General features: G+C 32.4%; 6 protein-coding genes and 1 long non-coding RNA gene across 8 annotated transcripts; all 7 read left to right on the plus strand.

The window, feature by feature from the left end:
* The first annotated feature begins 354 nt into the window (after positions 1 to 354).
* Positions 355 to 914, plus strand: LOC114164641 (patatin-13-like). 2 transcript variants are annotated; one of them, XR_003599579.1, is made up of 3 exons: positions 355 to 435; positions 539 to 723; positions 848 to 913. XR_003599579.1 is itself a non-coding variant. In XM_028049378.1 (3 exons), exons 1-3 carry the CDS (start codon positions 416 to 418, stop codon positions 858 to 860), a joined length of 243 nt encoding a protein of 80 aa, XP_027905179.1. In that variant the 5' UTR covers positions 372 to 415; the 3' UTR covers positions 861 to 914. The 2 variants fall into 2 exon arrangements, 1 of the variants encoding a protein (XP_027905179.1); XM_028049378.1 differs by having other exon boundaries at positions 372 to 435; positions 514 to 723; positions 848 to 914.
* Positions 915 to 953: 39 nt separating this feature from the next.
* Positions 954 to 2001, plus strand: LOC114164640 (patatin-like protein 1). Its single transcript, XM_028049377.1, has 3 exons — positions 954 to 990; positions 1062 to 1232; positions 1883 to 2001. Exons 2-3 carry the CDS (start codon positions 1092 to 1094, stop codon positions 1994 to 1996), a joined length of 255 nt encoding a protein of 84 aa, XP_027905178.1. The 5' UTR covers positions 954 to 990; positions 1062 to 1091; the 3' UTR covers positions 1997 to 2001.
* Positions 2002 to 3220: 1219 nt separating this feature from the next.
* On the plus strand, positions 3221 to 3642 carry LOC114196075. Its single transcript, XR_003606615.1, has 2 exons — positions 3221 to 3319; positions 3562 to 3642. It is a non-coding gene; the product is annotated as an uncharacterized LOC114196075 (long non-coding RNA).
* Positions 3643 to 8174: 4532 nt separating this feature from the next.
* On the plus strand, positions 8175 to 20730 carry LOC114163939 (probable inactive ATP-dependent zinc metalloprotease FTSHI 4, chloroplastic). The gene is made up of 17 exons (XM_028048333.1): positions 8175 to 8545; positions 8747 to 9002; positions 9966 to 10338; positions 12109 to 12367; positions 13858 to 13989; positions 16977 to 17051; positions 17117 to 17242; positions 17346 to 17455; positions 17534 to 17612; positions 17722 to 17859; positions 17944 to 18055; positions 18583 to 18746; positions 18856 to 18961; positions 19150 to 19226; positions 19553 to 19696; positions 19791 to 19958; positions 20092 to 20730. The coding sequence occupies exons 1-16, from the start codon at positions 8312 to 8314 to the stop codon at positions 19932 to 19934; spliced, it is 2529 nt and encodes an 842-aa protein (XP_027904134.1). The 5' UTR covers positions 8175 to 8311; the 3' UTR covers positions 19935 to 19958; positions 20092 to 20730.
* A 1866-nt stretch (positions 20731 to 22596) lies between these two features.
* LOC114164787 (alcohol dehydrogenase) lies at positions 22597 to 25602 on the plus strand. Its single transcript, XM_028049550.1, has 10 exons — positions 22597 to 22730; positions 22977 to 23113; positions 23199 to 23245; positions 23344 to 23669; positions 23753 to 23835; positions 23926 to 24001; positions 24239 to 24300; positions 24383 to 24478; positions 24608 to 24769; positions 25235 to 25602. The coding sequence occupies exons 1-10, from the start codon at positions 22691 to 22693 to the stop codon at positions 25349 to 25351; spliced, it is 1146 nt and encodes a 381-aa protein (XP_027905351.1). The 5' UTR covers positions 22597 to 22690; the 3' UTR covers positions 25352 to 25602.
* Positions 25603 to 26197: 595 nt separating this feature from the next.
* LOC114164788 (cell wall / vacuolar inhibitor of fructosidase 2) lies at positions 26198 to 27090 on the plus strand. Its single transcript, XM_028049551.1, has one exon. The coding sequence runs from the start codon at positions 26324 to 26326 to the stop codon at positions 26936 to 26938; it is 615 nt and encodes a 204-aa protein (XP_027905352.1). The 5' UTR covers positions 26198 to 26323; the 3' UTR covers positions 26939 to 27090.
* A 26823-nt stretch (positions 27091 to 53913) lies between these two features.
* LOC114164819 (SKP1-like protein 14) lies at positions 53914 to 67033 on the plus strand. The gene is made up of 2 exons (XM_028049592.1): positions 53914 to 54618; positions 66835 to 67033. Exons 1-2 carry the CDS (start codon positions 54006 to 54008, stop codon positions 66837 to 66839), a joined length of 618 nt encoding a protein of 205 aa, XP_027905393.1. The 5' UTR covers positions 53914 to 54005; the 3' UTR covers positions 66840 to 67033.
* The last annotated feature ends 5056 nt before the right edge of the window (positions 67034 to 72089 follow it).

The following is a 72089-nucleotide window of genomic DNA, read 5'->3' on the forward strand; positions in this document are numbered from 1 at the left end:
ATATCAATATGCTAGTAAATATATCTTTCGTCAGTTTGATCTAGTGATTCAGTTGCCCAGTGTTTTTAAACTTCGCATCCATAAAGGATGCAATAGATATAGGAAACTTGATAGTTACTACAAGAAACGAATATTCATTTCCTAAGGGAAGTGGAAGGGATAAGAGTGGATCTATTAGTTTTGTTGATCGGCTAGTGGCACAAGAAATGACAGAAACTGCCAAAGAAAACTGGAGGAGGAGGGATGTAACAAAATTTTGAGTATTTAATGATTCTAAATACACTTGCTAGAAGATCTTACAATGATTTGACCCAATATCCCGTTTTTCCTTGGGTCTTGGCTGACCACTCATCAGAGGTTCTTGATTTTAAGAAGTCATCTATATTTCAAGATCTCTCAAAGCCTGTTGGAGCACATGATACAAAACGATTTGAGGTTAGCGTTTAAAATATAATTCAGTGTGATCTATTATCTTTATTATTACCATTATTATGGTATGCTTCTTATATTTAGGTATTTGAATATGGTTGAGTTGCAGGCTAGGGATCCAAATGCAGATTTAGCACATTTCTTTGATGTGATAGGAGGGAGTGGCACTAGTGCACTCATAACAGCTTTGTTAGCCACACCAAGCCCTCATGATCCTACTCGTGCTGCCTTTACTCCTGCACAAATTGTAGACTTCTACAAACAAAATGGCCCTCATGTATTCAATTCATCTAGGTATAATAACACCATTAATATTCTCAGAACATCATCAATATTAACAATTAACCACAAATCATAATAACATGCTTTCGTTTTGTGTTTGTGATATTGAAACAACCAACATGCAAACATGGAAAAGATACGCAATTTGACGAGGAGTTTTTACACAACATAACTCGTGAACTGTTTAAGGACACACGACTTAGTCAAACACTTTCTAATGTTGTAATCCCAACTTTCGACACCAAGAGACAAAAGCCAGTTATATTCTCAAACTACAAGGTTAGCACCATATGCATTTATTATATTTTTCTTTACTGAAAAAAAACAATATAAAAGTTTTGGTGATGTAGGTTGAGAAGTATCCCTACTGCAATGCCTTGATGTCTGATATAAGCATATCGGCTTCAGCAGCACCCACTCTTCTTCCACCCTACTATTTTCAGAATGAGGGTGTTGACTTCAATTTGATTAGTGATGCGGACTTGAGTATGCTTAGTAATGATCTAGTAAATGGGAATCCGGTAAATTAATTTCGCTATTGATTACAATTATGATCAAATTAATTAGATGTAAATTATGATGCATGGATACTTATATATACTGTTGTTTTCCCGTGTTTTGTGCTGTTCTGTTTTCAGGATTGTTAATCCGTCTCTATTATCTTGTTTTTCTGCTATCTGGAGGAACTTTTTTTACCCTATCCAAAAAAAGATAAATAGAACCGCACTCACAAAGAAAAGGAATATGTAACTTTTATGCTAGTATAATTAAAGCTGTTAAAAAATATTCAAAATTGATCAAATAGATACCAAATTGACTTGTTAAATTTTTTTAACCATTTTTTAACTGAAATTATCATATTTCATGAGCTCTATATACACAGCTGATTACTCTATTTGGAAACATGTTACTAAACCAATTAAGAAGAAGTAAATAATTTTCTGCACTCACAGGGCTTTAAATATGTGAAAGCATTTATACCTTGTGAACATTATAAGTGGTTTCCTGTACTTGAATTGAAAAGTCTGTTGGGATTTGAGGAGCAATGAACCTGCACAAGACCAACTCAGAAAAAGAAACAAAAAGAAAACCAGCACATAAAGGGTTCACTCAAAACATGTTACTGCAGAATTTTTATCTGTCTCATCCATAAAAAATTGGTATTTTGCAGCTGTACCATGAATGTTCTCCTTTGAAGCTATCAGCTATTGTCGTGAGTTTGTTGGGAATGACAATGGTTTTATCAGAAAGCTTATCACTTCCATTGGAGTCTCGTTGTAGTTGAAGGGAGTTCATGGTAATAGAGTTCATTCGAAGCCTGTAATGTTTCTCATTCTCAAACTTGATATATATATATATATATATATATATATATATATATATATATATATCAATGTTATATTCTAATGTGTAATAATTATGATAGCAGAATATTTATTTTGAATATTAATATTATTCTATTATAACATATTTTAACAGAATTCATGCTCCTAGATTTATTTTTTTGTTACTGATCATGAATATGTGCTTAAATTTGTTTTCTTAGTTTGTGAATGTGAGAGGATGTTTTATTATTAATCTTCAATATACGGTTCAACTTTGAACCCTCATGATTCATTATTTGAATCCTGATTCAATTACCATTTGTATATAATATAGGTTAGTATCTGGACCATAATCCCATTCAAACCTTTATTTATTTCATGAAATTAAAGACCATTAGGAAATCCAAAGTTCCCTCCAAACTGGAACCCTTTGTCTTGGCAACAGGTCTCTTGAAGCTAAGGATATTTCTCACAAAGGAGTCAAAGATGAAAATCGCTTTGTTTTGGGCTAAGTTAAAAAGATATATTTGCCTCATGTTGAAATATTTAGTGGGGCTAAATGGCCAAAGTTTATGTCACGTAGTATAGCCTTTTAAAGGATCAATGGTCAATGCTGAAGGTGTTCACCTAATTTTTTATGTTTGTCATGCTATACAGTGAAAATATATTTTTATGTGACTCATGGTTATTTGGCAAATAGAAGAGGCCTGAACGATAACAAGTTCACATGTTTCCAGTCTCTAGTGTCTACAATTATTTGCATGAGCAATGGAAGATTTTTGTTAACTAGAAAAATTTGATTTGAAAGTTTAGTTTATCTGTGAATACACCTTATTTTCAGAAGTTAATACTTTTTTTTGGTAACACTTTACATATTTTCACCATGTGAAATATTTATCCGTGCTGTAGAAGTTATGATATAAAAGTGTACATTAATTAGTGATGTGAAATTAAAGCATGCATTATCAATTCATAAAAATAAAGCTTTTTGGTGAGACAAAAAGTTGTCCACACTTGAAAGAAATCTGTAGTCTCCCAAACCTTGCATATAACCTTCTCGACCAGTATTGTTTAATATTTTTTACAATTCCTCTCTAATTCTGATATACCTTTTATACCTTTAGAGAGCAACAAGGAATCTTCTCATCAATATATTTTTTTTTCTAGGCATTTGAATGGAACGGCTCTTGGTTCTTTTGTGTGGCCTGCTGTTCTAATAACTGATGCTTACAATGGTTTGAACAATCAGCCTTACAGACGGCAAAAGGACAAAGAATTTGGAGGTAACCATCTTTTTAATCCTGTAACTTCTGCAATGTGACAGAGCTAAGCAGGGTTTTTCCATTTTTTTTGTTTTTGCAATAGCCATTAAGAGTAAGCTGTAATATTTTATGTCTGGTACATTCACTTATGAGGCAAGCATGTACTTTTAATCTTGACCAAGAAGTGAAAAACAAGAAGTGAAACCATTTATAATGTTTATGTGTTTTTTACGATTTTAATAATAGATTGTGTTCTAATATAGGTCACTGCATTAAAGTCACAATTGGATGAACAAAATAAACGAAATGAAGAACGTGACAAAAGACTTGATGCAATCATGAACTTCTTTTCTCAAAATTATCAAGGTCAATTGCCTCCTGAGTTGACTATGTTTAATCCTGCACCGGTAATTTTTAAGACTGCATAACTTCTTTTATTTTTCGGAGTTTATATTTGTAATTATGATTCACATTTATATTGTAGGTTTCTGATCAAGGAAGTGTGCCAACTAATACAACAAGTTCTGGACATGACGAAAATCATATGTGATAGTTGAAGAATATAATATAATGTGGAAGTTAATTGAATCATTTAATGTTTTGAGAACCATTACAATACTTCATGATAGTTTTTGCTGACTAATATTGTACTTGAATTTGAATTTGAATTCGTATATTTGTTGTACTTTGATATACATTTAGTCATTTATAAATAATTTGTCAATTTGATGAGTTTATATCTATTTAGGTATAATTTCATTAAATATAGATTAAAAAAATAGAATAAATGTAAATAATTGTGATTGAAAAAATATATATGAATATATAAATGATAAATGATTAAAAAAATATAATAATAATAATTTAAAAATCTATGGTACTTTACGGAGGTTTTGAAACCTATAGTATTTTACGGAGGTTTTGAAAACCCAGAGTATTTTATAGGGGTTCTGAAACCTATGTTATTTTATGAAGGTTCTAAAACCCATAGTATTTTATGGAGGTTTCAAAATCCACGATATTTTATGAAGGTTTCAAAATTCATGGTAATTAACCGGGGTTTTAAACCCACAAAACTTAACTAAGGTTTTAAAACCTATGTTAAATACAAGAGGATAAAAAACCTCCGTTATTGATTGGCGCTTCCTGGGGTTCATAAAAACCCCGACTAACACATTCTCCAGGGATGGTTTAGCGGGGGAAATCGAAACCCCGGGTAAAGAACTTAGTAGAGGTTTTAACCCTGGGTAATGTAAAAATAAACCTCCGTTAAAAATATTTTTTCTTGTAGTGGTCATTTTGATATTTGTATAAAAATAGTCTCAAGTATATCACTGTGGATTGAATTATAGAAAAATAAGAATAATACGTATAACAAAATTAAATTAGTTGTTTGAAAGAGTTTTTTTTGGGTAAGGATATCTATAGTATAGCATCACTAGAGTAAGGTAAGAACTTTAGAAGTGATCCAATATTGTTCTCTAGTTTTAATCTTTAATGTATTTCTTTGTATTATATACAAAAATGTATATATATCTTGGAATACTTCTATATTTATATATAATTTTTTCGATAAGAATTATAAAATTAAAACTATATAAAAATTTTTGAAAATAAATCGGGTTTCTTCATATTTTGTCATTTTAATAAAATTATAAAACTTATTCTGTCACTTTACAAAATAGAATATGCAAGTGGTGGTAAAATTAACATATTTATCTGATACAAGAATTCTAGTAATGTGATTTGGGTAAACATTATTCTATTTTATATATATATATATATATATATATATATATATATATATATATATATATATATATATTTCACTTGACAACATTAGATTAGATGTAATTGGTACGATGTTATGGTTACATAACAATTTTTCAAGAAAAGTATGCATGTAACTTGTTAAAAATGGTGAATATAGTTTACTTAGTCGACTAGTAAACTAATGATCGATGAAATATCAAATATTGTGAAGCATATAACAAGTCAAAGTACACAAAAATTTAGTTACCAATTAATGAAGTCTCATTATTTTATTATAATAAGACAACACATAAAAATCTCTAAATACATCCACTAGTGCAGTTACATGAATGAAATATACCGAGTTTTCCGATACGCAATTGGTGTTGGTCTTATTTTGCAAGAATTCTTAAATACATCAACTAGTGCAATAATTCGTTCATTCTCTAAAACAAAATCAAACAAATGAATGAATCAAAAGATGATCACAATCTCACAAACAACCCATCGTACGTTCTGCTTAAACAAAATCCAACGAAAAACAACTTAAAACTAGAAGAAATGAACGAGAGGAGAAACGAGAAACATCGTTTGTATTATTTTGGATCAATCAACCATAAAAAAGAAGAGAGAAGAGATTTAGGGTTCAAAGTACTGAAATTTTGAAATAGAGAATTTGGGATGTTTGCAGTTCAGATGGATCTAAATACAAGTGTGATCTAATTTTAAAAATTGGTCTCATCTTTAAAAAAATATATAAATAAAATAAAAATCTGATCTAAAAAATATATAAAATATGGATAAAAAATAGGAAATAGACTTTATAAAATGATTTTTTAGTGGACCAAGTTGGACCCGATCGATGAAAGTTTGAAATTTTTTAATTTTGCTATTTCATTAGTTTAGGATTGATTAAAGCTTGTTAATTTGTGTTTTATTCAATAAAATAAATAAACACTCATATATATATATATATATATATATATATATATATAAATTTATGATGGAATTATACTTTGAGAAAGATCACTAATATATAGTCTATGATTGCATTCATAATACATGATAAGAAAAATTTGTAGAAATAAATTTAAATACTATGATAACAATTGAATTATTGTATCATATTATTTTAAATACAATTATTTAAGTCAATATAAATCTCCATAAATTAAATTATAGTTTTAAACATTACAAAAAATAATTTTTATATGAAAATTCAATAAAATATTTAAGAACTATAGAATTAGAAGTAGTTAAAAAAATGAAGAACAATACAAAAAATTGAAATAAAAATATGATATATAATAAATACGTTTTTATAAATCACTTATATTAGACAGACTTATTATATATATATATATATATATATATATATATATATATATATATATATATATATATATATATATATATATATATATATATATATATAAATAAAGTAAAGACAATTCATATTTGTGCAATATATTGTAAAACAAGTTATAAAAATTGAATTATTTTATTGTAGTAAAGTCAAATATAAATTTTCATAAATTAAAATGACAGTTTTATACATTATAAAAAATAATTTTTATATATTTTATTTGTATGAAATTTAAATATAATAATTAAGAACTATAAAATTAAAATAGTTAAAAAATAATAACAATAAAGGAAATTATTGAAATAAAAGAAAGTTCAATTATATATAATAAATATTTTTTTATACATATCAATTAAATTATGTATAACTTTCTCATAAATTTATATATAGACATATCTATATATAAAGAGAGTTCATTGTGCATTATATTATATATAAAATTTAAAATATTGAATTATTGTATCATAGTATTTTAAATATATTAATTTAAATTAAATATAAATTTTCATGACAGTTTTATGCATTATAAAAAATAATTTTTATATATTTTATTTGATGTGAAATTAAATAACATAGCTAAGAACTACACAGTTTAAATAGTATTCAAATATCTCAAAACTGGTTAGTTAACCTCTCTTATATTTGCATAATAAAAGTCTTATATTCTTGTAATTTGGAATATAACCCTTTGATGACAATGACTTTTTCAGAGTTCATTGCATATTCTTGCCCATTTGTTCAGCTAATTGAAATTATAACCACATACCAAGCAATGTACAACATCTTTCCGTAAAAGTAAAATGTATATAAATAATGAATTTTGTAGAATATAAAAAATTTAAAAATAACTTTTAATTTTAAAAGGACAAAAAATCATATTATTCTTTTACAATAACCAAAAGTAAAAATAATTCAATTTACAGAACTAAAATTATAATGGGTAAAGATAGTAAATTAAACAGAATAATATTGAGTTTATGATGTACATAATATATACATACTAAATAAAATTTTCTAGACACTTCGTAAAGGTAAACACTTGTTTTAATAAAAGACAAGAAAAAGATATAAAAAGAATATTAATATTTTTTTCGTTTCAATAAAAAAATATTATTTATAATCTATAACAATATATAGAAGGGAATTTTCTTTTTTTGTCCACTTTTGAAAATATTGATTTTATCTTTTAAATATAATAATTTATTAAATTTTTAAAAATTGACCGTTACTTTCATAAATTTTTTATAAAATCAGATGTTTTTGTTTCTTCTCTTCTTCTTTATTTATCAATAATTATTCTTTTATCTGTTCTGATATATTTCACTTTAATTTTAATATATATATATATATATATATTAACTTAATAACATTATAATATTATCACCTACTAATATAATATCACATATATTTAAAAAATATATATACACAACGCCTGTGTTAAACTAGTAATATATAAAGAATTTTATTTTTTATGTTTATTACCATAATTCTAATTCTACTTTTATAATATAATTATTTATTAAACTTTTTAAAATTAATAGTTATTTTTATTTATTTTTTGTTAAATAATTTGTTTTTTATTTTTTATTTATCTATAATTAATTAATTAATTAATTTTATTTATTTTTAATATATATAAATTTATTTTATATATTAACTTAATAATATTATATTATTATTACTTACATTCATATTTAAAAAAAATAATAATAAATAAAACAATTATCTCTATCCCCTAAACCCCAACATGAACTTCAAAATGCAGAAAGGTGATAACTACACTGCAATTTGGAGACACTCTTGAATGTGGTGAAGCGAAGTGAAGTGTGGTGGTAAGAAGATATGAACTTGACCAAAAGCTGAAACTCGCTGTGCTTCTGTGATTATCGCAGAACATGAATTCTTCAATTGTAAACACCATTGATTGGCTTCAACTCCCAAAGCCCTTCTTCCCTCAGAAAACCCATTTCTCCCAATTTTCCATCTATTCGCCCCACTTTCTCACTAATGCATTTCCCCCTCGCAACTTCACAAATCGATGCAAACTCAGAATCAAGGCTTCCAATTCTGTTTTCGACACACCCAACAAAGAGCAAGAACAAGACGCTGAATCCGCGCAACTATTCGAGGTTAGTCACAAAAGGAAAAAAGGGAACAATTTTAGGAAATTCTGGAAACTAAGAATTCGGTATTATCTGTATTGTGAGCAGTTTTGATTTATTGTTTTTTCTTGATAGTGCAATGCAAATATGCAATTTTTGATATTTATGCACCTCTGCATATTTCGGTTGGAACTTGTGTGATTGATGAGAACAGTGAACTGTGCACAGAAACTAAAGGAGGCGGAAAGGAAGAGAATGGATGAGTTGGAAGAGTTTGACAAGAAGGCGAACGTGCAGTTAGAGAGACAGCTTGTGATGGCTTCTTCGTGGAGCAGAGTTCTGTTGACTTTGCGAGGAAAACTCAAGGGGACTGAGTGGGATCCTGAGAACTCACACGGAATAGAGTTCAGCGATTTTTTGAGACTTCTTGACTCTAATAATGTACAGTTTATGGAGTACGCTAATTACGGTCAAACAATATCAGGTGGAGATTTTTCCTTTTCCTTTCCTTTTTCAGGAGTAGAAAAAAGTAGTTAAATGAAAAAAGTTTCTTAAAGTTAAGTGCATAGTTTATTTTAACTTTATGAGCAGCTAGGTTTGTTAAACTTTATATTTTCTTTTCTCATGAGTGCTTGTAGAGAAATTTGTCTTTAATAGAGTCTATATGTTATGCTGGACACGAAACTAAGTTGCTAGTTGTGAGTAAGATGTTTACTGGGTATCATTAGTTTGATTTATGGCTTGGTGATTTGAATATGTTGTATGAGGATGTTATGAGAGTTAATGCAGATAATGTGACTCTGAGTTTAGGAGTTTAGAAGTTTAGCTGAGAGATCAGAGAAGACTCTGTTTTATATATTGTCTTTGCATTTTTGTTGCTTCTGAGTTTAATTTGGTGCATTATGTGAAGTTCTCACTGTTGGGTTGAACATGTTAGCTGATTGATGAAATTAGTTTGTGTTTATTGCCGTTTGTGCTGTTTGTTTGAGACAATCTTGTTTTGTTTATTGCAAATTAAGTAATGAAGATATAGGGATACCATTTTTTGTATTTCTACTCCTGAAAAGAAAAAGAAGGTGCAAAAGGTGGAGATATAAGGTTGGTTTGATGGTAAAAGCTGCAGGGAGAGAAGGATAGGTCGTGGGTCAAATCCCGTCACTAATAAAATACATTTGCCAAATAAAAGAAAAAAAAAGGAAAAGAAGGTAGAACAGGGAAGTGTCAGCAGAATAAACTGCAGAATGGCATAATAATATCAATTGTCCTTCAAGCTGATCTGGCATTTTATCATTTTACAATATGTATTGCAATGTATTTTACAATTGCAAAAGTTATTGTATTGGTGCGGTGCACTTTGGTCCATGCTATTGCTTCAGCCTAGCTATGTAAAGCTGTAGGTCTGGTTTAAATGTTGTTTTGCTCAATATTTGTTTTCATGTTTCTGCAGTTATTCTACCTTATTACAAAAACGGGACAGTGATAGGAACAGAAGGGAATCCGGATGATATTATTTTTCGGCGTCATCCAGTCAATCGAATGCCAATTGATAGTTGGAATGATGTATGGAGAAAGCTACATCAGCAAATTGTAAATGTTGATGTCATTAATGTAGATGCTGTGCCTGCTGAAATATACTCTACTGTTGCAGTTGCTGTCATATGGTCTATGCGTCTTGCTCTAGCTGTTGGTTTTTATGTGTGGATTGATAATTTGATGAGACCAATATATGCAAAGTTGATACCTTGCGATTTGGGAACTCCTAGCCAAAAAACTAGCCAGCCACTCAGAAGTCGTGCACTTGGATCTCTAGGACAGAGTCGGTAAGTGGATAAATTTTCTGTATGTTTCCTGTTGGTTGTTGGAATTTCACTTTTTTAGCTGGCTGATTGTTAGGACTGTGGGAAAGGGGTTAGTTAAGACAATTAGGATATCAATTATTTAGTAATGAGTTAAATAAGTCAAAGGATGGGGAAATGATTTCATTCTTTGGGGTATCATTTGTAATTGAGCATTAGCACTTTGCGAGTAAGAAACCCTTGGAGGAGAGATTAATCACTTATTCATCCTTTTTATTCTATTCAATAAAATATTTCTTTCCTAATTCTGGTTCGTAACTGTTGGAGATCCAACATCAACTTGAGATCCTGAAAATCCACTTTCTACGATGGTATTAGAGCATATGAGAATCTATCTTAATGGTATTTGTTTGGCATGTCATTCTACCAACTATCAAACAACCTCTATTCCCACGCTCAATGTCCTTGGTGTGAGAGCATATGTTAGAGATATCACAATGACTAGGGATATGACCAAAATATTAAATAGTGCTGGGTGTAAACCATACTTTACTAAACTAGTTTTATGAGGTTGAGTTAGACTTAAAGTCCATTTTCTAATAATAACATTGATATTTGTCACTCATTTTTTTTTTTAAATAATAGGATTCACATTTTAGCCATCATTATGAACATTAGTATTCTACATAGGCTGACATTATAGTATTCAACAGTCATATGTCATCACATGGAAAGCTGCATACAAGGAAGAAAAAATATACAAAAACATGAGAGACCAAACCAAACCTATGCTTAGAAAAAAATAACCACACTCCCGCAAAGGATACAACTAAGCAAAACAAAATTTGGAATTTGATACCTATTACAAAAATATCTAAACTAAGACTAGAAGGAAGATCATTAACCCACATAGCCAAGTCTATTGTCAATCCCAATGTTAGCAAGACCGTCAGCACAACAATTGTCTTCATGATAAATGTGAGAAACCTTAAAGTCTAAAGCATCACATCTTTTAAGACACTTAATCCATCTTCTTTATTAACCCACTGAATAGTTTGAGGAGAAGAAAAAGCTTGACAAAGCAAGGTAGAGACATATTTTAACCAGAATCCACAAAAGTCTCTATAGTCACATTCAACTTATAATTGCTAGAGAATATTTATCATCATTTGACCTTAATCAAATAGCTAATGCTTTTGGGCTAGGCAGTTTTATTTGAGATTTAGAATTAAATTGTGGGGAAGGGAACTATGATACTTACTGTTTACTTCCAAAATACTTTGCACTTGCTTGACTGTAAACATGTGGGTATTAGCTCTACTCACTGCATAAATTATTTAGAACTTGGACAAGATCTACTTTGCAACTGAAATTTTGATGATTGAATTTGTCATTATCAAATTTAATTTAGATATTTGTATTGGGAAACCGTAGAGGCAAAACCAGTGCATCCGTTGCTTGTATTTGCCCAACCATTATTATTTATTATTTCTTTTTCGCTTGATATATGGACAGCTGCTGTTGCTGGTATTTCATCTCTTGGGTCTTTGTTTTCCTTTATCTTTATGATGATATTTAGGTCATGTTGAGGGATGCACACCAACACAGCTATATTTGCAAACCTTTTATGTTATAAGAAATGTGGTTTAGTGGTGTCTGACTAATGATAATGAGTGAAGTTCTGAATATTGTTGGGAAGTTTTTGGTGCAACTTCTTCAAATAAAAAGAAAAGCATTAGATTTTGACAGCTAATCTGTTTACACCCAGAATCTAATTGTTATGTTTCCCCTCAGGGCTAAATTTATATCTGCAGAAGAAAGAACTGGTGTTACATTTGATGATTTTGCTGGCCAGGAATATATAAAGAAAGAACTACAAGAGATTGTTCGAATTTTGAAGAATGACGATGATTTTCAAGACAAAGGAATTTACTGTCCAAAAGGTGTACTTCTTCATGGGCCTCCTGGAACTGGTAAAACCCTTCTGGCCAAAGCCATTGCAGGTGAAGCAGGATTGCCTTTCTTTGCAGCCAATGGCACAGATTTCGTAGAGGTGCTGCCACTTCTCCAAAGATGTTCATATGCATTTAATTGAAATTTGCAAGTAGAACTTTGAAAATTTTGTTTGGTTCAATATCTAAATCCTAACAAAGTCATTATATTTTTGATGAACTGGATTGTAGATAAAATTTAGGCTAAATTATACAAATAATTCTTTATCTTTTATGTTTTATTCAGTTTAGTCCCTTATCTTCTAAAAGTTTTAATTTAGTCCTGTATGTTTTTAGAATGGTCCTTCCATCAGCCTGAACTTAACTCCATTAACATTTTAAATTAACCCACCATTCCAACCTCCGTATCCCTCTTCCCAGTCCCCTCTTCTTCCTCCACTCCTCAACTGCACTTCCTCCCTTTCCCACCACATCTTATCTCTTCTACCCCCTACCCCACCGCATCCTAAACTACCTTACCTGCAACAACAATTAACCCCTTCCTCTTCCCCCCTCCACCAACTTGTACCCACACCTTCTTCAACAATATATAATGACATAAACTCCCCTAATAGCAAAAACAAAAGAAACTTCATTTTTGAAACAAACAAAGAAAATCATTTTTTTCTTGTATCCTTTTTCTTTTTCAAATTTTGGCAAGAACAAGAACCGTAAGGGTTACCTCAATCTAAGAGTGTAAAGTTGGGGTGACATTTCAGGCTGAGATTCCTGTTTAAAGCAAATGTTTGATTTTTATTTTTGGGAGAACAAATAAGGAAGAAAGGGAATTGAATGAATGAATGGATGGTGAAGATAGAAGAGTAAGAGTTTGCTGTGGGTGTATATAGGGTGTGGAGAGGGAGGGGGAAGGAGAAGGAGGGTGGAGGAGGAAGATGGAGGATAGAATGAGATGTTAATTTTAAAGATCAACAAATTTGGTTTAACATTATGGAAAAACCATTTGAACCACTTTATGACATAAATGACTAAATTGAATTTTTAAAAGATAATTTATCCTTAAATTTGTATAAAATGTATAATTTAACCTTAAATTTAGGTTAACTCTAATTTTGGTCAAATCGTCATTTAGTGTCTACTTTTACATCATTTGGTCCTTCAAATTGGATTATATCAAAAGTTGACATTAAAGGACCATTTTGATGTATTATTATTAAAGGACCAAATTGATGCTACTTGTATCTTTAGATGACCAATTTTTTTTTTATTTAAATAACAAGGTTAAATGGAGACATCAACTTATTAATCAATAGGTAATAATATGGAATCTAGTATTCCTCTTTCAATCAGTTACACACAGATAATGAGATAAATTTGACTCTAATTAGAGTGTGCTAACTGCTAACTATTTGTATCTACATCATGTGCTTCACAATATTCCTTTTGTTTACATGGATGGACTTCATGATGGCATGTCCCCATGAAATGTGAAATGTTGCATTTGATAAGGCTTGTCCTAATTATTTTTAAACCTGATTTATTTGGAACTTTACAACTAAATGAGATTGACTCATTTAATGTCTTTTCTTCCCAGATGTTTGTAGGGGTTGCTGCATCACGTGTTAAGGACCTCTTTGGAAATGCAAGATCATTTTCACCTTCTATAATCTTTATTGATGAGATAGATGCTATTGGTAGCAAACGTGGAGGACCTGATATTGGTGGAGTAAGATATGAACTACTTTTACATCGATTTTTTTTTTTTTTCTGTACTTCCAAATCTATATATAGAAATTGGTGTGGAAAAAGCAAACTCCAGATTTTTTGTTTTTGCAGCACTAATGTTGGATTGACTAAAAATTGTCAAAGTTCTAGTGGTCTATAAGATATTATCAATTTTCCTTAGGCTTATCCTTTTGGGTAAAAGAAGAAATTATAACAGAAGGAGAGTACAAATGGAAAGAAGGATAAGAGTACTTGTTAAAATACAAGAAGTGGAAAAGCAATCTGGAAGGAACAAAAGACATCAATGTAGGAAAACTATTCAACCGTTTTATGTACTTGAAATGGATGTTTTAAAAGATATTGTGCTCCTACATGGAGGCCAAATGCATATACTATAAAATGCTAAATTAACTCTCCACCTATGCACCAAAGTGTAGCAAGTTAATAGGAAAAATGATGATTATTAAAGGGAATACATACAAAGGACAGTGTATTGAGCGTAGCAATGTTGATGCCTTTGTGTAATGCTATGGACAATCCCAATGCAAAGGGGAGAGTCTGATGTGTAGGAGATGAGTCTCTAGGAAGATGGAAAGAATTGGGCCAGAAGTAGTGGGTATGATTTGTGAACAACAAAGGGGTTCAGAGATGAGACAAGTGAGGAAATAATTTAAAAGAAACCGTGACCTACTAGGAACATAATATCAGTGTCATGAAGCACATCTAAAGTGAATCGGAAGAAAGGACTAGCCTAAAAGATGCTAATACCAACAAAATCAATATATGTGTTGTCCTGATAGTAGCTCTTCCAACCTTTTGGAAATTAAGACTATCCAAGAAATGACACTGGATTTCATGGCCAGTTTCTTATTTTTATTGGAGTTAAGGCATAGACAAAAGTGCATATGGAGAGGTAAAGAGGAAGAAAATAGAAGTTCTGCTTTGAGAGCAATAGAAATTAGCTCACCTAGTTTTGGAGGATGGGTGGTGGCATAGAATCGATCAAATAGAATGTAGTGAATATGGCATACCCTAGAAAATATGGTATGTTGAAGTGAAAGAGCTAGGTATAAGCTATCTCTACTAGATGTTGATTTTCTATTTGACTATGCCATTCAGTTGTGGGTTACTGGGTTATGATCACATGATTATTGTTTTAAAGTGATCTTTTATGTTGGAGATCCCACATCGACTAGAGATAAGACTATTATAGCCTATCCTAGTGAGCATTGTTGTTTGTTGGGTCTATTGTTCTACCCGCTATCAGACCACCCATTAATATCTATTCCCACGCTTGAGATGTATATGCCTCGGCGTGAGGGGGTGCATCGGAAGTCCTACATTGTCTAGAGATAAGACCAATTTACAATGTATAAGTGGGTGCAAATCTCACCTTACAAGCCGGTTTTGTGGGTCTATTGTTCCACCCGTTATTGGGCCATTTATTAATGTCTAGTCTCACGCTCAAGATGTATATATCTCGGTACGAGGGGTGTGTGTGAAAGTCTCACATCGACAAGAGATAAAGGCCATGTTACAATATATAATTGGGTGCAAACCTCATCTTACAAGTTGATTTTGTAAGGTTGAGACAGGGAGACCATCAGTAATGCAGTAAAGAAAACACAATGCAACCTAGGATTTCAAGAGAGAGAAATCTAGGGTTTTAGGTGAGAGAAAGTGTGATAACTCTAAAAGACTTCACCAAATGGTACCGAAACGAAGAAAAAGGGTAGAAATTGGCTTTGAGTGCTTCGACAAGTCAATCCGTGGTGGTCCAGAAAGGTGGTGGTCTTGAAAGATTCCGACCATCAGAAGGTGGGGTGTGAGACACGAATCTAGGGCAGCTGCGGTAGTCATGGTGCGTGGTGGTGTGTCAGCCAGAATTAGGATGTGCGACCACCAGGGTTTGTTCACCCTCCTCAAGGCTCACTACACCCAAGTGTTGGAGGATGAATCTCTAGTGGCGGAATGCAGCACACGGCTGCTGACGATGCAAATAGTGACTTGAGGACAATGTATTTGGACAGAGACTGGCATACCAAGATTGATATGCTCTGATACCAACTTGAGAAAAATATAAAAGAATGAATAATGAATTTGAGAGAGCCTGATCACTCCTCTAATATGTTTTCAAATTTGTATTGGTAGAATTTTGATACAAGGAGTACAAGGAAGAACAAAAATCAAACTATAGTCTAGGTACAAAGATAGGTACAACTCATATATTAGTTTTTCAATACATCTATTTCCCTACCTATATTTAATACCTATTCTAACACAACTAATACAACAGTACAACACATAAACAGGTGGTTAAAATTAACAATGTATTGTAACAGTATAGAAACCATGTACCATGTCTCGGGACATCAACATGGTAAGTGACAAAGCAAAGAAAACTACATATTTTCATGTCTTCAGATTTGTGACAAAGATAGGTACAACTATTATAGTCTAGGTACAACTAATATATTAGTTTTCCAATACATCTATTTCCTACCTATATTTAATACCTATTCTAACACAACTAATACAACAGTACAACACATTTAAACAGGTGGTTAAAATTAACAATGTATTCTAACAGTATAGAAACCATGTACCATGTCTCGGGACATCAACATGGTAAGTGACAAAGCAAAGAAAACTACATATTTTCATGTCTTCAGATTTGTGACATTTATTGGCTGTAGTGCAACGGATTTTGATTATAGACATCTTTAGAATGTACTGTTTTTTTTTTTTTTTTTTTCAATTAACTATCAACTTTATGAAGTACAGTGACATTGGAATTTCATCTGATGAAATTTGAAGAGCTTTTCTTGGGGCTATTTTTATGATTTTATGTGATGCAAGATTGTTGTTAAATGTTCCCGGCAGAACCTGTACATCATTTTTTTCTAGGCTAGGACATTGCTTATTCTTTTCTTACTTCCCTAGTTCTCTCGACTTTTATAATGAAAAATCTGGAATTGCATTATGTAGGGAGGTGCTGAAAGGGAACAAGGTTTACTTCAGATACTGACTGAGATGGATGGATTCAAAGTTTCCACAGCACAAGTAAGTTTTTAATTGGTTGCTGGGATCATATAGATGTTATATGATATACTGAACTGGAATTTCAGGTGCTGGTGATAGGAGCCACAAATAGGTTGGATATTCTTGATCCTGCCCTATTGAGGAAGGGTCGTTTTGATAAGATCATCAGAGTAGGTTTGCCATCAGAGGATGGAAGATATGCTATTTTGAAGGTATTTCACCACTACAACTGTTATTTACTCTGATCTTGTTTTCCTCTACTATCTCACCATCTTTAATTTCATTTTTTTCTAATTTCTTTATAATGCACACTAGGTGCATGCTAGGAATAAATTTTTTCGCTCAGAGGAGGAAAAACATACATTACTGAAGGAAATTTCTGAGCTGACTGAAGATTTTACCGGGGCAGAGCTACAAAATATACTGTAAATAATCTTTTGGGATGTTGCTGCACCAGTCTATCATGAGAATATCGGCTAATATTATCTTGAACTAATTGACAGGAATGAAGCTGGAATTTTGACAGCTAGGAAGGATTTGGATTACATTGGAAGAGATGAGCTGCTTGAGGCATTAAAAAGGGTTGGTGTTTCTTAGCTTAGTTCTGGCTGGGCAATAATATTATTTCTTATGACATTTTGAATCATCTTTGGTGCAAGTTTATGCTGTGATAAATCTTATGGATTTGCAGCAAAAAGGAACATTTGAAACTGGGCAAGAGGATAGTACTGATATTCCTGAAGAATTAAAACTGAGATTGGCATACAGAGAAGCAGCTGTTGCTGTTCTTGCATGTTATTTTCCTGAGCCCCACCGTCCCTTTTTAGAGGTCATTTCTGTTTTATAGCAAGTTCCATGTGTTTGTGGATACATTATTATTTCAACTGTGTTATTGGGTGTTTATCTTTTGCAGACTGATATAAGTTCTATCCGTAGCCAGCCAAATATGCGTTATACTGAAGTTTCTGGTCAGGTTTTTGCAAGGAAATCAGATTACATAAACTCCATAGTCCGTGCTTGTGCTCGTAAGTTGTTTTGGGTTTCAGGTCATTTTGGAAAGTCTTATTTGCAATCTGATAGTACTTTGACTTATTTGACTTTCATCATTTAGATATTGTTGTTTAAAACATTACATATTCTGTTTCTTGAATAATAATTATACTAGATTAAATGAAAGTTAGTGGTATGGGGGCTGTGTTGTGATACTCATTTGCTGTTATTCGAAAGATTTTTTTGCTTAAGAATGCCCTTTTGCTTTTTTATTGTGGCACTCAATTTATATAAAAAACTTTTATCTCCTGTATAAATGATTGGTTTGATGAATTTATAAGGATCCTAGCAGTGAGTTCAACATGTTAGCCTCCAGTGTACATAAATTATTTTGCTCTTGAAAACCAACAGAGGCAAGGTTCTTAATGTAAACTTAAATTTGTATTTCGTATACTCTTTAACAGAAGAATACAAAGAACTTCCTGTAGCTAGCCACAAGATGATTGTCTAAGATTGGTACTTTGGTTATTGAGCTCTTTTGCATATTAAAATTTGTTTGTAGCAAGAGTAATTGAGGAGGAGATGTTTGGGATTGACAACATGTGTTGGATCTCTGCAAAGGCAACATTAGAAGCTTCAAGGCGTGCAGAGTTTTTGATTCTGCAGACAGGAATGACTGCCTTTGGGAAAGCATATTACAAAAACTATAGTGATCTTGTGCCAAATGTATGTTAATGGGAACTAGCAGCTTGTGCTTTAATACGCTTTCTTTCCCTTAACAGAAATGTTTGAGGAGTATAGTTGTATCACAACTCATGTTGAACATTTTATACAGCTTGCAGTGAAGCTTGAAGCGCTTAGAGATGAGTATATGCGTTATGCTACTGAGAAGTGCTCATTGGTGCTAAAAGAATACCATTTGGCAGTTGAGACAATCACAGGTCTGGTTCTCTCGTGAGTTTTTTTGTTAACGAATGAACCATCTCTTGCTGGTATTTATTTAGTTCAAGATAATCGAGACATGCTTTTAGAAATTAACTTTTACTGTATCGCATTACTTGGCAATTATTGATACTTTCGCATGAAGAGGTGCACTGGAAAAATTGCTACATGCTTACTTGTTTTGCAGATATTTTGCTTGAAAAGGGTAAAATCAAAGCTGAGGAGATTTGGGACATCTATAAGAGTGCTCCTCGTGTAGCTCAGGTTAGATCATAAACTAAAGTGGAGCAGCACGTTGTCATGTTTTTTCATTTGCCGGTCATTAACATTGTTATACTTGTGCTTGTGTGTGGGATTGAGATTTCCTAATGACACATTTTTTATATTTAATGCATGATTGGAGGTATTCTCACATTTCATCAAGTGATTTGGCAGATATTTATTACTTGTGTCATGTGTTGAATTTTCTACGCATTACAAAGTTTTTGCATGGCAGGCCCTATCCTCGATCTTTCTTTTTTTAATATCAATATTCTTGGTTGAATAAATGATAACCTTTTGAGATTCAATTTTTTCCGAGTCTTGTTTAGCCTCCTGTCAGACCAGTTGATGAATATGGAGCACTGATTTATGCTGGACGATGGGGAATCCATGGGATCAGTCTTCCTGGAAGGGTTACATTTGCACCTGGCAACGTTGGATTTTCGACCTTTGGGGCACCTCGCCCAACAGAGGTACAATTCGAAACCTTTTTTTTTTTATATAAGGTGCCATAGTTCGTCATACAACTGATTTGTGCTCTTTCATTTTTCCTTCTTTTTACTGTAGACACAAATGGTTAGTGATGAAACTTGGAAACTAGTAGATGATATCTGGGATAAAAAGGTTCAAAACATTAAAGATGAAGCTACAAAAGTGATCGAAGAGGAGAAGGAAAAGCCACAACTTTTAATGGCGAGCCATTTTCTTTGAGAGGAACTTAAATTTGACATACAGGTTTGTTAGCGTTTAGTTATATTCCAACTTCAATTATCTCTAGAGTTCATAATTTTGGTTTTGGTTGTGGGGAGTAATTGAATAAGGTGACAATTGGAGCATGCTTTATTTAAACATCAATTGTCATTTACAGATGCATTTGGGAAAAGAACATATTCAATCATGTCCAGAAATAGCAACAGCGGCTCAAACTAATTACGCATGTTGTCTCTCATCTGATCTAATTTGCACTGTAAAACTTCGTGGCCCTTTTCTTTGAGAAGCTGCCCTTGCCCACAGTTCTTTTTCAATATGAATATCAACCTTGGATGCATACCATCAAAAGGAAGATTGATATATTCTTGACCAAGATGAAGGGTGCTTAATAAAAATATTCAAATAATTCAATTTTTGTTTACGCGAGACCTTTTTTGCCACAGATGGAGCTCTGAGGGTTTTAGTGTGAGCTGTTACGTGAAATACTTTACTACCCACATTGTAATTTCTCACGGGGATTATTGAGAGAATTGTAAATTTATTAAATTATCCCTCATGTTTCAATAGTTACTTTGTAATCGTTCTCTTCAATGGCAAATTCAAGTGGAAAAATTGTGGCACCACTTTTCCTTTACATGATTTTTTGGATCACCAACCCTGATCTGCAGACGACAGTTAGCTCATGTAGATCTCCCACATTTGATCTGATGTAAAAGTGTAGTGATGTATACCAAAAGTGGTGTTCCAATATTAGTACTCTAAATTTTATTAATTCAGTGTCCTTCATATAAAACAATTCCTGATATTGATATTCATTTTATTCTTTGTTGAGTTGAGGTTTGTGAAGATTGCCTTATATACACATCCATGATTCCATGCAATACCTTGCAGCCCCTCCTCTTTAGCTTTGTATTACTCCATTCAGGAGAGTTATTGCCATGCATTTCTGAATCCTAGATGTATTCACTGTTTGGATGGACTCAATAATTTATACTTTTACTAATAAAAGCAGCAATTATAAAAGAACATCAAGTTAGAACTCTATCTTCATCTTTTATTTTCATTAAATTTAACGATTAAAGATGAATTAATTGTTAGAACTCTTAGTAAGAAAAACAACGTTGTTTTTAAAATTATGTTTTAAGTTATTATTATTATTATTATTATTTATAGCATAGGAATTAGAACGGGTGCTGAAGCAGAATTAATGATTGTTCCACTGCAAGATGGTTTGCTTTATACTGTTTAGTAAGTGAAAATTATTCTGATTTTCAAACATGAAAAAATAATTATCTTTATTTTGTATTTTGATAAAGCATTTTAACAATTTTAAGAAATTGAAATGCATTGTATTTGAAATTCTTTTCATTTTTTAAATAATATATTTAGATTGAGTAATTGAAATACCTTATAATTCAATTTTTTATTTGGATAAAATAATTGAAATACATTCCTTATTGAGTGAATTTCAAATTCTACTATTTTAGTGATTTGAAATACCTTCTTAAAATCACTCAATTTCAATTTCTTTCTAATATCCTTATCTAAACAAATTATTTTATTTAAAAAAAATTTAAATTTTTTAAATAAATGAATTATCTTCTTAAATTGCCTAAACACACGAGAACCGTAAAATATCTTCTTTATCCTATCGATGGATTTTAATTAAGTTATTTTAAATTCGTTTTGTATTCATGACTGATTAGTGTCACGTTTACGAGGCGTAAGACTGTCCGTCAACGTGTTAATTTCTTTACAAAGGATATGTTTATATTGGGATTCAAATCTCTGAAGCCTTTTTCAGTATTACTAATAAATTAATGTTTCATCGTTTTTATTGCGCTCTTTTCAGGACCATTTCAGTTAAATAGTCTTTTAAGAAAATGAAAATTTAAAGAAGACGTTTATTAAATGATTAAAATTAAAAAAGATGCAAGTTTTGGCAGTTTTAAAATTCAAGTTTTCTATTCTGATATATTTCAATTTGAAAGTAACTTCTAAACTTAAAATGTTATAAAATTACCAAACAACTTTCACTTAAATCAACACCATGAATCCATCAACTAGGCAAACTTACTAGAAAAGTAAGAATAAAATACAAAGTAACTTGTTGCTAATGTCGGTGTTCATTTATCATTTACATCTATGTGCTGTTCACGCACTTCTTTTCTGACACTGTTTTCTGAGAGAAGAGTTAAAGTCAGTGCAACAAAACTTTCACTGACGTACCATGAAAGGAATTGAGCATTTGAAGGCAATTTCAAATAGTGATCTTGTGATTAGTGGTATCACCAATTCTAGTGTGGTATTGGTTTTGTGTATTTCACAAAGTAAAGTCAACTATAACTTGTAACTAGCAAGCTTACAAGTTGGGTCTAATGTTATGTTATATATATTCTTTTAAGCCCCCACCTGGTTGACTTGTTCAATTCCTATCCAATTTAAACCTCTAGAATTGAAGTTTCACAAGTTGTACAATATCTGCAAATTGGTTTGTTATTATATTACACATACAGTTCAACTACAACAAACCAGACCGTAGAATTAGAAAGAAAGACCAAGGGAACCAAAACCAGTGGATTCCATGGTTTTGATAATTTTAAACCTAGTATATGATAATTCTTCTTCATTGCTGCACTATATATATTCCACAGAAACCAACCCGTTTCTGCACATTGAAAAAGAAGAGTATTTGTGTGTTCTGTGTAAGTCATTACTAATCAAAAAGTCAATCAAGGAGTTTAAAAGCAAAGAAAATGGTTTCAACTACTGCTGGAAAGGTCATAAAGTGTAAAGGTATTTATTTTGTTGCATATATACAACTCTACCTGTTGCAACTATCAACTTTCTTCAATTGCGTTGCATGCATTGGTCTTATCTGCATCTTCATAACACTCATAATATGACCCTTTTTTGTAACTTTTAGTGATTAAGTAGTACAAGAAATTACTTTAAAAGGCTACTCAACCCTAAAAAAAAGTGATGTGACTTCAACTTATAACCTTGATCATGCATGAATTGATTAAAAATGCTGCATTGCAGCTGCGGTGGCATGGGAAGCCGGAAAGCCTCTGGTGATAGAGGAAGTTGAGGTAGCTCCACCACAGGCTAATGAAGTTCGTCTGAAGATCTTGTTCACCTCACTCTGCCACACTGATGTCTACTTCTGGGAAGCCAAGGTAATCAATGGTTCTAATTTGTAAACAATAGTGATATTCTAAGTATAACTGAACATATGCTGAAAGTGTTAGATATGTTTTACAGGGACAGACACCTCTGTTTCCACGAATTTTTGGTCACGAAGCAGGAGGGTATGCAAGCACCATTTCCATTTGAAAAACAACAGCATCTTTCTTAATCTCAAATTTGATCTTGTGTTTTAAACCTTCTTTTCTTTTTTTGCTTTCAGAATCGTGGAAAGTGTTGGTGAAGGGGTGACTGATCTGAAGCCTGGTGATCATGTGCTTCCAGTGTTCACAGGGGAGTGCAAGGAGTGTGATCACTGCAAATCAGAGGAAAGTAACATGTGTGACCTCCTAAGGATTAACACTGACCGTGGAGTGATGCTGAATGATGGCAAGTCAAGGTTTTCAATCAATGGAGAACCAATATACCACTTTGTTGGAACCTCCACTTTCAGTGAATACACTGTAGTCCATGTTGGCTGTGTTGCCAAGATCAACCCCACTGCCCCACTAGACAAAGTTTGTGTTCTGAGTTGTGGAATCTCAACAGGTTGGAATAACTACATTCTGCTCTTTTAGTCATTTCTAGACTTTCTCTTTTAATTAACTATATCACTGGTTTTGTCATTGAAGGTCTTGGTGCTACATTGAATGTTGCAAAACCAAGAAAAGGTTCATCAGTAGCTATATTTGGATTGGGAGCTGTGGGACTTGCTGTGAGTTGCCTTGCCTCTTCCCCAAAAAGAGGAAACTTTGATGCATCTATCGCTGCTTAGTAACTGTTTTTGGTTTTACATTTTCTGTAGGCTGCCGAGGGAGCTAGACTTGCTGGTGCTTCCAGGATAATTGGGGTTGACTTGAATTCCAAGAGATTTGCTGAAGGTGAGTGAAATAGTTTGAAAAGATGCTTATCATATTTCTAAATCTCCTTTTAGCTTATTCTGATAAGCTTGATATAGACTCACTTTTAATAAGAATTTGTTAAATATATGGTTTATCTATTTCTCCCAACATGTTCAGAAACACCCTAATCAGCTTGCTATTGAGGACCCTGATACATCAACAAGTTCAAATAACTCTCATTGATTCTGTTCTGAATGTGCTTGTTCTTGTCTACAGCTAAGAAGTTTGGTGTTACTGAGTTTGTGAATCCAAAAGATTATGACAAGCCAGTTCAAGAGGTTTGTCACCTACTATTAACTGACCAGTCATGAAACTATACACATCCTTTACACTTACTAGAATCTCTTTAATGCATTTCAGGTGCTTGTTGAAATGACTGACGGGGGAGTGGACCGAAGTGTTGAGTGTACCGGAAGTATCAATGCTATGATCTCGGCATTTGAATGTGTGCACGATGTAATGTTCCTCAAATTCTTCTCAATTCATTTGATTTTTCCATTCTTTTAACTGCAGTGTATATCAATGGATGTCTTCAAATGCTAAGTCCTACATTCTCATTCTGACTTCCTCTGTGTAACTCCTTAGGGATGGGGTGTAGCTGTACTTGTTGGTGTGCCAAACAAAGATGATGCTTTCAGAACTCATCCAATTAATGTCCTAAACGAAAAGACTCTCAAGGGTACTTTCTTTGGCAACTATAAACCACGTTCTGACCTCCCATCAGTGGTCGAGATGTACATGAAAAAGGTCAGTGAGTTACATCATCAATAAGATCACTGTTTGAATTTGGAACTAGTGACTCGTATTTTACATGCATCCACACATTAGTTGAGATTCATGTGGTTGGAAACCATCTTAATGATGTGAACACGTTACATGTCACATTGTCACCTGAACAATCTCGGTATTTTTCAACTTTTTCTTCATACATTGTCATTGTGGTTGATGACTACATATGAGAGTTTCTTTAGTCAAAACATGCTGGCAAAATAGCTAGTGTAGAACAACTTCTGTGTGAAAAGTAGATTTCGTTGACTAAATAGCACTGTTGTTGGATTTATACAATCAAAAATATGTATTGTCAACCTCTTCTCATAGCTTTTCAGGGAAACTTCCTTTCCTTTTTCTTCTGATACTTCATGTCAACCTTTCGCAACTGCTCCTGACTCAGAAACTTACTTCTTTTCGTCTTTATTGTTTCAAATGTGACAGGAACTTGAACTGGAGAAATTTATCACCCATGAAGTACCTTTCTCTGAAATCAACAAAGCCTTTGAATATATGCTCAAAGGGGAGGGCCTGCGTTGCATAATCCGAATGACTGCATAGAATTTATTCAAACAACTACTTTGAATGTTGGAAAACAAATAAATATATTATAATTGAGCATGTATTTATCTGTGGTCATTGTAACGAAACAGTCTTCATAAGTTTGCTTTAAATTTCATGGGGAAGTTCAGTACTCATGTAAATATCGTGTTTGTACAGAATAAAACAAACTACTCATGTATTGCTGTATTTTTGGACAAGTACATATTTTATACATTACAGTTGAGTGGGATTGAAGTTGCTAATCTTAAGTTGGAACAGTGTATTAAAAATCTCTTGAATCTTAATGTTACCTAGTATGAGTTTATTACAGCTTTCTATGCTAATAATAATGCAGGATTGGAAATTTAACTTTCAATAAAGTGGAGTCACTAAGCATAAAAGTTTTGTTACTTTTTACTTCTGTAAAAGGAACCCAATAATTGGAAGCTAAAGCTTCTGCAGTGGCCAATCCACTATGAATTGCCAAAGCAGGAACATTTCAGACCATGCTTATATTGGTTTTAGAGTCTAAATTCTTGTTGGTTTATGACCCGTGACTCTAGGCTATGAAATGTTTGCTAGCAGACAACAATAACATTATGAGTAGCATACTTTCTACCTTCCAAATAAAGCCTTGAATCTATCAAGAGTATAGTAAATACAAGAAGAAAAAACCAACTCTTTTTGACAACTTAAGACTATCCCCCAAAAAACTATACTTAAAAGCAGAAAATTATTTCATAGTAAAAGAGATTCTTTCATGAACAGGGCTTATCACGTGACACTGGATCAAACCGTGTACATCTGTTATGTTCAATATATAAAATATTGTGATAATTTCAAATACCCTCACCCTTACAAACCCAAAGATTAAAGTAAAGTATACATGTAATCATGAAAACACAAGACAAAGCAGATCTAAATAAGATCTTAAGAAGAAAGGAATCATATAACTCTACTTCTTGACTTTATTGCCCCACTTTTCTATATATGAATTGTCTTCTCTCTTTTCACCCCTCCCCCTCAGAAAAATCTCAAGATACCAACACTCTCCCTTACTCTATAATGGCTTCTAAGATCTTCTTCCTCCTGTTTCTCCTCTTTCTGGCATACCCTCATCAACATGCTTGTGTGAATGGAGATGCCACTTTGATCAAGAGAACTTGCAAGAACACCAAGTTCTATAATCTATGCTTCTCTTCCCTGAAATCGGATCCAAGTAGTCCAAACGCAGATCCTAAGGGCCTAGCAGTGATTATGATCGGAATTGGAATGAGCAATGCCACCTCCACTTCTTCCTACTTGTCCTCCAAGTTGCTTAGTCCCTCCAACAACACAACCTTGAAAAGGGTCATCAAGGAGTGTGCAGATAAGTACACATATGCTGGTGATGCTCTCCAAGCTTCAGTGCAGGATTTGGTGAATGAGGCTTATGACTATGCTTACATGCACATAACTGCTGCCAAAGATTACCCAAATGCTTGTCACAATGCTTTCAAACGGTACCCTGCTTTGAGTTATCCTCTAGATCTTGCTCGCAGAGAAGATGGTTTGAAGCATATCTGTGATGTGGCAATGGGGATTATAGATAATCTTGATTGGTAGGTTTATACATTTCACTCTACCTTCCACTTTCTTCTGCAAACCATCTTAGTTATATTATATCTCTGTTGTTAAGTTTGTCAACTTCGTATCTTGTTATGTTCTTGGTATAATATATAATTAGACATAAAAGGACTAGTTTTATTTGAATTTAACTAACCATCTTAACGTATTTATTTATGGATCAACAAAATTTGAGAAAGTAAAGTTTAACATTCTTTTAGTATCAAAACAGTTGCAATGCACACATGTTTACAAACAAAATAATATTTTATAAATTTTATATACAAATTATCAGCATCATATATTTTATTTACATATGTATATCTTGATAAGAGTAAAACAGTATCCGCATATATTTAGTCAAAATAACTTTTTTCCATACTTGAAAATGGAATATGCAATCAGAATCTCAAGTTCTTTCAAATCAAATTCCGGTTGTGTATGTTGAAGATTTGACAGTTGATGTACACAAGACACAATAAAAGATAAAAGTTAGAAGTTACACCATATGAAATCTATTTATATTGTCCTCATCTGATTATTTTTGGCTTTCTTGTACTAGGTAAGGTAATAAACTTTTTTCTCAATCCGTTTTTAAAACGAAATATAGAAAATTGAAAACTTTACATGCAATAATTATATAATCAACATGAGTTATAATACATATCTCACTTCTCACACACTCATGCAAAATTAATAGCAGTGTCCTTTGGATCTCAATTAAAAGAACATCAGAGTTAGTGGATTGTTTGATATGTTTTTGTGATAAAAAGAAATTGAGACTCAAGTGAAATTAAATAAAGTTTAATTACAACATCAATGAATAAATAATTTAAATAACCAGAAAGCACAAAACTTTTTTCTTTGACTTTAATGTTAGAATATCATTTTCAAAAAGAAATAAAGGATCTCACACTATTTCTAATATGTTTCATTCATTCTAGTTGACTTAAAAAAAGTCCTAAATTAATATTGTCTTTTATACATATATTTACATCTAAACCCTATTATAAATTGTACATATTTTAATAGAAGTACGTGACAGATTTAAAAAAAAAAAGTATGAATGTTTGTACTCGAAACTGATGTCTTCAGTATGGTTTTATGTATTAATTACTTGACCAAACATCATTGTACTCTAAAAATACTATAATAAAATTTAAATAATAGAAAAGGGTATAGGAATTTAATTCATATCTAACACTTGGTGATTACCATTGAATTAGAGAAATAAATAAATGTTGTAAACTTCAACTTCAGTGTCCGGAAATATTGACAGTATAAAAGAGGCATTACAATCAGGGATGACAATATATCGGATCGAATTTGGATAGTGTCTACCCACAACCTGACCTGTAACAAAAAAAATCACATGTTATCCACTCTGTTACCTGCACGGGTACTCGTTTAAAAAATATTGGCAAGTATTTTAAAATCCGCAAATACCCGCAAATATAAAAAAAAATATTTTATAAATATTTAAAATTAAATTTAAATAAAACTACAAAAAATGTAAAATTAAATAGAAATTAAATTAGATTTAAATTTAAATTAAATTAAATTTAATAAAAATATAAATATAAATTTAATTTTAATTTTAATTAAATTTATCTTAATAAAACATAAATTTAATTTTAATTTTAATTAAATTTATCTTAATAAAACATAAATTTAATTTTAATTTTAATTTTTTATGGGTAATGGATATCTGCGGGTACGGATAATATAATACGTACACCTGACTCGTTATAAGCAGATATTAAAATATTCGCTATCCGCTATCTGCAGATACCAAATATCTATCACAGATTTTATCCGCGGATACCCACCGACAAGAATATTTTTGCCATCCCTAATCACAACCTTTAGAAGACCTTCTTCAATTACACATGATTTCTATTAATCTTCTTGAAACTTTTATTTTCATATATTTTTAGAGGAAATAGTATATGTATCAATAATATAAAAAGTGTTATTATTTCATCACTAATTGCTATATATGTTAAATTCTTTAGTTTTTGTAGTTATTATCTTAAAAGCCATACATATTTTAATTATGATTTAACGCTTTAAAAGTAATAATATAAACGTACTAAATTCTGGTTTTTTAAGTTATTTAAAAGTTAATATGTTTTATTGTAATAATGGTGACAAAGTAAAGGCTATTAAATAAAGTTAGGAGTTGTTGAAGTTGTTGATTATAGCACTGTTAAAAGGAATGCTAAAAGAACACATTCAACTAAAGAGTTAAAATATATAAAATTTAGTTATCTGTAAAATTGATAAAAGTTAAAAAATTTTGGTAACATATAAAAAATCCATGCCTCAACTTTTATTTACTATTTATAATAGATAAAGCCATTGTGTTAATTTTGCATGCTAGCGTTTGTTCATTTGTTTGGGTACAGCTATTTAGTGCTGCCAAAAAGGTGGATAAGGATTGTTCAAATAATTCATCTCCCACTAATGAAAGTGTATGAATTATTTGAGAGATCATTGTGTGCATATAGGTCATAGTCAACTAAAGAAATTATGAAAAAGGTTTAATCATTGTTTCAAAGTTACTGTATCACAATAGATATCATTTGTCCTCTATTCTCCTTATAAAGAATCTAAATATCTTAAACAAAGTTGATTGAAATATTTATTAAAAATTGAATTTATTTATTTTAGCTCAATTTGTCTTTTACCTATGCTTAGAATGATATGTTAAGAAAACCATGGAATTGATTTATGAAAGTGTGATAGATTGTCAACTAGGTTTTTAAAACATGCAAAACAGTCTTTAAAGTTGTACATAGTAATTAGTCCCTCTAACATGATTGTTAGTGACATCCTCAATCAATAAACATTGTTAAATAGTATGCTAAAAGTTTGTTGCCTTTATCATGCATAACAAAAGTAGACTTCAATATACCTACGTCATCAACACCAACAACTCCTGTAATTTGGAATTTTTGTTCTCTGTGGATGGTAGTTAACATGTTTACACAAGACAGTAATTTGTTATAGTAATTTCCTTTAAACATTTTTAAGTTTAACATTTAAAGGAAATTTTGGTTAAATATCAGGATGATGCAGTTGGTTGCTTTTGATTTAATGCCTCTTTATTGGGTAAAGATAATTTGTGTGCACTGAAATTTGATTGTAAAATTTTACATCAATCTGTCAATTTCTTATTTTAAGCCATTTTTATATATTACTCATAGGTAGCTATCTTGAAAATGTTTCCCCCAATTTTTTATTTTATTTTCTAGAAAAGATCTAATAATTAGAAATAATTACAACAATTAGGAAGGACAATGTTTTTTACCTCGTCAATTATTTGTCCTTGCACTACATTTGATAGAACAATGATGTAAGATTCACTGACTCAAAGTGAAACGGATAATAAACATGTAATAAATAATTGGTTAAAATACTCTCTTGGTCCATGTTTTTTTTTTGAAAAATCTCAAATAGGTCCTAAGATTTTTTTTAGTCTCAATTAGGTCCATATTTTTAAAAATGTGTAACAATTAGGTCCATTCCGTTAGCATAGAGTTAACGGTGTTAAAGATGTGTTACGTGTCAGCTCCACATTTTTTTGAATTTTTTTATTTATTTTTTTTAATTTTTTTTTTGAATTTTTTGAATTTTTTTTTGAAAATTATTCATGTCACGTGTCACGTCAATATTGTGCCACGTGTCAAGTTAGTAAGGTGACATGTGTCAAGTCATTGTTTGAATCTCAATTTGGTCCATATATTTGTTATTTTAATTACATTTCAGTCCATTTTTTTTAATTTTCAATTTCATCCTCTCCTAATTGAGATCAAATTTAACTTTTATATAAATTTAATAATGATATTTTTATTAAACATTTTAATAATATTAAGTTTATTTTATATTTTGTTTTAAAATTTTAAAATATTTATTTTAACTTGTTACAAAATTGTTTTAAATAATTTATATACAAATGATAGAGTTGGTTTAAAATTAACAATTTTATAAATTTAAATATAAAATTTTTAAACAATTTTGTAAAAAAGTTAAAATAAATATATTTAAATTTTTTTTAAAAAATGGATTGAAATGTAATAAAAATAACAAATATATGGACCAAATTGAGATTTAGACAATGATTTGACATGTGTCACCTTACTGACTTGACACGTGACATAAATAATTTTCAAAAAAAAAAATTAAAAAAAATTCAAAAAATTCAAAAAATTAAAAAAATTCAAAAAATATAAAAAAAATTCAAAAAAATGTGGAGTTGACACGTGGCACATCTTTAACACCGTTAACTCTGTACTAACGGAATGGGCCTAATTGTTACACATTTTCAAAAATATGGACCTAATTGAGACTAAAAAAAATCTTAGGACCTATTTGAGATTTTTCAACAAAAACATGGACCAAGGGAGTATTTTAACCTAAATAATTAGAAAACATGTAATAAACATGATTTAAGAAACTCTAATTTTAGGTGCACGTATGTTGGTCCAAAACTAGGCTTATCTTCTTTTAGGCCCAAACTAAACTACTAGACCCAAGTCCTTATATCCTAAATACAAGATCTAAACAAAATCTTATACTACTTGACCCATTATATAAGGCCCAAAATATCTATTCTAATATTTATAAAAGAATCATAAACTAGGACTTTACATCTTCTTTAGCCTAAATAAACATCAACTTGTGTCTTCTCAGGGTGAAGTTCAATATTCTTGTATCCTTATAGTCATGGTTGAGGCGTTTACCATTATTTGTGGTATGACTCATCCCCAAATTTGTGCTTTGCTTTTTCCAACATTGTCTTGTGCACTATAGACGTATTAAATTTGTCTTTTGTTTATTGACTTCTTGCATTTGATCAACATTAATTCCTACGATTTTCGCACCCTTCCCCTTGCTTGAATTTGCTTTCCACATCTAACGCGTTCTCGTCCGTCTTTCGTCGTGATTAATGGTCTTCAACATTTGTCGGAGATTGTATTGTCAATTCTTCAAACCATGGAAAATTGATGGCTTCTTCCCTTGTATCCTTCTTCAAGCATTTTGATTGTGAACAACATTTGTCCATGGAACCAATTAATGAGCTATTCTCAGATACAAAATGTTGCATGTGACATCAATTATCCTATGGTAGAGGAGGTCAAATGGGTTGAGTCATAATCGAAAGTGGCGCTTGGGTTGTTATGCTCTTAAGTAAAAAAAGTTGCACCCTAACTAATGGATATAACTTTTGACCTAATGGTAAGTGCTCAATCTTAACAATTGGTATGAGAGCCAAGGTTATGAGTTCGATTCCCGATGGGCAATTGTTAAGGGACAGATTGTTACGGGTTGCACAATTGTCCCTGGTAAATATGCTCTTAGGTCGCAAATTCCGATCTTTCCCCATGATAATGTATCTTGGTCAATTGATATTGTTTGATACCATTAAGCCTAGCGTACCTATTACTTTCCTAAGACACTATTTAGTCCATAAGGATAGTGGTAGTAGTCTGCATCTAACACATACTATCTTATTTCTAGGGACTTCCCTTTTGGACAGGGAATTACTATCTTGCCAATGTCTTCTCTTTTTTTTCCTTGACAACAATACCATATTATTCCCAAGATATCTAATTCTTACAATTTCCATTCTTCATTGATGAATATGCTTTTATGTTATCTATTAGCCTTCCAATAAAGCTTTCATTCAACCACCTTTTATCGTACTCCTTTGCTTCAAATTAGATTCTTTCCCATCCATCATTCACACTTGTATTTTTGTTTGTTGCTTTGATAACTTGTGCATAAGTACACTGGTTAGTTTTCTTTCTCCAGTATACCTTAGGCGATGGTTTCTTCACTACCATTGCACTGCCTTTGTAGTGTCCTGTTGTATATGCTTTTGATCAGACCTCCAATATCGCAGGCTATTCACATGTAGCTTCATAGCGTCTATTCTTATAGTGTCCAATTCTTTTTCTAGTTTCTTTACATTCTGGACATTAGCGAACCAAACAAACCTATATCTTCTCCCCCTTGTTTAGCCTTCTTGCAATAAAGACCTCCGCCACAATTTTTTTTACAAATAACATTGTTCCCTTCTTTAATTACCCCGTAGCACACTATGTATAATATTTACACAGATAGCATGATTTTGGTTGGTCCATTTTTTTTTTTTGCTTTCCTAGTTGGAATTCGGTTCTTAGGGAATTGAATTCTGAATTGAGTTTTTTTCTTTTTCGTTTTTAAAAAAATTGGAAGAATTAGATTTGAAAAAATTATTTTAATAATAAATGTAGTATTGTATATTAAGTTATTTTAGGTGTTAATTGAAAATATGAAAGTAAATCTTTTTTTTTTTTGAATTTATTGAGTATTATTTTTTGATAATAGCAATTTGGGAATTTTTTTTTATGAATTATAATAGTGGTAACAAAAGTAAAAATAATTATTGTATAATGTTTAAGGTGGTGTTATACTATTTATTTTTTTATGTTTATTAAATATTTAAAATAAAATAAGTAAGTGGAAGTTAAAATTTATTCTTTAAGAATTTAATTGATAAAGTGCTTTTGTTTGGACACAAATAAATAATGTAAAATTGATAGTTATATTGTGAAATAAAATAGTAGCTATTAACTTTAAATATAAACTTAAAATTTATTTTTTTTAAATATGCAAAAAAAATAAACGATTAAAAAATTGGTTGAAATTAATTAGTTTTCTTGTAACTTGAAATATATATTTAATATATGTGTTTTTTAATTGAAATTTATAAAGTATAATTAAACAAAAAATATATTTATTTAATGAAAATCATTACAAGTACCCTAATTGACATAATTAAAAATAAAATTATTTAAACTAGTACTGATGGAATGGACTTTTAAATTTCACACAACATGGATCTGTATTGAACCAAAGATTTAGTTCTTGCCTCATTTCATCTCCATTAGGTAGACATATATATGTTGTTTGGATGAACAATTCAATATATTACCAAGTGTCGGGACGTGCCATAAACAGGTCCAAACGTTGAACTTCTTTCTACGCTTGATCATATCATTTGTGCAACATCACTATCTATTTTGATTTCAGTCGTGTCATGGATAACTTGGTTGTTAAGTACCCTTAAGGGACGAAGGTAGTCAATATGAGTTACTACACAATGGGTCTCACAATGTATTCTTTGCATTATTTTATGTAGAAGCTCATCAAAAGTGAAATTGTGGGGGGTTGACATCGTCACAGTAGCGTTTGATATAAAGTATAGCCCATAACCAAATGGGATATCTGTGACACTCAATGATGGTCCCTACGACAACAATATCTTTTTATGTTAACTTCATGAAGGTTAAGAAGTGTGACAACTTTGTTTCTTTTTGGCTTTATTTTTTAGTTTTAACATGGTCATTAAGATCATTTAACTCGCTTAGGTTTTGTTAAAAAATGTTGGTAAAGTTAATTTTTGTCATGTTTATAGCCAATGAAACATTTAGAATGATTAAGTTTTACCATTACCCATCTTCGAAATTGTGCTAAAAAGCGGTTCTTACAAAAAAAAAAAAAAGGTTCAATATGTTATTGGTCCTTCAACTTTAAGTGAAAATTGGAATTAGTCACTCTTGAAAATCTTGAACCAATTTATTCCCTCAATTCTATAAATGCGTGGATTTAGTCCTTTTAACTAAATTTTATTAAGTTTATTTGACGTTTCAAACACATTTCATTATAGTATTTTAGTTTGTTTACACTGTTTGACATATTTTCTCTTCAATATTAGTTGAGAAACGCGTTTGAACCGTCAAATAAATTTAAAAAATTTGGTTTAAAGGATTAAATCCATACATTTCTAAAGATGGGAGACTAAATTAGTTCAAGGTTTTCAAGAGGAACTAATTCCAATTTTCACTAAAAGTTGAAAGACCAAAAACATATTTAATCCAAAAAAAATACTGCCTAATTCACATGTAATAAAACATTAAACTACATTGTTCTCCATTTAATCCTCATACCCACACCATGGTTGATGCTTGTTTCTAGTGGGGTTCCTCCTTCTATCTTCAGGTCTAGATTGTTCTTAGTGTAAAGGTTGTGGTTCTTAAACCTCTACAGCTTCATGACCATCATGTGCAGTAGAAAATGACACTTCTACATATGGATTATGGACATAATAAAATGAGTCTTGTTGAGGCTAACCAATACCTTTAGAGAAATTTGGATTTTAGGAATTTGGATCGTACCACACTCGTGCAGAAGGTGGTGTTTCAGCATAAGTTGCAAACATAGTTGACATGCCTAGTTCTGAGAATGAAGAAACATAATGTGTTTTTCCCTCTAAACCTGCTTATGGAGGTGGAGTGTTTAAGTCATGCCTACTCACATATGGTTCAATAGGAAGGACATGTGTAGATGTGGACGCACGATGCATTCTAGGATCATTTAACATTTGTGGAACCGATAAAAATAAACATGAGTTTTCTATATACCAGGACATGTACTCCGATGTGTGGACAAATTAACATTAGATCGCGCTGATTCTTCCATACCTATATCCATTGTGCATGTCTAGTAACCCAGTTCTCATCTTGTCTCCCCCTCATGTCTAATTTATGTAGATGATCAAAGGTGTTGGGTTGTTTAGGGATGTCTTGTGATAGCCAAAATTATAATTTCACTCTGTCCGACTGGTGCCATTCAACAATGGCAAAACAAATTAAAATTGTGCATGACGTCCATATTGTTTGGTCCCGATATGCTTCAACGTCAATTATAGAGTCCAAACCCTTATAAGGAACCTAAATAAACTACATCAATAATTCTAAAAGTTAGTCACTTATTTAGCTTTTCAAATTCGCTAAACAAATTTAAAATGTTACTTGGTTGTGCTGTACGTGGTCTATCCTTATGCGATATTTGACTAAATCATTGTGGGGGACATTCTCGTATTGTAGTACTCGACCACCGCTCTATTGGCAAACTAGCAGAAAAGTTGGTCGTACTCTTGAAATGGGTGCAATAAAGGCATCCGAAACCATACCCATGATTGTAACAACGAAGCACATCCACCCATAGTCTTCGCACGTCGATTTGTTGCTCTGCACATCTCCCTATACAAGACAACCAAACAAGCAGAGCCCCAACTATATCTCTTGGTTCTTCGAAGATTACTCAAATAGTTCAAGTACATTAAAAGTACTTTATTCTTAGTCTTATCGGACATTTAAACCCCTCCAATCAATCCTTATACATAAGCTCTGGCTTGTGCATAAATGACCTCAATATTGGAATTTTCATCTATATGCAAAAATTTTCCCTCAACCATTTTAGTTTAACCATAGAACTCATAATAGATTCCCCCTTAATTGGTGTTATACCTAATAAGGTATCACACATCTCATCCCAATCTAACATAGTTGGTCCAATGATCGGGGGTCCATCAACACGAAGCCCTAAATGGAGTGACACATCTTGCAAGGTTATGGTGCATTCTCCAGTTAGCAAATGAAAAATGTGTGTTTCAAGCCTTCACCTTTCTACCAAGGTACTAACTACACCATGATCAACCTTTAAATGTCTCAATTTACCCACACCACCAAACCTTGCCTCCTCTATTACTAGAACAATACTTGGATGTGGTTCAGGAATGGAGTGACAATAAGACGACACAATGCTTCCTTCCGCGTCCTAAAGAACCTCATCAACATGGGTAAGTCATTACATGTAAATATTTGTTTTTTTTTCGTATTTTGTGTTGTTAATTATTCACCCCCATTATTACTAACTAATTTATTTTTAAGATTGTATTTGTAGCGTACGCAATGACCAAGCCACGCTGCAACTACTACTACAACATCATTAGGGAAGACAATCTAGAAGCAACAAAAATGGTTGACCAAATTCCAAGGGAGAAGTGGTGTCTTGCATACGATCAAGGAAGAAGGTGTGGTCACTTAACAACAAATCTGGCTAAAGCAATATATTTTGTCCTGAAGCAATAAATTGGCCACGTACACCAAGTGCAACACCTACTTCACGAAAGCAAATAACTACAATGGTGAGTGCTGGTCATGTGTACTCTAAATATGCGACCAAGTTCCTACAAGATGTGGACTCCAAGTCAAACACGCATCAAGTCGTTAAATTTGATAGAAATACCACAAGATTCAGAGAAGAGGAGATGGTGAATTCGAGAGAAGTACGTCTTGCAGCAAAATTTGTAGTTAGATTAGATGAAAGGTGGTGCGATTGTGGAAAGTTTCAAAAAATCCATCTACCATGTTCTTATGTCATAGCAGCTTGCAAACATGCACATCACGACTTCATCATGTACATTAGTCCTATTATAGGCTAGATGTCGTCATGAAAGTATCTAATAATTTGTTTGACGAGTTAAGACATGAAGAATATTGATCATCATACCAAGGGCCACAAATTTGGCCTCATCCTGCCACAAAAGGGAGCGAGAGGGGTTATCCTAAATCAGGTAGAATTAGGACTGAGATTGACATTAGGGAATGACGACAATCACGAAAGTGTTCCTACTATAGAACAGAGGGACACACAAGAAATCATTGTCCTAACAACCTTGGACTTAGATGAACTACATCTAACCATTAAGTTTATGTTGTAGCTTTAATTGTATTCAATCAATTTAGCCTTCATTCAATTTAATGGTACATATTTTATTATTACCTTTCAGTGTACCCATGTCACAATTACTTATTTTACCTAAACCAAAAACAAAACAAAAAAAAATTAAAAATAGTATAATGCAATGATTTTTAATTATTTTAGTAATTTTCTTCTTTTTTTAATTATTTTTTACAAATTTGCAATGGTTTCTTTTTTACTTCTTTGACATAATTATACTCTATTAAATATACTTATACCATTTTTTTTACTTCGATATTTCTTTTTTAATTTTTGGTTAAATTACTCTTTTAGTCCCTCTATTTGTCATGAAATTTCATTTTGGTCCTCAAGTTTTTCGTTGTCTCAATTTGGTCCTCATTTTCTTAAAAATGACTCAATTTGGTCCTCACCGTTAATTTTGACCAGACGGTATTAAGTCAACGCCACGTGTCAATTTATGGTTTTTTTGAATTTTTTTAATATTTTTTAAATATTTTTTAAATATTTTTTTAATATTTTTTTTTATTTTTTTTTAATTTTTAATTATTTTTTTATTTTTGACACGTGTCACTTCACAGTTGTGCCACATGTCAAAGTGACTCAATTTGGTCCCTATATTTGTTTTTAGTTTCAATTTAGTCCCAATTTTTGTAAAAATGAAGCAATATTGTCCTCCTTAGATTGAGACTCAATTTAATCTTTGTATACAACTTATGATGATATTCTTAATAAAATTGACGTTTTTATTAAATATTTGTAGAAATATTTTTAAATAAGTTTTTTTTAGTTTTATTATTAAACAAAGTTAAACCCCAAACTTAATTTAAAAAGTTAACAATTTTGTCATCATATATAAAGGCATCAAGTGTATCATATTATACAAACTTAGTAAAAATTAAAAATCAAATAACTTGTCACACATAAGTTTAGGAACTAAATTTCAAGTTCAAAACAAAATCAAAGTCTAATGTTTTGTATAGAATTTAAAGTTAATTTAAAATATTTATAGAAATATTTAATAAAAACATTAATTTTAGTAAGAATATCACCATAAAATTTATAAAAAAGTAAATTTAGTAACAATTTAAGGAAGGACAATATTGCTTCATTTTTACAAAAACTAGGACTAAATTGAAACTAAAAACAAATATAGGGACCAAATTGAGTCACTTTGACACGTGGCACAATTGTGAAGTGACATGTGTCAAAAAAAAAATTAAAAAAATTAAAAATTTAAACAAAATTTAAACAAATTAAAAAAAAAGTCAAAAAAACCAGAAATTGACACGTGACATTGACTTTAACACCGTTTGGTCAAAGTTAACAATGAGGACCAAATTGAGTCATTTTTAAGAAAATGAGAAATAATTGAGACAGCGAAAAACTTGAGGACCATAATGAAATTTCATGACAAATAGAGGGACCAAAAGAATAATTTAACCTTAATTTTTTTATTACAATTGTTTTCAATATAATGCTAAATTTTTGCTTTTGTACCTTTGTTTAATAAATAGTCAATATTCATCAATTTCATTCTCAAAACAATATTGTTTAAGAATTTTTTAATCAATCCATATTTTAGAATTTATTTGTTTTAAAAAAACATTTCTACATTACAAATTACTACAACAAAAATTCTTACCATATATAAAAAAAACAAAGTAAACAAATCAAATTAATTTTTGTAACCTTTTAATATACATTTTTTAAAAATTATCAAAAATTAAAAAAAAGAAACTAAAATTTCAATATTTATACCATAATTATTTTTACTTTTGTTACTTTTATTATAATTCATACAATTTTATTTCCAAATATATATTAAAAAAATAATACTACACAAATTAAAAAATAAACTTTAAAATAAATTTACTTTCATATTTCCAAATAATACCTAATATAATTTAATAGATAATACTAAATCTATTATTAAAATATTTTTTTCATATCTAATTTTTCCACTTTTAAAAAAAATGAAAAAAAAAAACAGTTCAGAATTTAGTCCCCAGAAATCAAATTCAACCTGGGAAAGAAAAAAAAAAACAATCAACCAAGATCAGAATTCAATCCCATTAAAATCAAATTCCACTTGAGAAAGAAAAAAAAAATCAACCAAGATCAGAATTCAGGTCTTTGGAAACCTAATTCTAACCTGTTTTACAAAACATGCTTTCTGTGTAAATATTATATGGTTGTTATACACATGGTAATTAAAAAAGGGAATTGTGCTATCTGTGAAAAAAAATTCCCTCCACTACACTTCTCCACCTTTGAAAGATTTTCTGCTTATCAATTTCTCTGTAGTTATTGGGGAAGTTGGAGAAGAGGAAAAGTGTTATGATCTTCCTTGTCTACGAACCTCATAGCCACCGACAGTATTATTTATTTATTTATTATTAATTTTTTTACATAGATGCTTGGTTTAGCCCCTATCGAACTTGTTACTTACTTTTAACCACACGTATTTACTTGGTAACGTATTTACTTGGTTACTATGCATATGACACTTGGTGTCCACACATCAAGCTCTAGAAAGAAAAAAAACATATTTTTGATAACTATATGGTGATGCTCCCCGATGACATTTTATCATCTATATAACGATCAAGAGACCGTCTTCGTCACTTGTTATCTAATACGTTCTTAATAAAAATAAAAAAAAATTAATTATAATTTTTATTTTATATTATCTTTACAACTTTATTAACATGTGATAATAACAACTATGTCTTAAAAAATTTAAGCTATACTAGCGAAAACACAGGCGATGCCGTGCATGTGTATTCGCTTTTTTTTTTATGTATCTATATGTATAATATTATGAATAATCGATGACAATTTATGATGGATATATGTAGATTAGTTGAAAAAGAAAGCAGTAAATTACTAATTTGTAAGATTGTGTATCAATTAATATTTAATACATTTGATCAAGATTTGGGGTTAATGAGCTATATGTGATAAAGTTGGTTGTGTTTTCAGGATTATTTTTCCTTCTTTTAGATTGTTCAATAAGTCTTTTGTTGAGGGATCATTCTACGTCTTCTATTTGCGGTATTTATTCTCCATCTTTGTCTTTGTTGTTCTGATGTTGATTTGTTAGAAGGAATATTTTCCATTTAGGTATGTTGTCTATTTAAACCAAAAACAATAAATAATAAATCCAAAATTAATATAAATTTAAAAATGTATTACTTGGAAGAAAGTAATGAATGAAAAGAAGGACAATGAAAGTAGTACATAATATGTACAACAAATAAAACTAAAAGAAGATAATGATATAGGAAGAAGTACCTAAATGTGTGAGTAGAAAGAGTACAAAATTTGATTTGATGTAACAATGAAGAATAACAAATACAGATGATGACAGGCTAGTTAGCAAGTGACTGAAGAAAAAACAAGATTTGTAATTAAAAAAAAATAATTTGTCAGTTTTAAAATAATATAGCATGTTAAAAAATTGCTAAGTTCTAAAGAAACATTGAATAAAAAATTGCTAAGCTCTAAAAACAACATTGAAATGTAATTGCTGGAACAGATTTTATGGCAGTCTTTGTGGCTAGTTGCTTCCTAAGAGTCCTCCGGTGGATTTGCTTGCAGTTTGCTTTGTTCGTGCCATTGGTGAAATAAATATGTCGTAAACCAATATGCGAAAGATATTTAGAAACCATTACGCGAAAGATTACAAATTTGAACTTTGCGTATATATATAGATATTGAAGATTAAAATAATCAAATCGCAGAGACAGAAGAACACACTCTTTCTCTTTGAATTCTATTGCTTTTCGCGTACTGTGACTTTCCTTGCTACCGTCTACTGCGTCCAAACTGTGTGAACACTGTGCAAATTGCACATTAATCTTCAATATCCTAACAATAAGCAAACCCTAACAATAAAAAAAACTCTCATCTCACAACAAAATTCTCCACCTCCTTAAACGAAATCTATCATAAAACAATGTAAAGAAGATGTGCACACAAAATTAATGGTGAGATTATAAAAGATTTAAATTTCATTTTTCATCGTTGACACGAAAAAAAAAATTGAAACATAAGAAACAATACAAAAATATGAAAAGCGACTAATCATAAATTGGATAATTGGGCATTATTCAATAGTAAGCATACACACCGGATAATCATAAATGAAAAGGAACAATAAAAGATACATTTTTGTAAGCAAGGCATGACAACTTCACGAAAGGAATAATAATGAAATGAAATGATGTTGTTGCAGAGAAAAAACAAACGGTAAAATAACGGTTATATGTTAAATTATTTTTAAAATAATAAATAATTTATTATATTAAAAAGGATAAAATAGGAATTAAAAAATGTGGACACAAATGAGGGAATCCCCTTTATTATTGTTATAGATGAATTCAGTTAAACAATATAAAGATTTTGGTACGCAATATATTAAATTCTTTTAATAGAAACTCAATTATATAAGATATTTAAAATTTGATTAGCCTAATTTTTACCTTTTAAAAGTAATTAAATCCCTTTTAAAAATTTTTTATATATTTTTTAAAACTTGTATATGTTTTTTTATTCAAATTAATCCTTTTATCTAAACTAGTTAATTTAATGAGTATTTAATAAAATTTAATTTTTACTTATCTTTATAAATTATTTTTTAGTTATCAATTTAAAATTTTTTATATTAATTCTTTTATATAAATTTTATTAATATATGAAATATTGTACTATAATAAAACTTTTAAATAATAATTAATTTCAATAATAAAAAATTGTTAGTTCCAATAAAAAAATTGTTATTTATTATAATAACTATTTTCGATATAATTTGTGAAATAAAAAATTATTAATTACTATATATTATGAATAAAAAATAATAATTGACACTTAAATTGATTATTAATTAATTAAATACTAATTTAAAAATTAATTGTTGGCAGGGGGAGCCTTTCTTCCATAGACGAAGAACAATTTTGATGATGTCTACTGATCTAGGATAAAACATAGCTTGGTCCAGTTAGGATATGCATTAGGAAACTAGCTTCTCTTTATCAATTGTATTTCAGGCTTGCTGTGTAACTTTGTATATGATTAGCTCCTTGACTAATGGATTAGCTGTGAGTATTGTACTAAGTAAGTGAAAATATACTCACGATAATCGATTAGGTAATTGGCTAATTGAATTAGTGACAACAAAAACCTTAGTATAAAAGCTGTTTTGTAATCTGTTTTGGGTCTGGATTTTTGAGAGAGATCACGCAGTCTGCATCTGAAAAAGAGCCATCTGATAGACACACGAGCTTCAGAAGATTCTGCAATTACCCAAGCACAGATCCAAGAATGTTTGATGGTTGACTCTACCATGATGGATCTTGCTTGATTCAAGGAGCATCAAGTCAAATCTGCACAACTTAGGTGTTTTCGTTTCTTGTTTTGTTTTCTGTATCTTTGATTACAGTAGCTTCAGTGGTTGAAGTGTGGATCTAGGTGCAATTGTGTGGATACATTGCTCCTAGGGGAAGTTCTTGATTGTTGAATCAAGTTCTTGGGTTTTGGGGTTTGAATTACATAGGTGTGCTTGTAATTCTTGGAACCTTTGTGTTTAGTGGAATCCTCCTAAGTGTATTACTTAGGAGAAGACTGGATGTAGATTCGCCTTGAATCGAACCAGTATAAATTGTGTGTTTTGATTCCTCTTCTCTCTTTTAATCCTTCTTGTTTGTTTTAAAACAGTCCATTAACCCAGAACTGTGTGTTTGATTAACTAAGCTTTAAACCTTAAAGACTCCTTCAAGATTCACATTAAACAAGTAAGAAACTCATTAATCAACACAGATCCACTTGTGGTTAAGAGTATTAGACAGATCTGTTTTAACAATTGGCACCAGAGCTGGTTAATCGCACGCTAATCGATTAGAAAGATCCTGTTATGTCTAATACATCTCAAACCTTTGCTGAAGGGGCATCCATTAACAAGCCCCCTCTGTTTGCTGGGGAAAACTATCCCTTCTGGAAAATTCGAATGAAAATCTTTCTTGAATCAGTAGACAAAGGGGTATGGGATGCAGTGGTGAATGGACCTTTTAAACCAATTAAAATAGTGGATGGAGAGACTTTTCCTAAAGAATTCTCGCAATGGACCCCTGATGAGAATAAGAGGGCACATTATGATGTTAGAGCCAAAAATATTATATCTTCTGCACTAACTTTGAATGAATTTTACAGGGTATCCGTGTGTGAATCAGCCAAAGAAATGTGGGATGTCTTGGAAGTAACCCATGAGGGCACAAATGAAGTTAAAAGGGCAAGGAAGAATACTCTCATTCAAGAGTATGAGATGTTCAGAATGAAGACTGGAGAAAGCATCTGTGATGTGCAGAAAAGATTTACACATATAGTAAATCATCTTCTAGCTCTTGGCAAGACTTTTGACAAAGAGGAACTAAACATCAAAATCTTGAAGAGTTTAAATAGGACATGGCAGCCCAAGGTGACAGCAATTTCTGAATCTAGAGACCTCACTAGCATGAACATAGCCACTCTCTTTGGAAAATTAAGGGAACACGAATTAGAGCTTGGAAGACTCAAGGAAGAAGAGGATGGAGAAAAGAGGCACACTATAGCCTTGAAGAGCGCAGTGAAATCTGCAGTAAAACAGAAAAGGACAGATTCTGCAGATGACTCCAATGATGGAAACTCTGACAGTGAAGCTTTGAGCTTAATGGTGAAAAAGTTTTCAAAATTTTTGAAGTACAAGAACAAGACAAACAACAGTTATGCAGGGAACAAGAGGCAGACCAGATCTGGAACTCAAACCTGCTATGAATGTGGTAAGACAAGACACATCAAAGCTGATTGTCCAGTGCTGAAAATGAAGCAGAAACTGGATGAGAAAAATGAAGCAGAGAAGCACATGAAGAAGAAGAGAGCCTACATTGCATGGGAGGAAAATGACTCCAGCACATCCAGTGATTCAGATGATAGCACTGAAGAGGAGAATAATCTGTGTCTGATGGCTAAAGCTGAAACATCAATTAAAGCAGAATCATCCAAAAACAGTGTAAGTAATTTCACATCTGACCACGAGGAAAATGACTATGATGAACTGCTTGATGCCTTTAATGAACTGCATAAGGAAGCCACAAAACTACAAAAGTCAAATAGCAGACGTAAAGGAGAGATTAAATGGCTGGAGGGTAGAATAAAGCAGTTAGAAGAGGAAAATGAGAATCTAACAACTTGCTTGGTAAAATTAGAACAATCTGAAAACCACTCCAGGTCTAGTTGTAGGAACTGTCCAGGACAGCTAGAGAAGATAGAGTACTTAATGAAAACACTATCAAAATTCACTTTAGGAAGATCCAACCTAGATGCTGTTTTAGGGTCCCAAAGGAGTGTGCTGAATAAAGAGGGAATTGGTTATAGTGGCAACCCTAATCGATTATCGTGCAAAAACTTTCTTAACATCAGCAAACCATCCTCCATTATCTGCACCTATTGTTATGAACCTGGTCATTTCTCCACGTCCTGCTACTTTAAAAACAGTGGGGTTCCTAGAGGGAAATTCAAATGGGTACCTAAGAGAACTGCAACTCAGTCTAACACAATAGGACCCAAGTTTGTTTGGGTACCTGCTTCATCAAAATAATCTGTTTTGCAGGAAAATGCTGAAGTTAAGGAGGCTATGTGGTATCTGGACAGTGGCTGCTCTAGACACATGACAGGTGATAGCTCTAAATTCAGCAAAATCTCATACAAAGTAAGTGGATATGTCACGTATGGTGACAACAACAGAGGTAGGATTCTTGGTTCTGGAAAGGTAAAGTCATCTTCAGCTGTGGAAATTGAGGATGTTCTGTTGGTGGATGGGCTTAAGCATAATCTTCTTAGCATTAGCCAACTTTGTGATAAAAATCTGAAAGTAACCTTTGAAGCTCATCACTGCTTAATCTGTCATGCATCCACAAATGAACTGGTTTTTGTTGGAAAAAGGATTCAGAACATATACATGGTGGACTTTGAAAACACTTCTTTTGATTCTATTGCATGCCTCTTTGCTAAAAATAATGAACCTTGGATTTGGCATAAAAGACTTGCACACATACATATGGGTCACCTAAATAAACTGGTGTCAAAGAAGTTAGTCTTTGGGTTGCCTGATATAAAGTTTAAGACAGATAAGCTGTGTGATGCATGCCAAAAAGGTAAACAAGTAAAAACATCCTTTAAGTCAAAACTGCATATCTCTACTTCTAATCCATTAGAACTGTTACACATGGACTTGTTTGGACCCTCTAGAACCAGAAGCCTAGGAGGAAATTACTATGCGCTTGTTCTTGTGGATGACTATTCTCGCTTTACTTGGACCTTCTTTATCTCATCTAAGAGTGACACCTTCTCAGTTTTTAGGAAATTTGCCAAAGTGGTTCAAAATGAGAAAGACTTGAAAATCAAAGCAATTCGAAGTGACCATGGGGGTGAGTTTCAAAATGAGTCTTTTGAAAAGTTTTGTGAAAATCATGGTATCTCCCACAATTTCTCAGCCCCTAGAACACCACAACAGAATGGCGTGGTTGAAAGAAAAAATCGATCTTTGGAAGAGTTGGCAAGGACAATGCTCAATGACAACTCTCTTCCAAAGTACTTTTGGGCAGATGCTGTAAGTACAGCCTGCCATGTTCTGAACAGGGTGTTAATTAGGCCTATTTTGAAACTTACTCCCTATGAGATCTACAAAGGTAGAAAACCTAACGTATCTTATTTCAAAGCTTTTGATTGCAAATGTTTCATACTAAATAATGGAAAATCAAACATTGGTAAGTTTGATCCTAAGGCTGATGAAGGCATCTTCTTAGGTTATTCCTCCTCTAGTAAAGCCTATCGTGTCTATAACAAAAGAACATTAACCATAGAGGAATCCATTCATGTTGCATTTGATGAAAATTTTGATAATCACGCAGCTAATTCCTCTGGGTCAAGAAATAGTGCAGATTTAAATGATACAGGTGCAGATTTGACACACCATGAGCCTGAAGCAGCAGCAGAATCACCACCTGGAGCAGCTGAGGCCTCCACCTCTGCAGCAGACTTACCCGCTGACTGGACAGTGCCCAAAGACATGTCTCTTGACAACATCATAGGGGATATTTCTAAAGGCGTTTCCACACGCAGGCAGCTAGGCCAGTTCTGTCTAAACGTAGCTTTTGTCTCCCAACTTGAGCCAAAATCAATGAATGATGCTCTCCAGGATGAACACTGGTTTTTAGCAATGCAGGACGAACTGGATCAATTCAAGAGAAATGATGTTTGGGATCTTGTTCCAAGAACTCAATCACAGCAAATCATAGGTACCAAGTGGGTTTTTCGCAACAAGCTGGATGACTCTGGTGTGATTATTAAGAATAAGGCTAGATTGGTAGCCAAAGGTTACTGTCAAGAAGAAGGGATTGATTATGATGAGACCTATGCTCCTGTAGCACGACTTGAGGCCATCCGAATTCTTCTTGCCATCTCATCCTTACTCAAATTCAAGCTCTTTCAAATGGATGTGAAGAGCGCCTTCCTAAACGGCTTCATTAAGGAAGAAGTCTATGTGGCACAACCCCCTGGTTTCACAGACTATGAGTTTCCAGATCATGTGTATAAGTTAAAAAAAGCTCCCTATGGACTTAAGCAAGCCCCTCGCTCATGGTATGAGAGGCTAAGTGAATTTCTGATTCAAAACAGTTTTCGAAGAGGGCAGGTGGATTCTACTCTCTTCATTAAGAAAGCCAAAAGTGATCTTCTATTTGTTCAAATTTATGTGGATGACATCATTTTTGGTTCAACAAATCCTAGTCTCTGCAAAGATTTCTCAAAAACCATGCAAGATGAGTTTGAAATGTCCATGATGGGGGAGCTGCACTTCTTTCTAGGACTCCAAATTAAGCAGGGAAGGCATGGACTCTTTATTAATCAATCAAAATACTGCACTGAGCTACTAAAAAAGTTTCACATGGAAACTTGCAAGGAATCATCAACCCCTATGGCTACAAATTGCTATCTAGACTGTGATGAAACAGGGCCTGCAGTGGATCAGACTAAATATCGTGGAATGATCGGATCACTTCTCTATCTCACAGCTAGCCGTCCAGATATTATGCACAGTGTGTGTATGTGCCAGATTCCAGTCCTGTCCCAAAGAATCACACCTAACTGCTGTCAAACGCATTTTTAAATACCTTAAGGGCACTAGAAATCTGGGTCTGTGGTATCCTCATGGCTCAAATATCTCCTTAGTAGGGTACAGCGATTCAGATTTTGGTGGTTGCAAAACTGACAGGAAGAGCACCAGTGGCACCTGCCATCTCCTAGGTGGTTCTCTAATTTCATGGCACTCAAAAAAACAGGCCTGTGTTGCTCTGTCCACTACTGAAGCAGAATATATAGCTGCTGGCAGCTGCTGTGCTCAATCTATTTGGATTAAGAACCAGCTTGAGGATTATGGCATTTACCTCACTCACATTCCGTTAAAATGTGACAATACTAGTGCAATTAATCTTACAAAAAATCCTGTACTGCATTCCAAGACCAAACATATTGAAATCCGCCACCACTTTATCAGAGATCATGTATCCAAGGGAGAGTGCAAGGTTGAGTACATTGACACACAACATCAACTAGCAGACATCTTCACAAAACCTCTGGCCAGAGAGAGATTTTACACTCTTCGAAATGAATTGGGTATTTTGGACATCACCTGCTCAAATTAATTCTGTCTCCTTAACTGCTGTTTGTGTGTGTGTGTGACTCTTGTGTTACTGCTGTATGCATAGTATTTTTTTTCTCCAATTAAGTCCAATCTCAAATCATATGCATTTTGTTTCTGGTTTCTGCATCTACCTGTATGTCTTATTTGTTTAAACTGTATAGCTGCTTACCTAATCTCTGTCCTAATTCATTATCGTGCCTTGTCTAAAGCCCAGTTTTAAGCTAAGTTCTGACTCACATAGTTACTACTTAATTTCTTAAAAAGAAGCCCGATAATCCATTAGGAAAGTAAATTCCCTATTCCTAATAGCAGCCTTAACTTTTGCTCCTAGGACCCTGATACTGTCTAATCCCTAAAACAAAAAAAAAAAAACCCTAGGTCCCCCTCCTCTCTCCACATCTGCTCCGCCGTCACCTACACCCTTCACCACTCCGCCATGGCATCCTCCTCTACGTCTCGCAAACGTGTCAAGCGCATGGCCACCAAGCAACGGGATCCTGATATTGATGGTTGGATCAGTGACAGCGCCGCTCAAGAACACTTCAATGAATCCTTCCGCAATCGCAAAATCATCAACCACAAGTATGTTGATATATCTTTCTTTCGCAATCACGGCTTCACCTTCCCAGAGCTTATCGCTCACCAACACCTGGACACGTTCGTTCAACTCACCGGTGACATTTACCCCGATTTGGTTAGGGTTTTCTACGCAAATCTCGCGTGTCAAGATGATCTCCTCATCTCGCGTGTCAAAGGGGTAGACATTTACCTCACTACAGATGTTTGGACCGACATCGCTGGCTTCCGCATCTCTGGCATTCCAGCCCATCGAGGGTTTCCTGGGGCAAATCGCTTGGATGTATACCAGGGTTGCTTGAGGGATCCCAAAGCCAAACGCGATTACAGTATTTTTCGCGCTGGTGGGATGAAGAAGGATGAGCGCGTCCTCGCGTTCTTAACTGCCTGGATTCTGGTTCCCCGCAACGGCAACCATGCTCAACTTACCACAGAGGACGTCTTTCTTCTCCATGCCTTCAAGTCAAATGTCCTTGTAGACTAGTCTGAGGTTATCTCTGATACAATGCAGAAAGCCATCAAGTTACCCAATTATCCTCTGCCCTATGCCGTTTTCGTGTGCAAAATTCTCGAGCTTTACAAAGTGGACTTTTCTGGCGAGGCTTCCTACACTCCAAATCACACAAGTCTGATTGGGGAAAATGCCCTTCATCACATGGGAATGTCTTTTAGGGGCAACACCTGGCGCTTCAAGGATGAACCGGATAGTGACCCTGAGGATACTGCTGATGCCTCCTCCCCTGCCACCAGGACTCGTTACGAGCAGGACAATGTTGGTTGTGTTTTCAGGATTATTTTTCCTTCTTTTAGATTGTTCAATAAGTCTTTTGTTGAGGGATCATTCTACGTCTTCTATTTGCGGTATTTATTCTCCATCTTTGTCTTTGTTGTACTGGTGTTGATTTGTTAGAAGGAATATTTTCCATTTAGGTATGTTGTCTATTTAAACCAAAAACAATAAATAATAAATCCAAAATTAATATAAATTTAAAAATGTATTACTTGGAAGAAAGTAATGAATGAAAAGAAGGACAATGAAAGTAGTACATAATATGTACAACAAATAAAACTAAAAGAAGATAATGATATAGGAAGAAGTACCTAAATGTGTGAGTAGAAAGAGTACAAAATTTGATTTGATGTAACAATGAAGAATAACAAATACAGATGATGATAGGCTAGTTAGCAAGTGACTGAAGAAAAAACAAGATTTGTAATTAAAAAAAATAATTTGTCAGTTTTAAAATAATATAGCATGTTAAAAAATTGCTAAGTTCTAAAGAAACATTGAATAAAAAATTGCTAAGCTCTAAAAACAACATTGAAATGTAATTGCTGGAACAGATTTTATGGCAGTCTTTGTGGCTAGTTGCTTCCTAAGAGTCCTCCGGTGGATTTGCTTGCAGTTTGCTTTGTTCGTGCCATTGGTGAAATAAATATGTCGTAAACCAATATGCGAAAGATATTTAGAAACCATTACGCGAAAGATTACAAATTTGAACTTTGCGTATATATATAGATATTGAAGATTAAAATAATCAAATCGCAGAGACAGAAGAACACACTCTTTCTCTTTGAATTCTATTGCTTTTCGCGTACTGTGACTTTCCTTGCTACCGTCTACTGCGTCCAAACTGTGTGAACACTGTGCAAATTGCACATTAATCTTCAATATCCTAACAATAAGCAAACCCTAACAATAAAAAAAACTCTCATCTCACAACAAAATTCTCCACCTCCTTAAACGAAATCTATCATAAAACAATGTAAAGAAGATGTGCACACAAATTAATGGTGAGATTATAAAAGATTTAAATTTCATTTTTCATCGTTGACACGAAAAAAAAATTGAAACATAAGAAACAATACAAAAATATGAAAAGCGACTAATCATAAATTGGATAATTGGGCATTATTCAATAGTAAGCATACACATCGGATAATCATAAATGAAAAGGAACAATAAAAGATACATTTTTGTAAGCAAGGCATGACAACTTCACGAAAGGAATAATAATGAAATGAAATGATGTTGTTGCAGAGAAAAAACAAACGGTAAAATAACGGTTATATGTTAAATTATTTTTAAAATAATAAATAATTTATTATATTAAAAAGGATAAAATAGGAATTAAAAAATGTGGACACAAATGAGGGAATCCCCTTTATTATTGTTATAGATGAATTCAGTTAAACAATATAAAGATTTTGGTACGCAATATATTAAATTCTTTTAATAGAAACTCAATTATATAAGATATTTAAAATTTGATTAGCCTAATTTTTACCTTTTAAAAGTAATTAAATCCCTTTTAAAATTTTTTTATATATTTTTTAAAACTTGTATATGTTTTTTTATTCAAATTAATCCTTTTATCTAAACTAGTTAATTTAATGAGTATTTAATAAAATTTAATTTTTACTTATCTTTATAAATTATTTTTTAGTTATCAATTTAAAATTTTTTATATTAATTCTTTTATATAAATTTTATTAATATATGAAATATTGTACTATAATAAAACTTTTAAATAATAATTAATTTCAATAATAAAAAATTGTTAGTTCCAATAAAAAAATTGTTATTTATTATAATAACTATTTTCGATATAATTTGTGAAATAAAAAATTATTAATTACTATATATTATGAATAAAAAATAATAATTGACACTTAAATTGATTATTAATTAATTAAATACTAATTTAAAAATTAATTGTTGGCAGGGGGAGCCTTTCTTCCATAGACGAAGAACAATTTTGATGATGTCTACTGATCTAGGATAAAACATAGCTTGGTCCAGTTAGGATATGCATTAGGAAACTAGCTTCTCTTTATCAATTGTATTTCAGGCTTGCTGTGTAACTTTGTATATGATTAGCTCCTTGACTAATGGATTAGCTGTGAGTATTGTACTAAGTAAGTGAAAATATACTCACGATAATCGATTAGGTAATTGGCTAATTGAATTAGTGACAGCAAAAACCTTAGTATAAAAGCTGTATTGTAATCTGTTTTGGGTCTGGATTTTTGAGAGAGATCACGCAGTCTGCATCTGAAAAAGAGCCATCTGATAGACACACGAGCTTCAGAAGATTCTGCAATTACCCAAGCACAGATCCAAGAATGTTTGATGGTTGACTCTACCATGATGGATCTTGCTTGATTCAAGGAGCATCAAGTCAAATCTGCACAACTTAGGTGTTTTCGTTTCTTGTTTTGTTTTCTGTATCTTTGATTACAGTAGCTTCAGTGGTTGAAGTGTGGATCTAGGTGCAATTGTGTGGATACATTGCTCCTAGGGGAAGTTCTTGATTGTTGAATCAAGTTCTTGGGTTTTGGGGTTTGAATTACATAGGTGTGCTTGTAATTCTTGGAACCTTTGTGTTTAGTGGAATCCTCCTAAGTGTATTACTTAGGAGAAGACTGGATGTAGATTCGCCTTGAATCGAACCAGTATAAATTGTGTGTTTTGATTCCTCTTCTCTCTTTTAATCCTTCTTGTTTGTTTTAAAATAGTCCATTAACCCAGAACTGTGTGTTTGATTAACTAAGCTTTAAACCTTAAAGACTCCTTCAAGATTCACATTAAACAAGTAAGAAACTCATTAATCAACACAGATCCACTTGTGGTTAAGAGTATTAGACAGATCTGTTTTAACATTAATTGTTTTGATAATCAATAATTAATATTTAGTAACTAATTTATAAATTAATCATTTTGATGGAATTAACTTTTAGAGACAGACTAATTATAATTAAAATTAATTGTTAGTGGAGAATTTATTGGTTACTTCAATTTATATACTTAAATTTTTAATAAATAAATAATTAAAGTAACATGTAACTCAAAAAAATAAAATAAAAGAAAACTTAATAAATAAATAATTAAAGGAACTTGTAACTCATAAATTAAAACTTTTAAAGTAAATTAATTGTAGCATTAAATGATTAAATAAAGTTTAAATTAAATTGAATGACAACTTCACGAAAGGAATAATAATGAAATGATGTTGTTGCAGAGAAAAAACAAATGGTAAAATAACGGTTATATGTTAAATTATTTTTAAAATAATAAATAATTTATTATATTAAAAAGGATAGAATAGGAATTAAAAAATGTGGACACAAATGAGAGAATCCCCTTTATTATTGTTATAGATGAATTCAGTTAAACAATATAAAGATTTTGGTACGCAATATATTAAATTCTTTTAATAGAAACTCAATTATATAAGATATTTAAAATTTGATTAGCCTAATTTTTACCTTTTAAAAGTAATTAAATCCCTTTTAAAAAATTTTTATATATTTTTTAAAACTTGTATATGTTTTTTTATTCAAATTAATCCTTTTATCTAAACTAGTTAATTTAATGAGTATTTAATAAAATTTAATTTTTACTTATCTTTATAAATTATTTTTAGTTATCAATTTAAAATTTTTTATATTAATTCTTTTATATAAATTTTATTAATATATGAAATATTGTACTATAATAAAACTTTTAAATAATAATTAATTTCAATAATAAAAAATTGTTAGTTCCAATAAAAAAATTGTTATTTATTATAATAACTATTTTCGATATAATTTGTGAAATAAAAAATTATTAATTACTATATATTATGAATAAAAAATAATAATTGACACTTAAATTGATTATTAATTAATTAAATACTAATTTAAAAATTAATTGTTTTGATAATCAATAATTAATATTTAGTAACTAATTTATAAATTAATCATTTTGATAGAATTAACTTTTAGAGACAGACTAATTATAATTAAAAGTAATTGTTAGTGGAGAATTTATTGGTTACTTCAATTTATATACTTAAATTTTTAATAAATAAATAATTAAAGTAACATGTAACTCAAAAAAATAAAATAAAAGAAAACTTAATAAATAAATAATTAAAGGAACTTGTAACTCATAAATTAAAACTTTTAAAGTAAATTAATTGTAGCATTAAATGATTAAATAAAGTTTAAATTAAATTGAATGAATAGTGTGACCGGTTTCTCCTCCTGTAAAAGTGCATCTCTTCCGCCCAGTTTCAGAAGAAAGTAATTGTCGCTTTCTTATACTCTGAATTCCTAGAAATAAGATCATTCTCACCTTTGCTTTTCTCTGTAACAATGGCGGAAAAAGCGGAATCATCGAAGACGGCAGCGGTGAAGCCCGCTGAGGAATTGAAAACTCAGGAAAGGGCGAAAGGAGAAACGAGTGAGGTTCCCATTGAAGAAGTGAAGAAGCTTACAATCAAAGAAGAAGAAGAAGAAGAACCGACGATTAAGCTGAAAACTTCGGACGGCATCATCTTCGAGGTGGAAGCTTCGGTCGTGAAGCTGATGGAAACGGTGCAGGCTGTGATCGACGACGTAGGAGTGGCCCCCGACGCCGCCATTCCTCTGCAGAACCTAACATGCTCTGAACTGGGGAGGATCCTGGAGTTCCGAGCGAAGCGAAGCCGTGTTGGCAGTGACCCGCAGACATTGAGAAAATTCGACGCAAAGTTCATGTCGATGCTGACCCCTGACCAGATGAAGGAACTGTTACTCACTGCTAACTATCTCAACATGAGTGATTTAATGGATGTGATCTCCAGGGCAATTGCAGACTTCCTCAAGGACAAGACCGCTGAGTTTGCGCGGGATTTCTTCGGCATCGTCAGCGATTACACGCCGGAGGAGGAGGCGGCGTATCGTGAAGCCCACGCATGGGCATTCCAAAACTTGGACAAAGAGTCAGGTAAATTACACTTTCCCTTCTCAAAATTACTTACCTTAAATTTAAATTCAAGTTTGTGTTCTTTCTACAATGCACCGTCCAAGTAAAATGTTGAGTTGGTCGTAATGTCTTAATTTGTCAAAAGAGATCATGCATGTCATATTCTTCCCCTGTAACGTGATTGTAGTTTACTGTATCTTGATTTAATAGTGTATGTAGTGTTCCTCATTCCTTCACACTCATTCATCATCTACTTCCCTGTTTAGGGTTTTTCCTGAACATGGCTACCTGAGTTCTTTCCCATTCAGCCTGATCTCTCCTCCACTCTAAACCACCTAAGCATCTATTATTATCGTCTTAAGATTAGAAATTGCATATAATCTCAAGAATCCTATCCACTTATATTTCCAAAAGTTTATTCTTGCGTCAGATTCTAATTCGCAAAACCATTTCGTCATACCATATTGGGCTCACCATCCCCACATACCCCTCTCCACCTCAATGAATAATATATAATGGTAAGGTAATTGGATAGTGTTTCTAATATTGACTAAGCATTCAATAGAGTTTATTAATTGTGGTTTAAATAGTGATTATATTTAATGAATGTAATTGAAGGACCATGTCTAAATGTCTATAAATTGACCTTGTACTATTTATTGTAAAATTATAGCAAGTCTTATACAGAGTGTTTATCCGAAAGACTTGTTTGTCAACAAATTGGTATCAGAGCTAGAGAGACTGAGTATTTGAGCGTGTTAGAGAAAGTGTTTGAGAGTTAGAGAGTTATATCAAGATGACTAACTTAGCTAACAACATGCCCCTGCCAAAGTTATCGAAAGACATCAGTTATGATAAATGGAGTCTGTAGATGAAGGCTCTTCTTGGTTCCCAAGAAGTATGGGATGTGGTCGAAAATGGGCACCAAGAACCAGAGGATATCGAAGAACAGACGATTGCCCAACTTGCTACATTAGAGCAACTCGGGTAAAGGACAAAACGACTTTGTACGTGTTGTATCGAGCTACTAATGAGTTCAACTTTGAGAAGATAGCAAATGCTAAATATTCAAAAGAAGCATGAAATATACTAGAGAAGATATACAAATGGGATAATCGTGTGAAGCAAGTCAGACTTCAAACTTTCAGATGTGAGCTTGAAAGCATGAGGGTGAAAGAGGCCGAATGAGTTGTTGAGTACATCTCTCGTGTGGTGAATAAGCTCGGAAGAAATGAAGAGACGTTATTCATTTGCCAAGTAGTGGAGAAAATCTTAAGATCGTTAACTGACAACTTTGAGAATATTGTATGCGCAAGGACTTGTCAATACTCTTGGTGGAAGAGCTTGCCCTGTCACTTGAAGCGCATGAGCAACGGAGAAGGAAGAAGGATGAGGAGTTTCTCGATCAAGCACTTCAAGCTAAGACAATCATAAAGGAAAAGAAGGTATCTTATACTCAGAACATTCGAGGCCAATGAGATCCTGATGGTAGAAGTCGTGGATAGGAAGAGGAAAAAGAGCAGTCCAGCCAACAAAATTGGTGCGAAAGAGGTCCAGGTTCGTGGAGAGGAGGCTAGTCAAGCAACTCAGGAGTTAAGTGCTTCAAGTGTGGCAAGTATGGCCATTTTGCAAAGGAATGCAAATCAGTTAAATGTTATAGTTGTGGGAAGGTCGGGCATTTCGCAAAAGATTGTCGGTCTGAAAATGAAAGAGAAGACGCAACCAATCTTGCCAAAAAAGTTGAAGAAGAAGTAGTGTTGTTGATGATAGGATGTAGTTTAGGAGTCGACCACAAGCAATTGGAGAATTCGGCAAGAAGGCCGAGCATCATAAGTCAGTCGAGTAGCATGGAGAGGTCGTCAAGATGTGTAGGTAGCTTAGAAAGCTTGGCAGAGAGTGTGGTGGAGCATGAGGCTAGCTCAGTTAGCTCGGTGGGAAGTTCAAATAGCTTGATTAAGTTGATGGAGCAAATGGAGTGCCTAGATTGTTTGGGGGGGAGTAAGTGAACATCTCAGAAAGCTTAGTAGGGAGCCTAGAAAGCTCAGTAGAGCGTCTATATAGCTCGAATAGCTCAGCGTGGAGTGTGGATAGCTCGAATCTTGAAGAAGACGAGTTTGTCCTTCAAAGGTTAGTGCTTGCAAAAGGCATTTTGCAACAAAAAATTGAAAAAGAAGATAGAGGCAATGCAAAATTACAAGTAAGCTTAGAGAATAAAATTGGTTTTGCATAAGCGGCGTCTGAAACATGAACAAGAAGTGTTAAGTTTGCAAGAGCAGTTGCTTGCCGAGAAGGATTTTAGAGTTGCACTGGAGGTGCAAGATGAGAAGTTACGACTTGAAATGGATGATGAGTTTGGTGTGAAGAAGGCATGGGAATTGTTAGATATCTTGAAAAAAGCTTGACCTATTAGGAGGAACCCATTTACTGTCAAGTCGGCCATGGAGACAATATAGAACCTAACAAAGGACAAGTCAGATAAGGTTAGGAAGAAGTCAACCAAAGCAAAGAGCAATTCGGTGAAAGAGAAAAGCAAGTCAACTATGAAGTCAGTGAAAAACCCAACTATTAATGAAAAGGACAAGCACGGTGTGGGTTGCACATGGCGAAGTCGAGATGAAGAGAAAAAGGATGAAAGATAGAAGAAACATTTAAGTTTATAGGGGGATTTTGTTGGGTAAACTTAAATGTAGGTAGTTGAAAATGGTTATATTAATTGTCTAAGAGATTGCAAAAGGTTAAGAGTGTTTCTAGTATTGATTAAGCATGTAATATAGTTCATTAATTGTGGTTTAGATAGTGATTTTATTTAATGAATGTAGTTGAAGGGCCATGTCTAAAGGCCTATAAATTGACCTTGTACTCCTCCTTGTAAAATTACAACAAGTCTTAATATATAGAATGTTTATATGAAAGACTTGTTTGTCAATCGTAAGGATGACAATGCAGGTAGATCATGTGGTCGACTTGCAGATTTTACAAAAATAAATACAAGGACAAATCGCTAGATTGAATGTTTCGATTCATTAACGTTTTTAGGTCCATCTGTATAATCCACAATCTCTGTACATAAATAATAGAATGGGATGGATGACCCATACAACCCACGTAATGTGGATTTGTTTCAAAAATGTGTCTATATAACTTATATTGTCTCCACTAATGAGTATTGTGTCTACTAAATTAAGTTTATTTTTTGATGAAAGGTCTTTCGTCATTTCTTTCTAATAACTTTAGATAAAATTTAGTTCCGTATATATATATTTTCATATAGTATATACCTATTTCACATATATGTTCCATATAGTATATCCTTCCACAATCATAGTCTTTTCCTTCCCAGCCTCCCTTTTCACTGGGTTATAGTAGAAAATATTAAATAACTTCAAAATATCTCTGACCCCTAACCCATCCTAACTTTTTGGTTGCACATGTTTTTCCATTGATCAATTTTATCTTTCTACCATTTCCCATTTCCAGAGAAATTATTTTTTGTATTTTTTTTTCTTTTTACATGAGACGACAATTTGAAGAAGATAGGTAAATCAGGAGCAAAATTGTGATTACAAATCTTATTATAATATATTAATATTCCCAATAGGAATGAATACTCTATTTTCCATCTAGCCTTCTTCTTGATCTTTATTATCACATTTTGCCAAAAGTTATACTTTCTTGGATTTTTCCCTCCCAAAATCCCAAATAAAGTGTTGTTAACATTTTTTTTAATCAAGAGAAAATGTATCCATATTTCATTTAAACAATAATATTATTTCAGATATTATTTTAATTAAGATAATTTATAATAAAATTTTCTAAAACATTGTAATCCTCGGAATGTTTATCACATTATATTATCACCCTCCTAATGTCACAGTATATTATTACTCGGATATATTTTGACTTACATGTGATATTTGTTACCTTGTTGCATAATATTACAAGTTTTGTCTTTTTATTAACTTATCATGTGTTATGAACATTTTAGCTAATACATTTGCAATTACGGACTATTGTAATAATCACACTATTTACATTATAATAAGGTCTAATACATTTACAATAAGGAAAAATATATTTGGTTACAATTTAAGTGATCACTATTCTTATACAATAGTATGATAATTATTATCATGTTATATATTATTATGAACTTTGACATCTTGACTTACATCTCATCCATCTACCATTTGTCATTACATAAAATTTTACTAAAATAAAAATAAAAGAATAAAAAACACGAGGGACCACTCTAAACTCATAATAAAATTACACTTCACAAAATATAAGCAAAATTATACTTATTTTGAAAAAAATATAAAGAAATATATTTATAAAACATTAATCAACTTATTATTTTAAATATATATATATATATATATATATATATATATATATATATATATATATATAACACCCCATTTAAATATTAACATAATCAAATGCAATATTACACAAGATAACATAAAGGGCCAATTTCATAGTCCAAGATGCTCATGTCAACCAATCATGTTATGACTTGCACACAAAACACTAGGGCTCAAACACGACTCATCTAGATATATATAATTAGTCGGATTCAGCGGATGCTTACACTTGTGGTGGATTACCCTGCTCTACTGAGCTGCTCTCCCCCGAGCTAAGTGTTACAATGTCTCAACCCCCACACACAAGATTAGCCCTTAATGGGTTTCAAGCCTCCTGCTACTCTCACCACAAGAGTCAGTCCGTTCTATGTGAGACTAACTGACTCCTTAGAGTGTCGGGATGCAACCTTACCTTGAATCCTTACAAAATTATATAGATGTGGCACTACCATGAACTCCCACTAACAGGGGTCATGAAATTACTTCTCGACCAACTAAGGCACCACCATGAGATCTCACCTAGAGGCTCATGGAATTATGTCCTAACTAATGAGGCACCACCACGAAACTATCATAGAATTACGTCCTAACCCAACCAACACCATGATTCCAACCATCAATGTAACATTATTGCTCATACCAAATTCATGACCACATATATAACCAACCATTCATTTATATTCTATATCAAGATTATGCCAAACTCATCATTCACCACCCATAAACCATCTTTACTCATGCATATTCACTCATCTCATGCTTTAACATAGCAATCCAACTTAACGTCACATTATGCAAACGATTTTGGGATTTTAGAAATAAAACTGCAACTTATGTGAAGCTCAGAAAATTTTTGTATTTATATTCAAATTAAATATGATTGAATCAAGAACTAAATGAAACAAGAACCAACTTAATTGAATAACTATAAAGAAAGTTGTACACCAAATAAGCAACAAAGGTCAATGTTGTCAACAACCAAACTACAATAATCTTGCGATAAAAACTGCTCTCACTACTGTGCTCTGATTCAAGATCGGACCGGTCAAAGTCAAAAAATGTGTTAAGGAATAGCTGTTAAAATATCAGCTCGATCCAACGGTTAACAAAGTAGTAACTTTCATTTTACGAAAAGTGTGCAGTGTTGTCAACAACCAAACTACAGTGACCTTGTGATAAAAAATTCTCTCAGTATAAAGCTCCGATTAAGGAGCTGACCGGTCAAAGTCAAGAATTTTGTGTTAAGGATCAGCGGTTAGGAATCTTCATTTTACGAAGAGTGTGCAATGTAGAAAAAGAGTAGCGCCACATCAATCAAACATACTCGCACACCATACATTTTTATTTGACCAACAGCCTCATTCAAGCATCACAGCCATACAAACAGACCAAAAATCAGTAAAATAACTTTAAATATATAAACCCTAGCTTCCCTTACTTGGAAAAAGCTAGCAGAATATTCCGACACCCAAGCAAGTGAGTACTACCGACCACGGAGTAGATTCACGATTTGTAAAACAGTGGAATAGATTTAAAATGGGTTACCATGGTGAACCATAGTTAGAATCATGATGACAGAGCTGGTATGAAAAAGGTACAGTGGAAAATCAACTTACATGGATTGTAGAATGTGGTTGAGTTAACGCAAAGAAGGGTAAGACCCAAACCCTAGCAAAACTTCTATGGAGAGAAAAGGGAAGAGCGAGAGCACTGATTTTGGCAAGTGAGTGCAGAATGAGGGATCTTGGCTGCTTTAGGGGCCTTCTCACCCTATGGGCCAGCCTTTAGACCCAACTGATTAGGGGCAACCCTTAAAAATAAGAGCAAAAAATAATTGAGCCTTACATTCTCCCCAACAAAAAAATTTTCGTCCTCGAAAATTTACCGATGGAATAAGAAGAAAACTATGTTTTCCTCATTTTTTCCAACAACCGCCACTTAGACAGGACTGATAAAATGACTCCAACACCTATATATAGTCACTGGAAACTTTGCCTTTATGCTAAGCGATATGTGTTCAGTTGTGTAGATTGGCTTAATCACTACACTCGAAGTAACTTCCAACTTGCAATCTTAAAATTGGAATGCTCCTTCATACCTGCCTAACTAACTTATATCTGATATACTGACTCACCTACCATATGCTCTCCACTACCTCTTGTAGGTTTTTATCAAAGTCTCAAATGATCTTAAGTCTCCAACTAAAGCATGTTCGTTATCACTTCACATCACCTTGTTCACTCCTTTATGCATCATTCCACTGACTTGATCACTCTTGAGTGCTGGCCTACTGCCACACCATCAACACTTTTGACCACTTTTATGTATAACGAGACTCTTACATCTTGCTTCCTTTGTTGGCTTCAACCAAGGCAACAAAGTTCACTACCGAGTTGTTCCATTTCCCATTTAAACCTTCAACTGCTTCTTTCACCATATCGTCTTGGCATTCCATCTTCATCTTTAATCCCCTAACTTATAGGCAACATTCCTCAAAACCTCAGAACCATAACTTCCATTGACTTCAAATTTCTAGTCTCGTTCGTACCACGCAGCTCCACGATACACCTCAAACTAAGATTTTTTGATTTGCCTTTTCTCAACCTTGTTAAGAGACTCACTAGTGCTAGTCAGATGACTAGACTAATGAAATCTCCTCACACATTCTCTTCCCAAACCAAACACTTATGTTTCTCAACCAACTCTCACTCTTACCTCGTCAAATCAAGGATCTTAAATTCCCTTCTCTGGCTAAACATCTACTCTCACTTTCTCACTTCCAAGTTGGCACCCTAACTTGAAATCATAACTCAAACCATCTCTTACTTCTCTTGCACAACTTTTTTTGAGCAACTCCATAATTCCAACTCTAACTGGTCACTGAATATCCTTAACTGATACTCATAGAACGACATATTTGTTGTTTATAAAGAATTGATTGTCGTAGTAACCACTAGGTCATAAGTAAGATAGTTCTTTTCACGCACCTTTACCTTTCATAAGTATCACTTGCCATCATCCCGCTACGCTACTCTGATCACCACACAAGGTCACTTATTTGTTTACTCAAAATGATGCTCCTTTCATGTCTGCCGTGACAAGGAAACAATCATCGCTGAGAAATATTTCTCCAAAACTTCTATGGAACTTGCAAAACCGTTTGGACTCCCCTTTTTGTAGTCTTAACATCTTATTTTCTCAACATTGTATCCACCCTTTTTAAACCATATGTCCTACTAGTCACTCCAACCTTTGTCAATACTCATCTTAAACATTCTAAAGACTCTCTTCACACTTGGAAAACTCGCTGCTAAACCTTGATGATACAGCTAACTTGTTTCAAATTCCTTACCGTCATCATGTTTCCACCCTTTAAAATCATAGACCCAAAAATTCTATCCTCCCTTATCCAACGTTTACCCTTGAACATTATATCCTCCCACTACCTCTCCTTTAAGATTCACCAAACTTGCAGTCATCCTTGTGGTTATACTTAGTATAAGCCATTACTTCTCCAACATCTCCCCCACTTCCGTATTTACTTCAAATTCTCAGTAGGAACCATCCAATTAGGAACTATTGGCACAAGTCCTCCTTGAGACACCAATGCAAAAGTGAACTCCACCACACCAAAGGTTAAAATTCTAGTACTTGCTTCAGAACACGTCTACAAACTCTTCGACTACTGATATCCTTTGCGTCTATTATTCACTTTCCTTTGTTAGGTGACTCTGATTCACGTGACACTCTACCCCCACTATTTAGCTTGATCCGTACTTCATACGCAATCATTGACTTATCCCTTTTTAATCAAGGTACACCACCTCGTTGGTTGTCCCAACTCATCAGAATACGATTGAGAAAACAACCAATTCACCCTTGAGACTATGTCCCAAACTTGCAAAGGAAACAATTCAAATCGGGTTTGAATTTAAATACTTTGTTCACCACGAAGTCACCGCACACCCGAGTGAATCTTCACTTGGTCGCTAATATAGCAAAAACCACAATCTCAAACTCAACTCCTTCTTGCAGACAACCATGACTCCTTTACCATACTGGCGACATCAAAGAGTGCACGACCCTAAAGGAAGCCAAAACCCATAATTCAATCACCACCTTTGTAACATATATCTTTTAAATTAGATCACCTGTGCTGACCACTTTAGTACCAATCATCGCAAATACTCTCATAGCTACTCAAAACTTTTGTTTTCCTTTCCTCTTTCCATGTGTTGTGACATTACTAATTGTCCTTCCCTATAAGAACGAACTTAACTATGTGCTTCTCCTTCTGATACTTGAAATCGTCCATCTCATATCCAATGTTAAACCTTCCTCTTTTATGGGCCATTTTACTTAGAACATCCCTTCTACTCTTAACTTGGGTAACTACTATTGCTGAGAAGACCCAACTACTGAATTGATGTGGTATGTAATTCTAAATATACTTCCTTCTCCTATAACATCATCATACTTGGCTGATCTTCAAAGCTCTACCTCCCATAAGCTTCCAACTACACATCTGCTTTCCTATACACTTCATGGCCTCCACCCTTAACCTCAAACCTTCCACACTGTTCCACTTCAAACCTCAGACATTGTCACGACGTAAAGCCATGTTGATTCCTCAAACCTTGCTTCACGAGCACACACCGATATCTTTTTATACTAATCTCTGAACTCAACTCTTCATTTAAAACTTGTGGTATACGATCTTAGAACTCGATCTTGTTGCTCCCTCGGCCCAAAGCGTTGCTTCTTAACTTCCAACATCATTTCTCAACCTTATAAACCAAGACTCAACTTTCATCATCCATTGATATACAACCCTCTACATCTTCACATCTTGGAGACTAGAGATTGTCTCATAGGCCCTACCAGTCCTTGTAAGGGTGAGTAGGTCAAGTTGAGCTTGAATCTGAATTCCCTCATCGGTACAAACACCAAACATAAAACACTTAGGCATAACAGGACAACCTAGAACATACAAGGCAAAACTCCATCATCTACAGACAACTAAACCTTTTGTCTGTCTCCCTTCCTTCCCCAAACCATTAGAATTAAGAAAGGAAAAACAACTTTTGATCTAGTCATGAATGTTCACCCTCATCACTTTATCAAGACGTTTTTTGTTCTTAAAACTTTTGGTTTCACTAACAAACTCGACTAGACTTGACAACTTACGCCTGCGAGGCATGACAAACCCACAACCTCAAGTCATCCTAAGGACGAACTGCTCTGATACCATAAATGTAACACCCCATTTAAATATTAACATGATCAAATGGAATATTATACAGGATAACATAGAGGGCCAATTTGCGAAGTATCAAGTCACTCCTTACAAATATCCAAGGTACTTAAAAATGAAATACTAGGACACACCACGATGCATATAACTAGACAGAGAAAATAGTTCGACAGTGTTTAAAATAAATACTTAGAGAGCAGATAATACATGGGCCATAGCCCTAAAGTAAACTCTGAAAAGCGAGATATGTCCCAACACGGACTAAGCAGCGAAACCTCCATCACCCTGATGACCATGGGGAGTTCTCGCATCTGCTCACATCAATAAATTGATGATCATCGCAAAAAGAGAAAACCACACACATAACAATCAAACAAACAAAGGGTAAGCTAGAGCAGAAAATGGTTTAAGATACAATTACATATAATTTCATAGTCCAAGATGCTCAGGTCAACCAATCATGTTATGATTTGCACACAACACACTAGGGCTCAGACATGACTCATCCAGATATATATAATTAGTCGGATTCAGCAGATGCTTACACTTGTGGTGGATTACCATACTCTACTGAGCTACTCTCCCCCAAGCTAAGTGTTACAATGTCTCAACCCCCACACACAAGGTTAGCCCTTAATGGGTTTCAGGCCTCCTGCTACTCTCACCATAAGAGTTAGTCCGCTCTATGTGAGACTAACTGACTCCTTAGAGTGTCAGGATGCAACCTTACCTTGAATCCTTACTAAATTATATAGATGGGGCACCACCATGAACTCCCACTAACAGGGGTCATGAAATTACGTCTTGACCAACTGAGGCACCACCATGAGGTCTCACCTAGAGGCTCATGGAATTACGTCCTAACCAATGAGGCACCACCACGAAACTATCATGGAATTATGTCCTAACCCAACCAAAACCATGATTCCAACCATCAATGAAACATTATTGCTCATACCAAATTCATGACAACATATATAACCAACCATTCATGTATATTCCATACCAAGATCATGCCAAACTCATCATTCACCACCCATAAACCATATTCACTCATCACATTATTCACTCATCTTGCGATAAAAACTGCTCTCACTACAGAACTTTGATTCAAGATCGGACCAGTAAAAGTCATAAACTATGTGTTAAGGATCATCTGTTAAAATATCAGCTCGATCCAACGGTTAACGAAGTAGTAACTTTCATTTTACAAAAAGTGTGCAGTGTTGTCAACAACCAAACTACAGTGACCTTGTGATAATAACTGCTCTCACTACATATCTCCGATTAAAGATCCCACCGGTCAAAGTCCATAATTTTGTGTTAAGGATCAGCGGTTAAAATTGCAGCTCGATCCAACGGTTAACGCAGTAGGAATCTTCATTTTACGAAAATTGTGCAATGCAGAAAAAGAGTAGCGCCACATCAATCAAACATACTCGCACACCATACATTTTTATTCGACCAACAGCCTTATTCAAGCATCAGAACCATACAAACAGACCAAAAATCGGTAAAATAACTTTAAATACATAAATCCTAGCTTTCCTTACCTGGAAAATGCTAGCAGAATATCCCGACACCCAAGCAACTGAGTACTACCGACCACGGAGCAGATTCATGATCTGTAAAACAGTGAAATAGATTCAAAATGGGTTACCATGGTGAACCCTAGTTAGAATCATGATGACAAAGTTGGGAATGAAGAAGGTACGATGGAGAATCAACTTACATGGATTGAAGAATGGGGTTGAGTTAACACAAGGAAGGGTAAGACCCAAACCTTAGCAAAGCTTTTTGTGGAAAGAAAAGAGAAAAGCGAGAGCACTGGTTTTGACAAGTGAGTACAGAATGAGGGACCTTGACTACTTTAAGGGCCTTGTCACCCTATGGGTCAGCCTTTAGACCCAACTGATTAGGGATAACCCTTAAAAATAAGAGCAGAAAATAATTGAGACTTACAATATATATATATATATATATATATATATGAATAAAATTAAAATTAGCTAACTTATCAGCATAATGATTTTTTTCATGAAAAACATGATAAACTTTGAATTGCATATGTTTTCAAAAATGCAAGTATCAATGTCATCTTCTCTAATTTATCAACACAATAATTTTTCTCATGAAAAACATGATAAATTTTGAACTACATATGATTCAAAAAATGCAAGTATCAATGTCATCTTTTTCTAAGATTGTAAAGAACCACACCTTAATCCAAAAAATCCTAACAATCAAAGTAGAATCACTTTTCAACTAAAGGCTTTGAAAGTCTTCCCTTTAAATATGCTCAAAAGCATAAATGACATTCATAAATTCAGTATAAATAGATGTTTACACGTAAAAAAAAGCTAAAAACTATCACATTTTCACTTTGACTTTGTCTAAAATACCAAAACATGCAGCTAAATCCCGAATGCACCGATTAGCACGTGAAGTTTGCCATATAACTTCATATGATAATTATTATCACAGATGGTGATAATTATCGTTATATAAAACGAATATATAATGTGTATATTTTAATTATGAGACTTGGTAACATATTATAGTGCACGTTTCATAGCTAATTATACAATTGTAACCATATATTTGTTTCTATTGATGCAGTGTAGCATGCGGGGAAAAGGTTTGTTAGGATATTCTTCATTAAAGTGGCTCAGGAATAAATCATGACAGTTGTTTTGACACAACACTACCCTTCAGCATATTATATTTCATATATAGGGAGTAATGATAATGAATGTTCTGAATGATTTTGCAACAATGTTTTATGGCCTAGAATTATTAGAATTTACCCTTCCGCATAATGCAAGCATATGCCTAGTATTTTATGGTTTGCAATTACAGATACAAAATTAAAGGGAGCCTAAAGTTATAATTAATTTATTGAAACAAATAAGTCAAAATATAAGTAACTTAGATTTAGAAAAAGAGAAAAGAAAATTAATATTGATTTGAAAATATAGGTAGTTGAATTTTTTTTATGTAAATAGAAAAATTAAAACTTATATTTCCAGAAATAAATTCAAGATAAATGATTAATAATTGATAGTATTTTAATAAAAAATTACATAATGATAAAATCGTATTATAAGTATAGATAAATTAAAGTTATGAATATGATAACCTTGTTAAAAAATTAAAGCATATATCTTTCTTTAACAATTCTTATTATAAAATAATTATCAATTTTTGTAAAACAATTTTTTAGTAATTTTATTACAAAAAGAAAAATGCTAAAATCAATCAAAGTCTAAGAGAAAACATTGATTTAATTTAGTTCAAATTTTATCTTAAATTAAAATCAAACTAAATCAAACTATAATTGATACATAACCTTTTAATAAAATATATAGAATCAAACATGTTGGTGACCACTCTTATGTAACTCTGGTTGTTAGGTAATTACTCATAAAAGCTTCATAATTGCATCAACATTGTTCTGATTCTAAGTCTATAGAGTGACATTGTTAGAGTCAATAACTAGATTTGAGATATCGTCTACTTTGGAGTCTAGCACTTTACCGTTCTATCCTTAAAAAGTTAGAAAGTGGAAGAAGGAAAGTGTATTTAAACTACTTTTGGCTTCGACGGGTAAACGATGTGAAACTATTGAATGTATTGGAACAAGCCTCACAGTCGAGGGCTTTGGGAGTTTTCATCCCTACAAACGACACCAATGTTCCAATCCCAAGTTCGTATAGTAACATCGTTAGGTTCAATCACTACATTTGAGGTATTGTTTGCTCTAAAGTTTAGGACTCCGTCACAATTTTGTCCTTAAAAAACGTCTTAGTGGAAGGAAGGTGTATTTAAACTGTCCTTGGTCTCGACTCTTAAGAGATATGAGACTATTAGGTGTACTAGAAACAAACACAATTTTTTCCATTCTTCTAATGTAATTTTCAACATAAAATTTTTTATTCACTTTTTTGCTTATTTAATGAACACTTTTTACACATTATGATTATGTTGTTATACCATGGTATTGCTTATCAATTAACAATGTAACATTCCAAAAATACTGAGAAATTCTATTTGTGACGATGATATTTGAGCAAAACTTTGATCATATAAAAACATGGTTAATATTACACATTTTCTGTCATGCTATTCAACAAAATATAAATAAAAAAAACTGCACATTTTTATCATGCTAATTTAGAAAATTTTGTTTATAAGACGGTTGTTTGAATAATTTACATAAAGATTATAGTTAAAGATTAAAGTATCAACGTCGTATATAACTTGACAATCAAATTAATTAAACATTCAAACTATTCAAAAATTATTGAGCAACATTCTAGCATTTAAAAATATGAAATTGTGAACATATATAATTAGGAGTAGTAAATAATTATTACAAAAAATTGTAACAAAATGTTAGTGGGTTAAGTGGGCCAACCCATCTTCAACCCGGCTTGAACCTGTTTAACCCGTGGATTAAGTGAGCTGGGTTGAGTTCAACCTACTTCTAAAAAAACTGAATTTTTCTCAACCCAACCCGTCTCGAACCCATGGTGAGCCGGATTGGCTCACGAGTTGAAACCCATTTTCACATCTCTAATTGCAACCTTTACCAATCCCAAACCAAATATGGCAGGACATAGCTATGGATTTTATCATGGGGTTGGCTTTACAGTAATATATGTGGTTATATATATATATATTTATTGTAAAAATATGCTCACTTTGTAGCATTAAAGGAAAGCTATTCTAGTGTGAAAGTTGCAGATGCTTTCATGAAAAATGTGGCTAAATTACATGGTTTTCCTCGAACCATAGTTTTTGACAAAGATAAAGTATTTATTAGTCAGTTTTGGAAGCAGTTGTTCAAGTTGAGTGGCACCACACTAGCTATGAGCATGACCTACCACCCGGAAATAGATGGTCAATTAGAACCTGTAAACCGTTGTTTAGAGATTTATCTGCGTTGCTTTACATAAAATAATCCAAAAGCTTAGTCAAAGTTTTAAGCATGGGTTGAATTTTGGTACAATACATCCTATCATCTCAACACATGATTGACTCCTTTTCAAGTTGTGTATGGGAGAGAAGCACCTCAAGTGGATAAATATGTTTTGGACAACAAGGATCCTTTGGAACTTAAGGAGATGTTGCAACCAAGAGATTTGGTTCTGCCTCAATTGAAAAACAATTTAATGAAAGCTCAACAACAAATGAAGAAGAATGCTGATAGAAAGAGAATGGATATTGAGTTCAACAAAGGGGATATGGTGTTAGTCAAGCTTCAGCCTTATAGACAGAACTCAGTGGCATTAAGAAGAAACCAGAAGCTGGGAATGAGGTACTTTGGACCATTCCCAATCATAAAGAAGGTGGGCCCTATTGCTTATAAGTTGTTGCCGCCTTATCATGTAAAAACTCATCATGTATTTCACTATTCTTAGTTGAAGCCATGCTCTGGTGAACATATCAATCCATATATTCCTTTGACCATGATCACTAATGAAGTTCGTCCAGTCCTACAACCTACAAAATAGTATTAAAGGAGGAAAAGAAGTGCAACATGTGTTAATTAAGTGGGAAGGTTTGGAAGAGATGCATGCTACTTGGGAAGATTGGCTATCAGTTAAAGAAGTGTATTAGGATATTAACCTTGAGGACAGGGTTATTTTTTAATGGGGGCACCAATGTTATATCAAATAATGAGACAAGGGCAAAATTGGAAAAAATAACGTCTAAAAAGTTTGTTGAGAAAGTGGGACAACAACCGTAAGGAGGGTAGAGGACCAGTAAGAGTGAGAGAATAACGAATTCACGTTTGCAAGATTTTGTGTGGAGCCTCAAGTAAATATAGGGTCATAATGGCCAAAAAAAAAGGGTAGAGGGTTTTTGTTCTGCATTTCTTCTTTGTAATTTCTTATAGCAACTTCTTCTCTTTTATAAAAAAAATTCCACATTACGTAAATAATACAAAGAGAACTAATTCAATCATTTGATTATATTTTTTTTTGTTCTGTTGTTGTTCGACCCCATTACATCTTCCCTGATATCTTGCTGCTCCAAAATTTGAAAATGAAAGAAGAAAGGAAGAGAAAAGAGAGGGGGTACGAGTTTCACAAACAATGTCAAACAAATTATGATGGAGGTATAATTTGATCAAATATGGAATATTGTAAGAATTATTTTTGGCATTTAATAATTTAATTCTCATGTTTTACTCCAAATTAAAATTAAATGTTTTACTTTTAGTTTATATAAATAGTAATTTTTACACAAAAGATATTATAATTTTCTTTGATAGTAAATATTTTTTTATATTGTTAAAAAATATGATGTGCTTTATAGTTATCTTTTTAAATTATTCTCGCTCCTTGTTTTTTTTTATCAGTAATAAATAATATATTATTAATTATAAGAAGTATTTAAAATATTCTAACCTTTTTTTACAAACCTAAAATTATACATTTATTAAAAAGATATATATGTAGTATTTATTAAAAAAGTACAAATAACTTTGATAATAACATATAGTATATTTTTCTTGGATTTTGTCTTACTTTAATGTAATTTTTTAGCTGTAATATTTATTATTTTTCAAGACTAGAACAATGCGCCGAAATTTATTCTTTTTGGTTACACGAACTATATATTTTGATGTACAATCATTAAGTGCAAGTGAAAAACTTTCAAATACTTTGCATGAAAGGCCCAAAAATTTGAAAGTCAGCTGTTTTTGGTGTATATATTAAGGGCTTTTGTTCTGTGAATGATTCTACATTGAAAAACTCATCGTAAAAGATAATTCATATCGCTTTGCTCATTGATTTTTTTCACAATTATTCTATTTGCTGATTATGTAAGATTTGGGAAGTCCAAAGAGGATTTCAAAATTAAGGATGAAATTGCTCTTGCTTTCTTTCTGTGTGGTTCTTGGATGTTATACAAAATGGATAAATATAATCTTTTGCAAACTCTTGTAAATCTTTATCTTTCCTTAATTTCATTGAACTATTTCTGATTTTATAATTCTTTAAGATTACATTATTGATATTTTGCAATTTTGATTGTTGATTTTCAATTAAAGCAGAAAATCTGTGAACAATCTAGTGTCCCATTCCTTTGAAACACTAGTTTTGAGTTAGCTAAAAATTTAAACGTCCTACCTATTAATTGAGTTCATTATACCGTAACTAATATCATTGGAAGTCTATAAATACGTAAACACGCTAATTGAAAGACTGCAAGCACATGCAACTTTATAGTATTTTTTTTGTGTTAAATATGTATTTGTCCTAAGTAAATATTGGAATTAGTTTTTCCTCAAAACTTTGATCGAATTTAGACATTCATTTTATAAATGTTCGAATTTAGTCATTTTAACCAAATTTTGTTAAGTTTATCAGACGTTTCAAATATATTTCATGATAGCATTTGATATTTTTATATAATTTTACTCAGTTTTGTCTTAATGTTAGCTAAAAAATATATCTGAAACGTCAAATAAATTTATCAAAATTTGGTTAAAATGACTAAATTAATGATTAAAATGATTAAATTCATACAATTCTAAAATGTGAAAGACTAAATTGGATCAAAATTTTGAATATGAACCAATTTCAATTTTTACTAAATAATTAAGGAACAAAAATATATTTAATCCTATTTTTTTTATTACCGTAACTAATATTATTGGAAGTCTACACATATAGACAATAATTGAAAGACTGCATAGTTTTTGTTAGTGAAAATTAAATATATAACCTTTCTTATTCTTTTTTCTAAATCCACCAAACTACTTTTATTTTTTCAAATTATTAGCAAAGAATTATCATATCTTCTGAACCTACCGAAATAATCTTATTTTTTCAAATTCTAATATAAATGATCGAATACAC

Source organism: Vigna unguiculata, chromosome 9, assembly GCF_004118075.2.
Source record: "Vigna unguiculata cultivar IT97K-499-35 chromosome 9, ASM411807v1, whole genome shotgun sequence".
NCBI lineage: Eukaryota > Viridiplantae > Streptophyta > Magnoliopsida > Fabales > Fabaceae > Vigna > Vigna unguiculata.

Bases quoted from the DNA above. Each gene is read 5' to 3' on its own strand.
- LOC114164787 (XM_028049550.1), top strand. From the start codon at position 22,691: ATGGTTTCAACTACTGCTGGAAAGGTCATAAAGTGTAAAG. The intron at 23,246-23,343 runs GTATGCAAGCAC...TTTTGCTTTCAG, and splicing joins TTTGGTCACGAAGCAGGAGG to AATCGTGGAAAGTGTTGGTG. The intron at 24,002-24,238 runs GTGAGTGAAATA...TCTTGTCTACAG, and splicing joins TTCCAAGAGATTTGCTGAAG to CTAAGAAGTTTGGTGTTACT.
- LOC114164819 (XM_028049592.1), top strand. From the start codon at position 54,006: ATGGCGGAAAAAGCGGAATCATCGAAGACGGCAGCGGTGAAGCCCGCT.
- LOC114164640 (XM_028049377.1), top strand. From the start codon at position 1,092: ATGTCTGATATAAGCATATCGGCTTCAGCAGCACCCACTCTTCTTCCA. The intron at 1,233-1,882 runs GTAAATTAATTT...GGTATTTTGCAG, and splicing joins ATCTAGTAAATGGGAATCCG to CTGTACCATGAATGTTCTCC.
- LOC114163939 (XM_028048333.1), top strand. From the start codon at position 8,312: ATGAATTCTTCAATTGTAAACACCATTGATTGGCTTCAACTCCCAAAG. The intron at 17,052-17,116 runs GTAAGTTTTTAA...CTGGAATTTCAG, and splicing joins TCAAAGTTTCCACAGCACAA to GTGCTGGTGATAGGAGCCAC. The intron at 18,747-18,855 runs GTATGTTAATGG...CATTTTATACAG, and splicing joins ATAGTGATCTTGTGCCAAAT to CTTGCAGTGAAGCTTGAAGC.
- LOC114164788 (XM_028049551.1), top strand. From the start codon at position 26,324: ATGAATTGTCTTCTCTCTTTTCACCCCTCCCCCTCAGAAAAATCTCAA.
- LOC114164641 (XM_028049378.1), top strand. From the start codon at position 416: ATGATACAAAACGATTTGAG. The intron at 436-513 runs GTTAGCGTTTAA...TCTTATATTTAG, and splicing joins ATGATACAAAACGATTTGAG to GTATTTGAATATGGTTGAGT.